The sequence below is a fragment of the Desarmillaria tabescens genome (assembly GCF_030435595.1).
Source record: "Desarmillaria tabescens strain CCBAS 213 chromosome Unknown EV420scaffold_49, whole genome shotgun sequence".
Lineage (NCBI taxonomy): Eukaryota > Fungi > Basidiomycota > Agaricomycetes > Agaricales > Physalacriaceae > Desarmillaria > Desarmillaria tabescens.
In genome coordinates, this window is record NW_026848348.1 from 309,522 (window position 1) to 362,833 (window position 53,312).

Sequence of the window (53,312 nt, forward strand, 5' to 3'; positions counted from 1 at the left end):
TCTCTTTCCCACCTTCTGTCACAATCTGCTTACCATTTGCTGCAGATATATCACTCAATGATAGAGGGAATCGTTGTTGGACTGTGGCACCAACACATTCTCCTCCCAAAGAACCCTCGCTTCCTCCACTGAAGAGGACTCATGATGGAGAAACACGTCCTGCCAACACAACGCTGCCATATTTTGGGAGAGCGGGATGACTGGGAACGCAAGATCCAATATTGGCGGATGTATTATGATAGCGGAGGAATCCTTGTCCTGGGAAGAATTCTGATGAGACAATCAGTGCTACTGTTTTTGTGCGACGATGATATCATGTGAGAGCACTTGATGCCCTTGAAGCTGACCTCATGACAATGCGGGTTTCCTGGTAGAGAATGGTTCATTGTTTCTTTGTTATTGCTCACTGTATCCTCTGATGATCAATAAAGGAAGTATTATACTCTCGAAGTTCTTGGCCTCAAAGGCTGCTCAATTGCTTTTGCACAAATTATTGATGATCAAACTGAGTCTTTCGATAATTCCTCCCAAGATGTTTTGTCATGACAGTCACTAGATCGTCATTTTTAGTGGCATCTATTTTCCTGCGCTCAAGGTATGCTTGCCTGCCGTCATTTGCCTTTAGTTTCTGATCAAGTATGCAGGAGGTCTCATTGACTTGCTTACCTAGGACGATGACATTGAGACAGGATTTTTGCTCACATCCCAAAGATATACCTCAAACCTGATGCCATGGTTCATTGTATATGACAGCACAGAACCAGTGTAGGGCACATATATTGTGAGTACTCAAGTGCTCTATCTATGATATGAGATCATTTTGACATTTATCATGGAGATTCAGCCATGCGTTTGATGTTTGTATGTTCTTTCTCGATAATATTATCGTTACCTTTGAGCGTCTATCTTTCGGCAACATGGCTGATGGTGACATGATTAGTCGTCTTCTAGGCCACATGGTTTTGGTGTTTTCTGGTTCCCATGAGGGCAGCATAGTAGCCTTGGTAGGGTCTGCGATCTAGCATCGCATTGAGCTTCTCCTGCAATCTGATGACACCGAGGTCTACATAGGGAATGTTGGCTAGATCAGATGATATGATAGGTTCTCTACCACTGTAGGCTCATTGATTTGGGACAGAAACAGTCGATTCCTCTGGGCAGCAGAGTGAATGGCTTTAGGGAGATCCACATGTATCCTTTCCATTTCCTGCTCATAGTCTAGTGAATCTTTATGGAGGTCCATCCCTGCTCATGGTTGAATGAGGCTACAGCACAATGAAAGCAGGACAAACACACATATTCAACATGTCATACAAACTAGACACTTCTCCCCCAATGAATGGCCCCACAAATTACCACATACGAAGCTGATGCCACTAGATAAGGTTCTTGAAATCTCCATCACACAAAATCATGACTTTGGCACTGCCTACGCTTATTTCTGCCACGGCTGGAGGAAATCCACCACCTCCAGATATAGTGAAGAAGTGGACCAGAAGAGTCAACAAAATATGATTGTTGATAGCTTGATCAGGGGGTCCATAGCTGCATCCCCTCAGTGCACCTGAGATCTGTATACAAATTGTCCTCTGATTTGCAGGTATGACCTCGCTTCCAAAAATTTCAAGAGCATTCTCTCTGGCTCTTGCAAAGTTAAAGAATCACTGAAGAGCTCAGAATGAAACAGCTTCTCTTCTTCTTGGGCAATCCTAACATGAGTGGTGTGATACTTGACATGACAAAGGCTGGACAGGTTCTGAAGGATCTTAAGATGTTATAAAAACTGATGGACACTGCGTTAGCAAGAATCGACATGCTGGAATATCATCCAGAGTGCCCACATGAATCACTGTGGCAATCAAATGTCATAAGGTCCAACCAACAGGCAATGGCTACTAGTGAGTTAGTCGCAGGCACGAAGCTGATCGGCTCAGATTCCGAAAGGCGATTACAATTACAGCTGCTTAGAAATGACATAGGATATGATGAAGGCAGACTAACTCTCAAATTAAAGGCACCATGGCATTGTTACATGGAACTACAAATGCTGAAAGTGGGTCACTGGGACTTGGATTTGATTTCGAAGGACAGTACATGTAAACGCTGTACAGGACATCTATGAAAACGTCCGAGCAACCCAAATACCGAGAGGTGTCGTAAGTTGTTCCATTACTGTTGAGTGTCACCAGTTTATCTAATTGTGTCGCTCACTTAGGACTCTGATGGTAGCCAAAGCAGCCCCCCGGAAACCTCTCCAGGGGGACCCAAAACATCGATTTATGATACTGAGTCTGGTAGGACAGCTTGAGAGAGTGAGTGAGCGAGCAATGTGGCTCTTCTCCACACTGCACAGTCTTACCAGGAACTGATCGAGAGACACTTGCAAGAACCTGGTCTTCAAGCAAGTGTCAGGCTAAGATCACTGCAAGGATCTCAGTCCTTTGAACGGCACTATGAAGAGGATCCTGGTCCCCTGGGTGACTTGATCTGGCATTCTGGTGCCAATCTCTGTTCTGTCCTTGCCATGATTAAATTTGTGTAAAACAAGTTTTAAACCCATTTTATTGATAAGATAGGTAATGAAAAGAAGCCAAGCCAATAGAAAATGGAGGAGAAACACAAACAGGGCTGGGGGATAAGCCCTAATATCTGGACTGTCGTGTTCTTGGCAACTCACCCATATGGATATTGACAGGGTCACAAATCCACTCAAGTTCCTCTCAGCATCTGCTCCTCCAGTCATAAGGCTCTGGTGCCATAGTCTACCCCAAAGTCTTGTTCTTTGTTCTGATGGCTGGCACCAGCCCACATGCACGGATGGGCCATGGGGTCCATTGACAAGCCCAGTGGCAATAAAATGAACCTCATATATTGTAGTTAAGGCTATCTTCTCTGAATCACATATTGTCCTCCCTTCCAACAATATCGATGGTGTGGCTACATTTTTTGCCAGCTCTGCACATGTTGTGCCTAGTATGCTGGTTAATCGTTGGCAGCGTCCAGGCGTTCACACAATGTATTTATCGCATCCTCATCTCCACATTCTATATTTTTCTCATAACTGAACATCCAGGGTCTTGGGCAGAAGCCTATTCACTTGCGAATGAGACTGTCCAACAGTTGACACTGGATGAAAAGCTAGGGTTGGTTATTGGAGTAGGGAAATTTGGCAGTATGTTTTAATTCAGTTTTCATCATTCTTTGGAGGTTCCTCTTTTGATATTGAATTTGTAGGTCAGTGTGTAGGAAATATTATACCCCCCCAGCTGTTCCATAATGCTATCATTGATGACCCTTACTATCCCACCTATATGTTTTAATGATGGTCCTGCTGGTCTGTGGCTCGTCAAGGAGGTCACCGGATTCCCAACAGGTATTAACACTGCAAGTATGTTTAGCCATCATCTGATGTGAGCAAGAGGCATGGCACTCACCGAAGAATTCAGAGGCAAGGGTGTTCAGTAAGAATAAGGTTCCCACATTTTTTCCAATGCTTATTTACGAGCAGCAGCATCTTTCTTGGTCCAGCTATGGATATTGTGAGAACAAACATCTTTTCGTCGTGTTCTAAGCACTTATGACTTGCGAGAATTTAGATGAGAAATCCCAAAGCTGGACAAGGATGGGAGAGGTGATATACCCTGCTGTTACATTGCAAATGCTGTGTGTCCTGATAAAATGTTGTCCCGATTTCTAGCGCCGGCCCTGACCCTTACCTGAGTGGGGAATTTGCATACGAAACGATAGTCGGCATCCAGAGCATGGGTGTTCAGGCCTGCACCAAGCATTTCATAGCCAATAATCAGGAGCATTCAAGGTATGAGTGATAGAATTTTCGCATCAGTTTTCCCATGACATTTTTTTTCTCAGGCATGTCATTCTTTTTTTTTGCTATGACTTCCTATGAACACAAAGTTTAGGTATGGTCTAAGTGCAGATGTAGATGACAGGAGACTCCATGAAATATATTGGTGGCCTTTCATGAGGAGTATCGACATACGTGCCTCGGTCTATTATTTCACATGTTCGTGAGCAGGAAACATTTTCCAGGCTGATGTCGCTTCCATCATGTGTGCATACAATCAGTTGAACCAAACATTGTCTTGTCATAATGAGGTGCTTATCGGCTCAAATGGGCTGTTAAGACAAGGTGGATTCTGAGGTAAGTGCCTAAACCATCCAGAGCGTTTCCTGTGGCCTCAAGCATAGCATCACAGGTTATGTTGTATCAGATTGGGGTGCTATGCATGACTACACCAGCAATAATGCAAATGCCGGGTTAGACATGGAACAACCAGGAGACTACCTCAAGATAGGTAATTATTAATATGCTTGCACTGTTAACCTGGGATACCTTCTCAACTCATAGTTTACTTGCACATTAGGTGGCGGCATGTACAGCAATGGAGGCCTGAAAAGTGCTGTGAACAACGGAAGTGTTTCCGTCACTGTGAGCTTTTGCCTCTCAAATCCAATAAGTCTGTATTAACTAAATTTTTTGCTGTTAGAGACTCAATGAAATGGTCATCCGAGTACTCACCCCCTTCCTTCACCTCAGCCAGGATTCCATGAGTTGTTGAAATCACTTGTTCCTGTCTTAGACTCAGATCTCCTGAGCCCAGGACTACCCAGACATCAATTTCAATGCTCAAGAACCTGACGGGTCTGGCAGCTTGAACCTGGGCATCTCAGTTTGGTCAGAAGCTCACACTGCTCTGACATGAGAAATCGGGGCTGCTTCTGCCATCTTGCTCAAAAACAACCAAACTACTACAACTGGTATGTTTAGGCTGTGCATCAGTAAGTTCACACTCATGTGGTTTGCATGGCATGCATGGCTGGTATACGAGATTTCGGGCCATGCACAGCCATGCATTGTTATACCCTATGAATTGTCATCATGTGAGCCATGCTATTATACAGAAATTACATGGCTACATAGTAACAATAAATCTCTCACCTTTCTTTTGCCTTGATAGATTCAAATCCATGTTCATGTCGCTGGAGCAATAGTCTGTTGCTCGGAAGATAATGGTAATGTATGACATCATTCTTTGTCCCAAAACGGTCTATGGTCTGTGCATGGCAATTGCTGGATCACATGCATGTTGAACTTGCGAAAATTTTCCTTTTGCATCTTGTCTTTTCTCTTCCTTGACATTTGTTCTCTCCTATGGTTCGGTTTCCCTCCATCCACAATTGGCCATGTTATGTGGCTTTACTCCTGTATATCATGGTTGCATAAGTTCTTTGAATGCTAGCATATAGGATTGGTGACTGACTTAAATGTGGTGCACGACACTCTCTCTCACTGGACTCCAACACATCCATTAATTTACACAAGGTGCCTCATCACGGTTCTTCATTTAACACTTTAACTGCTGGTCTGTATGTAACCTCTCAGGTGAATGTCGTGATTGGAAAGAGGGGCTGGCAATGGTGGTTTGCATTATTGGTGGTGGCTTGGGGTGAGTCTCCATCATATATCTGGTCTTCCTTTGCTCAATTCCTCATTCCCAGGATGCTTGTACATGATCAATAAGCCTTGATGTGATCCAGAAGGCTGTGGGGTCATTCTAACGGTTTTATGTGAGTGGTTCTAAAAGATTCACTATTTTTCTGTTAATCAAGTTCACTACAGTGTATTGGCTGTGCATGTTGGTGGATGAGGTAGCAAGGTATCACAATGGTTACTTCGTAAAGTCTGTTGTATCGTATATACTGTTTGAATGCAAATATTTCCATTCTAATTTGTCTGATATAAACTTTTTGTGGAACAGTATAACAGTGTGGATGGAGTGGGGCATAACTGCATGGCTGCGTACAGTTATTTACCGGTCATTGGAATGCCGAAAAATATTTTTTATCCCATCTACCACACATCGTCTTTTTCCTCAAATAAAGTAGCCACAAAATTTTTAATATTCCTCAGTGATGTCTATACAAAGTATGAAGTGGATCAAATCATCTATTATTGAGATATTCGTAATTTATGGTGTTTCATTGACTGGTAAATGACCATGTGACAAACCCCTGCCAAATTTGTGTCACTGTTCGATTTTTCATGGGGTCAGCAGTAGCACTAAAATCCCCCAAAAATCACTAAAAATCCATAGCATCTATGTCTCCAATTATACAACAGTTTCAGGCAGCGGAATTGGCGAGAAGGAGGCTAAATCAACTGTTTCAGTGACTGATAGTGTTGCAATGACCTGTCAATAACTGTATAATCCGCCATATGGTGTCGCAGTATACGTTGAAGCGGACATAGATGGTTACGCAAGGTCGTGAGTTGCTTGCGAATCGGCCAGGTGTGGACATGAATTGGCGTGTTTATTGATACGAGAAGTATCTAAATAGTAAATCAGTATGAGGAACAAGGAGACCACTTACTGGGCTCAATTCTGAAGGCTCAGGGGCTCGCTCGATGGCTCAGTGCTCATGGTGTAAGGCAAGAAAGGTAAAAATCAAATTTCCATGTCAATCAGATACAAATGTGGAAGAGGGGGTAGCCGCACATGTTCTCTCGTGTCGCCAGAGCCTGTAATTGATAGATTCGTGTATGTAGATATATTCTATAACAAAATGTGTCAGAAGAAAGCAAATACCTAGCTCAGTTACCTCGACCGCAAGCAAGACTAAACCACCCAGGATACATGCAACTACGGCATAGGAAGAGGTGCTGCCCCGCTCAGCATACAAACGGTGGCCCATGCCGTCGTTTCTCGATTCCCAGCATGCTCCAAGGTGATGTCATCCGCCATTGGTGTTGGTCTTCACGTTGGATGGGGTAGGGAGGGGATTGATGATGAAACTCAAAGAAAGGAAATCAGAAATGGAAAATGAAGACAAAACAAACCAATATATCTATACAACATCCATACAACCAGTACCAATCTTTCCGCCAGTGTTTGAAACAGCTCTTTTGTTGGTGAGGTGAGCTACCTCAACGTTGGTGTCTTGGTCTTGAGCATTGATGCCCAAAGGCAGAAGTATGAGGAATGCGTGCTCGTTGATCCCAGAGCTACACAGTGATGCGTTGAAGAAAATATGAATCTGTAAAGGAGAATGGCAGCAAAACGGAGTACATGATGGTGGAAGGAAGGAAAGACATGTATCGAACCAAAAAAGGAAGTATGAGTCAGCTGGCCTGAGATGTCCAGTCTACGAGTGCGGCAACTCATACTACCACAACGGGGGTGCATGGATTTACGTAGGTACCTTATAGAGCCATGCGCATGTATAACCGTATGGCTTGCATGATTTACATGGTGCCATGCGTGCCATACGGATGTTAACTTACTGATGTGTCATGTGCTACCATATGTTGATGTGTTGATTCTGTGTGGAGGGTCCATTTCGGGGGTGACCGTAAGAGGCCTTCCCGTGGCGCAAGAAAGGATCAAGACAATCGCTATAGTTGGCCAGGATGCCAAGATGCCAAATCTGAACTGTAATGACTCGGGGGAGTGTAACGATGGGATGATGAGCATTGGGTGTGTGCCTATACATAGAAATGGTTTCTCATCTAAAACGTGTTGAAAGCTGGGGCTCTGGTACCAACTCGTTGCAATACATTGTCCCGCCAATCGATGCCATTACCGATTTCGTTGGCAGTTCGGCAACGATAAATTCGTCTTTGTCCAATGATTTATCTGCTGGTCCTGCCGCTGCGAAAGGGAAGGATCTAGCCATTGTATTTGTAAATGCGTCAGTTCCATTTTCTCGTATGGTGGGATTGTCGTTCATCTCCGGTTGACTGACATAGAATGAGTGGTGAACTCCAGGGTTATGAGAATGTGGCGGGCAATATGGGTGATAGGAATGATTTGGACCTCTGGTACAAAGGTGGCAGTCTCGTAAGTTCAGAGGCGGTAATCTTGGGCTTGTTCTAATTACGCTCTTGATCCTAAGGTTAAAGCTGTTGCCGCTGTTTGTAACAACACCGTTGTGGTTGTGCATTCGGTTGGACCGGTCTATACGGACTGGAGTACGCATGTTAACATATCGGCAGTGATATATGCTGGTGCTCCCGGTGAACAGACCGGACCCAGTATTGTTGATATTATTTGGGGAGCCATCAATCCTAGCGGACGGCTCCCCTTCTCCATTGCATATGTGAACAATAACAGATTCTTCTTTTTGTAAGGCACTGATTCGTGTATTTTGATAGGACGAAGACGCATATGGCACCGAAATTGTATACGACATTCTCGGCTCTCCCACCGTATGTCCATGTCCCTTGTCCTTTTCATTTTTGTGCAACTCATGACTGTCTTCTTTAGATTACTTACACCGAGAAGCTGCTCCTCGATTACCGTTACATGGATCAACAGGGAATTACGCCTCAGTTCAAATTTGGCTTTGGTTTGTCGTTCACGACCTTTTCATACTCGTCTCTTTCCATTACTTCCTCTGGAAGTTCCAAAGTGATATCATTCAATATTGCCAACACCGGGGCTTTTGACGGGACCGAGATTCCCCAGATGTACCTCGGTTTTCCCGATGGTGCCGGAGAACCTCAGAAAGTGCTAAGGGGCTTCGATGAAGTTGTTCTAGCGGTTGGAGAAACAAGTACCGTTAGCATGACCATCTCCCAGAAGGAAATGAGGTGAGGTGTCATTATATCGAGATGTTTCATTGTTAACTGTATCATTTAGTATATGGGATGTTCTGAGTCAATCATGGGTGAAACCCTCGGGTACTTTTACAGTGTATGTTGGAGCCTCCATCAAAGACATTCGTTTAACAGGGTCATTTTGACATGAATGTTTCCGTGATTTGGATCTGGGATCTCTCTTCCGTATTCTATTCGTTCTAAATAGTGGAAACCGTTTTATATTCTTGCTGAAAAAAAGCCATTTGTATAGCTGTCATCTTTTCATACTCGCCTGTAATGCTTCCGGTGACTCTGAGAAGATTTTAGGCTATTACATATGCCTACGATTTAGATGACCCCACTCTCACACATCCTTGCATTACAAACGCATCTGTTTAATTCTGCTACTCTCCGTGACGTGGTTCGAGATTGTACTGTTGCGAATGATCTTCATACTTCTTTGGCAGCTGCAGTCGGAGGCGATATCCACTTCGTCCGCGGATGTAAAAATGCGCAATCTTGTTTCATTTGAATGTATTGGCGCGCAACTTGTATCTCCGTTGGGGGGGTGTTCACTCCCGCAGACCGTCCGTGCTGGGGACAACGGGGACACAAGACTGTAGAGGAGTCGTCAACCTCGAATGCGTAATTCTCACAGTCGAAAGAACTAGACTGAATCCCTCCCAATATCCTTTCTCAGGACAACAATCACCGGATCGTTGCGTTTTCCTGCGCTCAAAGTATGCTTTCCTGTGATCATTCACCTTGCGTTTTTGATCAAGTACTGTCGAGTTTATTAGTTGGGACTCAAAGGACAAGCCCGCGACGCTGGCGTAAAGCTATAGATCAGTTGCTTGTGTGAGATTTATATTCAAAGAAATGAACCTATATTCTTGTCCCGTCAACTGAAAGATCAAGCATACATTGAACGAAGATTCTTCTTGCATACACGAAACGTCATTTCGATCACAAAATATTTGCCGTGTATGCTTCATGGCGTACCTACTACCATCCCACGATCTGACATTTCAACACAAAAACCTAGGTCCTGAATAAGCGAAATCTATCCGCAAAGAAGTCGGAGAACAAAATAATCAACATTTTCGCCCAGAGTACCGGTGAGCTGACTCGCGGGATTGAACCACGGGTGGCCCTATTTCCGCAAAAGTTGCGCAAAACCGTAGTTTCCACATGTGTTGGGATGGAAATGACAGACAACGCATGATAATATCACAAGGTCACAAAGAATGATTTTGTTTCCTGCGGTGCGCACTGCGAGCTTGGGTGGGGATCTCACAAAAAGAACACAATCAAATCGACAATCATCCGACTGGGACTCGAACCCAGATAACGATAACGAGTATGATAAGACCACAATGTCACGAAGGATTAAGTGGATGGTGATTTGCAGTTTCATTTATGGCGATGCTCATTGCGGAAAGAAGCTGAAAGAAAAGTAGAGAGGGAGTGAGCCTAGTAGTCACCTCGGCGAAGCATGGGTTACATGGAATCGAGCTCAGACTCGTGCAAGGAAGAAAACATTCCCTCAAAGATATAACCCTTCCAGAGGGATTCAAACCCTACTTTCACACATAACAGACCCAGTACGTCATGAAGGACATATTATGACTACAACTGGACAACCGTAATCTTCCCCAACCCCGACCCGAGGGCTATTCTCCCGAGTTCTTCATCATAATCCAATGTGGTCCAGTTATTCAGCGGATTCGAGAATACCTCACGAACACGGGGTTGAGCAGTGGGGTTGAGCGGGCCGGGGAATACGGCAGCCATGAGCGTCTCGTGGTGTTCTTCATCCGGGAAGGTCATCTCACGATAGGGGCGTATCCATATAGCAGTCCCACATTTCCCGAGTATGACGCCTGTGCATCGAAGCACACCGCGTCGAGATGATATCTTGCTGGTGAGTATTGGGGGGAAGGAAGAGAGGGAATAGAGTTCGAACGAGTCAACATCTGGTATCCAGGGGTTGTCGCTCTCGGAGCGGATGAGGATCGAGGTGGGGGTTGCACTGGCGCTGTCAATCCAGCCGAATGAGTGGGAGGCAGTGGGAGAGTGTGTTTGTCCATGGAGAAAGGGCGGGGTAGTGTACAGGTTGATGGAGCATGCGCATATGATGAGAATGGTTTGTGCGGTGAAGATGATTTGGATGCAGTGATCGTACTGTTATTCGAGATGAATTAGCAAGAATTAGATCAGTTGGCAAATGATTACCTGCATGTCTCCTCCTTCATCGAGGTAGGCTCGCTCATCCGTCTTCCAATTGTAGATCAGTGTCGTAGAGATGTGGTCGCTGAGGGCTATGATATCACCAGTGAGGGTGACAGGGTGAAGGTCGCTGTCAAAAGAGTGGATTTCACGCAGCTTTCCACCGTCGTCCAGATGCAGGAGCACGATTCTCTGTGATCTACACAAGTTAGCGATGTGTCATCAGAACAACAAACACTCACCCATCCAACGCCACAGCCATACTCGCCTCAGACTCTGTATCCGTGTTCAGCTTCAACCCAGTAAACAGTGCACCTCTCAGTGACCACTCGGAACACTTGCACCCAAGCGCAATATCCCAGATCGTAAGCACCGACCAGATCCCTTTCGATACGGTCAGTAACCACTTGTGCTGTCGTCCTGGTATGAATTTGATTTCCCATATGGGCGACCCGGTGAAACTTGTCTCGCTCGATGGCATCAGAGGAGAGTCTGCGAGCCATCGAGATGCGAGATGGCAGGCGTGGCACGTGCGTTGCTCAAGATCTGTGTCATCGATTGGAGCGGGGTAGTCATTGGAGAGGATATCGTGTTTGAATGCGTTTGTCCAGACGATGTGCAATCTTGTGAGTGCGTTGAATCGTTTACACACCTGTGGTCTCAGTAAGTAAGTTGACCAGTATTGGATAGTCTCACCTGGCGGAAAACCAAGATATCTGGGACGGAGAGAAAAGCAAGGGTGTAGATCAGCACATCGTCAGGCAAGTTGAAGAGCATGTTGTTCATGGATGTTCACGTCGAAGGTAGCTGTGGGATCACGGGCCGAGTAAACCGGTGACTAAGCCATTCCCATGGCATCCCCGCAGTCCGGATACACCTGCTGAGAATTTTCGACGCTGCTCCCCTGCTTCACCACTTTCAAGAAGGAACAGCGACATCGTGGGCATCCTCTTTACTATTTAGACCACCACCCCACCATCATGTTAGTAACCCTTTCTCGCAACTTTCCAAAAAGTGGACTCATGCTTGACTCTGCCACATACCGTTTCCCATGAGATTGGCCCGAACCAATGAGCCTGAAGGGAAAGCAGGGATTGGAATTTGGCCGCGTTTCAGACATATCGACTTTCTCATTCTTGGTGGACTCTTGTTCTCCTTTCGAGGACCTTCACACGGAGAAGGAGAACTAACCAAGAACCGACAAGTATATGCATCTCCATACATAATAATTATTTCGCTGCGACCGAGTCCTTGCTACCCCGAGTCCGCCAGTCGCATCTGATGACTCTCACAAAATTGGACATATACATGAATTGTCGTCGAATTAATTGGTTGCTATCCAGTACACGTTGATATCATTCCACCACCTATGACGTGTGGCCCGTAGATGTTGCGCGAAGACGAATAAGTACTGCGCAACTTCTGTTCTTGTTACCCGCAATGAACTTGCTCAGGCCAGAAGAAACTGAGAGCAAAAAAATAAAATGTAGGGTCACCAAGATATCTAAGCGACGTCGGATTCGAGAGAAGATGCTCCTTTGTGTAAATCTGATTAGTCTCAGCCAAAAGCAGGGTCATGACTGCGGCAAGGACCATGGCATCATTCTCGCCAATGCTGCAACGGCAAGCCATTCCCTATTACTCTGTTCCTTTGACAGATGTGAAAGGTATCAGTGCTTTTTCAGACTTGATGCGTCCTGAAAGTGATCTTGAAGGGTTGACCCTACTGAAACAGCGTCCCACTTCGACGACCTCGAGGTGTTAGGAAATCGCCTGTTTGATGTGTCTTACGACCTCAACCACTATTTCCGACGAGTCGGAAGCAGCTAACATTACGAACGAGCTCGGCTGCCGGGACTCGCAGAAAGTCAGACTCCCACTGACGTACCGGGTACACTGTAACAAGTGCGCGCCTGATCCGACAAAAATTGATCCGCCAAAATTCATAGCAACCAGATTATTAGAATCAGCGGCAGTGTTGTAGATCTAGATCTAAGCATCGAAACACGGATATTGATATGAGAGAATTATGCAGTGTGGTCTTATTCTACAAGTAGCGCCAGGAGAATTGGGACTCGGGATAGCATAAAGCTACACGACAAGTGGAGTCCAAGTACAAAATACTTGAATGATGAAGAGACGAACCCAGCCGATGAAAAATAGATGTTGGGACTGGTCATTGGCATGAATAAAGAGTGGAAATCCTGAACGTATAAAGGTAATTCACACATAGGTACTATGCACTCGGCGTCCGTTTGGCCAAGTCTGCGACTTCGAGTCCAGATTCTCAGGAGCCAGACACATCATTGCTGCTGGAATCACCGCCCGATGGATGTGGTGACCCTACAACACTGGATCCAGGACATGTTGCCGCCATGGTTGATACTAAAGCAAGCATGGATCCATTGGAGATGGGGAGGCGGTCCTTCCGAGAAATGGATGTAAGCCAGCAGGCGATTTGTCTAGCTGTAAGTTGTTCAGATCTCCTGGGAAACAGTCGGTAATGAAAGATGAGACACTGATCCTACCTACATTTATGTGACAAAACGAGTCGAGTAAGCTGTTAGAACAAACTTTGACATGTGTCAACAGGGTATACTTATGTTGCCCCACGATGTGCCATTTTGGAGCGAATGCACGCAGAACATGCCCGTCTCGAACAAGGACATGTTCACTATCAGTGTCACCATCCCCTGCCAGAAGGGCTACACAACATCAGGCAAAGATAAACGCTGGAGCTGTACACTCACAAACGTGTGCTGTCGCATGGGGAGGAACTTTCATTGTGGGTCCACGTTCTCAGAGTCAGTGGGATGGCCAGGGGCATGACGTGACATGGCAGTCCACTGCCCGGTCCGCGGGTAGGCCTAACCTTCCCGCTATATCACCGGTACCACTTCGAAGATATTGTTACTGTCTCACATCCAGGAGAACAAATCTATCGATGTTCCTGAATATATACAGCATCCTGCTTGATGGACAACGCCGGGCTGAGATGAACCACCCCTTGAATGTCCATGTGGGTCCTTGTTTGAGCTTTACATCAACCGTTTATTACCTTTCCAGGTCATGGTGTATGTTGGGTGTATGTGTTCTTCCAGCTTCGTGATTTGCGGACTAGCATCGTGTTCTCAGACCTCATTCTTCCCTTCACCCCCACAATGGATCACTGTCTCCAATGCTGTCTAAATATTGCATTTTCTCCTTTTTTGTTGCTTTGGCGTTAAGCTAGGTAGAACGGGGCGCTTTATAACTGTGAGTCCAATGATCTCAGTACTTGTTAAAAAGTAGATTTTTATGTAGTAACGATGCTTTACCTCCGTACCATCGAATGGTATTCCTCTATGTGCACTACGCATGTTTATTAGTGTCCAAAGTGCACCTGTATGTGGAGCATATTGTATCGCTGTCCCGCATATTGTGTCGATAAGGGAGGACAACCGTCACTTTTTAAAGGTGCAAAATCTCTGTGTCAAAATTGCATCAGAAAATAATGATTCTGGCACTCGGTAAGACATCCCCTGCCGCCGATACCCATACCTTCTTACCGTTCCACTTCAGAGCAATCTCCTCTTTCTTCCTGTTTCATGATCTCTCGCGGCTTTTTACATCTCTGACACTCTATGTCTGTATTCGGTTCTCTGTCTCTCTTCAAGTCTGGATCTCTTTGCTGTCACTGCTTCCTTCGCGTATCTCTTTATGGTTAATGACTACCAGCCCTCCTGGAAATGCTCGATTCTGTAATGGCAAGTAAATTTTATCATCGCAGATCACCTCTCATTTATAAATAAAATGATAGACTCGTCACACTGAACGTCACTCTCTACATTTCTTAGGCATTTTCGCCAGCCAACTACCCTGAAGATATCTTCAATCTAAATTCCCGACACTATAGAATCGCACACCTCACTGCTACCCCTTAATGGTCTGTAAATGACGCATCATTTGCCTTGGCTCTTAGCTGCTGGTGTAAACCTGATCCTTGCTGCTTAATCTAACATCGTATGTCAACTAAGCTATTACGTAGAAGGTGTAGAATACCGTTTGCCACTAGATTCTAGACCCTTTTTAGTACACTAATCTTGTTGAAAGACACGTATAATTATAATAATTCTTTTCCGTGCACTGCTCAAAGATGATGTCGGTAGTCTCGGGCCCCAAAGCACTGTGAACGTTCATTTTGTAATGAGCTACAACTCGAGCGATCTACACAACCAGCACTATTTTTAGACCCGATCGCTCGAACGTTTCAGTTCCTCCCGTATTCAGTTCTTAATGACAACATTACATGTCTGCATTTTGACTAGAAATTAAACCTATCTCTTCGTCAAAGTTCACTAAGGTACTATAAGCGAGGTCCGAGTGTCGCTGGTCGCGCATGAGATCAAGTTGCCACATTGAAAACGGACTGGCGAGAGCGGTGATTTGGAGCTTCGACGGAGCGGGAGTGACAAAAAAGATAGGTCCCTTAGCCTATTGGCAGTCAGATTTTGCTCAGCTTTCGCTACTGGCTGTTCTACTGGCTCCGCCGCTCTTCATCAAAATTGAATCTTACCATCACAATGACATGCGATGTGCTTAGTCTTTTTACCAAATTAGGAACGAGAGCGCCCTGTTCACACATCAGCACTGATCCTCTCACGTCGAAGCGCTACACACCATTGACAGCTTCCTTCATCCACAGAAAAACCGCGCTGTTAAGGATTAAACACCCACTGTTTATTTCATCGCGATGAGAAAAACGAAGCTGGTCTGTAGGTCCGAAGAAAATTTCTGCCACCTACCATCATATAACCCAATGACCAATATGGACAAAGTACCACTGTATTTGTGGGGTAGATAGCACACCGCTCGTAACAAAATGACTCATCGACGCCGTGACATCGTGAAGCAACCTTCATAGCCGGGAACAGCATCAGGGCTCAAAGTGCCACGCCACCTTCCCGCCAAATTACCGTCAGCATTCCCGATAAGGTACCCCCGATAAAGCCACTTTCCTCGATTGCCATCAACCTAGATAAGGTATAGGTAAATGTTAGCGAATTTGACAAGACCTTGGCAACATACGTAGTCCTTAGAGAGACTGATGAAGCTGTCACATGGGCGAACCCTGCCGACAAGATTGAATTCTCCCCATGTTGAATGTCCCTGGGCAACGATATCAATATGGGGTAAATAATAGGGTTCATTGACTGTACCTCGCCTGTTATGATGACTCTGTCACAGACGAGTCTCTGTTCCTCTGGCTGAAGGCGATGTGCTCTCTGGTAATAAAGAGGCTCGTTTCTACAGGGTTCGCGAACTTCAAGTCCATCGTGATCCTCTTTGATATGAATTCCGGTTGGAAATGGGTCATGTAATGAAAGTACCACTAAAACCGAAGCAGGAACCCGACTGATACCCGAGCGAGAGGACGTGACCGACTGCTAGAAAGCCATAGCTTTGTCTGTGGTACCCTAAGCCCTTTCTGATCCTGTCCGAGTCTGAGATAAGGAGGTTCGATAAGAGATCGAGCGAGATGATACAAAAAGGTGTTGCTTTTGATCGCGAATCCTTCGACCGGGACTCAAACCCAGGTGAGCAACGCAGGATAATACCACATCATCACGACACAGTGGTTGGATTTAGGGTTGCGCAATGTATAAAAAGGAGGTTTTGGAAAAAAATTGCAATTGCAATTGCGACGGGTCGAGTCGTGTGGTTTTAGCACGGGATAAGTAAAATATCGTATCAAAACACTGCCCTCAGTGTCGCTACAAAACCGTAACTTACCTACCTGAAGGTTTCATGCAGAGTACTAGTTTTTTTGTATCAATGATACCAAAGATATTTTACTGGCCGACAATCCTCCGACCGGGACTCGAACCCAGAAAAGCAGCGCAGAACACACGATAACACCACAACGCCACGAAGATTTACGTGAAGACTGGTTTTGCAGTTTTATTTATAGCGGAAACAAGCCGCCTTTAAGTAACTGCTCAGCTGGCCAATCAGAACACACGATAGAGATCGTATTTTCACTAGGCTATTTGCCTTTCAAATTTTCGGTCACTTGCACGAAGAATGGGTACGCAGAATCAAGCTTAGGCTCATGCGCAAGGAAGAAAAAGATTACAATAAAATTTAACCCTTCCAAACGGATCCGAACCCTAGTTTTGTTAGCGTATCCAGCACGTCATGAAGGACACGTATTTTGACTACAACTGAACAATCGTAATCTTCCCAAACCCCGACCCGAGGGCGATTCTCCCGAGTTCTTTGTCGTAATCCAACGCCGTCCAGTTATTCAACGGGTTCGAGCACACCTCGCGAACACAGGGTTGAGCAGTGGGGTTAAGCGGGCTTGGGAATATGGCCGCCATGAGCGTCTCACAGCCATCGTGTTCTTCCCAGTGGGAGACCATCGCACGATCATGGGGGCGTATCCATACTGCGGTTCCACGTTTCCCGAGGATGACGTCTGTGCATCGAAGAGCACCGTGCCAGGAGGATATTTTGCTGGTGAGGGTTAGCGGGAAGGAAGAAAGGGAATAGAGTTCGAACGAGTTAAGCTCTGATGTCCAGGGGTTATCGCTCTCGGAACGGATGAGGATGGAGGTTGGTGTTGCACTGGCGCCATCGACCCAGCCGAAGGAGTGGGAGGCAATGGGAGAGTGTGTTTGCCCGTGTAGGAAGGGTATGGTAAAGTACAGGTTGATGGAGCGTGCGTGGATGACGAGAATGGTTGGAGAGGTGAAGACGATTTGGATACAGTGGTCGTACTGTGAGCACAGATGAATAAGCAAGAATTAGATCAGCTAGCAACGGTTACCTGCATGTCTCCTCCTTCATCCAGGTAGGCCCGTTCGTTATTCTTCCAGTTGTAGATCAATGTCTTGGAGAAGTTGTCACTGAGGGCTACGATATCACCAGTCAGGGTGACAGGCCTGAAGTCGATGTCGAAGGAGCGAATTTCGTGCAGCCTTCCATCGTCGTCCAGATGCAGGAGCACGATCCTCTGTGATCCACACAAGTTAGCGATGGGACATCAGAACAACAAGCACTCACCCATCCAACGCCACAGCCATACTAGTCTCGGACTCTGTATCCGTGTTCAGCTTCACCCCAGTGAACAGTGCGCCTCTTGGCGACCACTCTGAGGACTTGTGCCCCCGCGCGATATCCCATATTGTCAGTACCGACCAGATTCCTTTCGATACGGTCAGCAACCACTTGTGCTGTCGGCCTGGTATGAATTTGACTTCGGATACAGGCGACCCGGTGAAACTCGTCTCGCTCGTCGGCATCAGAGGAGTCAGCAAGCCATCGAGACGTGAGTCGGTACGCGTGAAGCGTGTGTTGCTCAAGATCTGTGTCATCGATGGGAGCGGGGTAGTCATTGGAGAGGATATCGAGTTTGAATGCGTTTGTCCAGATGATGTGTAATCTTGTGAGCGCGTTGAACCGTTTGCATGTCTGTCATTATTAGCAGCTAGGATCATTGGGTCGGGAAATACTCACTTGTCGGAGGAGGATGATGTCAGGAACGGGAAGAAACGCGATAACTGTAGATCAGGACATCATCAGGTAAGTTGTATGGTGCGTCGTTCATGGACGTTGCAGTCCAAGGTAACTGTGCGGTTACGGGCCGAATAAACCAGTGACTAAGCCATTCCCACCACTTGCCTACGGCATTTCCGGAAATTCCGATTTCTTCCTGCTACACCCACCGAGGAAAGAACCAATGGTCGGTACTGCAATAGTCGCACCGCGGAGACCGATGTTGTGCACGACTCGCCCTTGCTTCACTCTTTTGAAAAAAGAACAGCGACATCATAGGTGCCCAGCCCATGTTCGTACTAAACGATTACCAGCCCTTTCTCACAGCTTTCCAAACAACAGATTCATGCTTGACCGCGCACGCAGATAAGATCTTCCTATTTTATTTAGATGAGAAAATAAACAATGTGGCTTCCGTGGCTCGCAGCATAAAAAGCTTCTTATGCGAGCTCAAACCGTGGCAAGAGAACTTACCACTAAGTACCTCAATAGCTCCTATGGTACGAGAACTCAATTAAATGAATGTATACGCTCCATTCTTTCACGCTTCACTCGACTACCAACAGAATTGTATCTCAAGGCGATCTAGTAAATATGGTCGAACGTCAGCTCTGGTCCGGAGCCAAATAGTATATGTTCTTCTAACGTGCCTCCCTCGCTGAAACTTTATCACACCGGCTCACTATTGCCGTGCGGGCGCCATTCACCAGTGTCCAAAGCCAAAAATCAAGGAAATAGCGTAAAATGCACCAGGGGTGAATCGAGCCCTACTTAAAAGTTTACCATTGTGCCGTGTGAGGGATATCGATTCATTACTCATGAAAAAAAGCAGGTCTTACTCCAAGAGTTAAGATTTTGTCGGCTAACTAAAGGGCGATAAATCTACGGGACCAGATGTACGGATAAATATCTTATGGGCGAAGAAGCATATGTTCAATACAACGGGTGTATATTGTGAGATGGGAGGAAAGGGAACGTTAAGAGAGCCTGTAAATATCATCAGAAAGACGGAAGCTGAACATAGGTATCAGGTGAACCACAGGGTTTCTACGTTTTTGGAATAAAGTCGATTTTCGGGGTATGCCTTACCGCGATATTGTGGGGATATTCCAGCCTCACCATCGGTCCTTTGAATGTCAATGAAGTAGAACGTGGGATGGTATATATCGAGGAACCTGCAAACATAAGCTGGAAAAAGTGCTGACGATAGAATATGAATACATTACCATATGGCAAAAACCTGCAGGGAACGCAAGTATTAGTAATAATAAACAGAGTGACTGACGAGGAACTTGACTCTGCAGAAATAGAATGGGGTAGAATTTATGATAGAATCGCCTGGCCTCGGATGGTAACCGCGCCTGAATGGCTGGGAAACTGTGAACGCCAAATAGCTTAGAACTCGTGGATACGTGCAAAGAGGCGCAGAGAGCACCAATGGATATAGATTCGTACATTTTGGAAAATTCAGCAGTCATGGAATACGTAGCGAGCCCCTGCGATGAATATTAATAGATGGATTCAATCTTTAAGTATATCTCGGAGCTGGGTCTAAAATACCTTTCCATGAGAAATCGGAGGGTAAGATTGGAAGGGTTGATCTTCTCGAATGTGAGCGTGAAGGTTGGAAATACGAAGCGAAAATAAGAAGCTGAACAGATCGTGGACAGCACTAAGCTTCTGGCATGTCATCCTTGTTGTAAGCATCGTTCGCCTTCGAAGTTACTCATGCGCGTTCATCTCTTGGCGCGTCTCAGTTTTAAAGTACGTGATGGGGATATATCGAACAAAAGTCCCAGGCAAAGTAATCATATCAGGTTCTTTACGTCCATGTAATTTTAAGCACACGCACCCATTTTTCGCAAAGTACTTAGCCTAGTTGGACCAGCAGACGCACACAGAGTTCCGTCCTTCCCCTCAGATTCCTCTGGTTGTTACTCCCAATTTTCTAGGAAGGGTGACATTGAATTGGTGTCCTGAACGCGATCCTGTAAACTAGAACGTACCACGCCAGTAAATGCTCCACCAACTACTAATCAGAATACCTTCAGACAACCCCATACTTCTTGTCCCTTACGACTACATGAAGCTAAATCATCTTTTTGTTTCAAATTGAAATCCACAAGAAAGGGAATGTAAGAGGCGCCAGCGACGGATGTAGTTGGAATACTCATCGCAAGGATTTTGAGCCTGAACGCCTTTATCTATCTGTTGTGAGCGGATTGACCCGTTTACACGTCTGTAATCTTAGTTAACCAGGATCTTAGGATTAGAAATCGCCTCACCGTGCAGAGGAGAAGGATGGATGTCCTCCCAGGTTGTATCCTCATCGGTGTTTATTCGTATGCAAGGTCTGCTTGTTCCATCGATTGTCGAACGAGAAACGGGTCGAAGAAGATCATTGGGCACAGCCACCGGTAATCTAAGTCTGTTTCGGTCTTTCCCGCGTTTTGATTCGATTGTTTATCTTCTCCACTCTCCTGTCGCATAGGGTGCACAGATAATAGTGCCTTTCCCTTTTTTACATTTGTGCTGAATTATTCCATGACGAGCACTGCCATTCTTGGGAGTACGAGTCCGACTCCAGGTCTGTGATTTTGATTCCGCTCAGCACACAATGACGGACACATGGTCTCGGGTCACTGCGTTATAAAGCCTGTTACCATCGCATCCACTGGGAAGTATAAAGTGAATAACCCCACTTCGTGTATCTCACCAATTTTTGCTTAACAAATGACCTTTGCGACCTTTTCATACCATTGAAACGCTCAAGAAATTATTTAATTCAACAAAAATGATGTTAATGATACCAAAATTCTTCAGGAGTGGCGGTTGTACTAATCTGGAGTATTCGCTAGGCTAACGTGTCGAGGCCATGTTCTATGGACATTTGATTGTACGTATGATGTGTCAACCACGCCGACGACCACACGACCATGTTCCACACGACCATGTAGCCATGCAGCCAACCACACAAAAATCCTCTTTCCCGGTCTTAGAGCTGCTGGCGACGGAGCTACTGCTGCTAGCACCTGGAGTGCTCAAGCCAGCATGACCCGGAAAGGGGGAGGATGGAGCCTGTGGATTGGCATCTGGAGTCGAAGGCCGTGTGATATCAACCGGCGGAAGAGTGGTATTGGAAGGTGCAGCATCCGGGGCGTGAGGTACATCTGGCTCTGAAGACGTAGTACGATGTTGAATATACACCCCGCTTCCTGGCTGCCCAATTATTCCATCTTGCATAGCTGTCGAGCAGGGGGACAGGTGGCGGATGGGAGTGGGGTCCAGGGCAGCAGTCCTTCTGCCATGTCTCGATGCATGCATTCCAATCCTTGCGTCGGTAGAATTCAGGCCGGAAGCGATACGTGTCGATTTGCTCCTGGCAAGACTCCCTGAAAGAGAACCTTTTGAGATACGGGCACCCAGCATCGAAGAACGAAGTATCTCACCAGGAAGTGTAAACGCCGGGCTTGATGCCTTTTTTGACGATGTATAGTCGAAGCTCTTCCATGGTACAAGATGCATGGATTCTATCAGGATAGAACGGCGGATTGCAGGGCCCATGGCACTGCAGGACATTTTCCGGGTTGGCAAATAGTTGAGAATTATTCTGGTCGCTCGCCATTGATGAGGAGGGTCTGTCAAAGACGAGGAAGAGGGAAGTAACGCACTGAAAGAAAGACGTTCATGATGAGAATGGCTATTTAAAGCGACCGATTGGAGATTTTGACATCGTCTAGCATGTATCATCAGTCAATCAAAGGATGCGACACTGAGGACTGCGCTAAACGATGAAACATCAAGTGAAGTCTTCCTTGACAGATCGACCGTGTTGCCATCAATTTATAGTGATGATGGATCTAGCGGTTCACATAATTCTTCCACCGCTTGTGCATACATATCTGCAGAGCTGAATTGATGAAGAAATACCCGCGTCGAGTGGATAACTGCGATAGCAGTGCCAGCAGCCATGGCGATGATAGATACAGTCAGTGGTCGATGAGTTTATGGCTTGGCATAGATCTTTCTGGCCCACGAATGTATAGCTTGAAGATAACATGTCTCCGAGTCCCTGACACGTCGCTCAGTATACGTGATGGGATTCCGAAGGCAATGACATGTTCCTGGGTCTAGATGTTGTTCAGCATGGGTGCAGAATGTAACCACATAAATGGCCATTATATGCGGCACATTGTGGGTACTATTGAGACAAAAGGTACATGCACACAATTTTGAAACTAAGAATCCGGACACTTTCTATTTTTATGCGAAGAGAGATTCGACAGCGATCAGTATTAGGCACACCCATCATAATTGTGGTTTTCAGAACTATTTTAGGATCAGGGATGATTTCGAGAGCTGATGGTGCTATTAATAGAAACGGCTGAAGGCGTGCGGTTATTACAATACATGCCGTCTATTAGTATAATATTATTAGTGTCTGATTTTTGGATCCCGATGGTGGGTATGTCTACTTGCTACATTACGTTCAACTCGAAGGATAAGAATTTTGATGTTATGCGTGTTTTTTCTTCCCTGCTGTCCGCAATTAATACCTGTCCGACTTTTGGTACGCAAGTCGAAGTCTGGTAAGATTTAGCTGCAGGACGCCTTCGTGGCGTAGTGGATACAAGTACACCTTGGGTTCGAATCCCAGCAGAGATATATAGTAACATTGGCTTTCATTTTATTACTCGCATCAAGAGGGACCTGCACCGTCGACTGAACCTTTTTGTCGACATGACATCAAAATCAAACTTTTCTGTGAGTGATAATTAACGTTGCTTGGCTTGGGTGGTGCTGAGAGCAGAATGAAGCTTGAGCGATGTAGTTACTTCTCTCGGCTCCAATTTCCACGCCGATCCACTATTGGTGCTGGCATGGGAATGCTTGCTCGTCTTTCGCCGGAGAATCACACTTTTCACCCTTCTTATTTCGAACAAAAAAAAAACGAAAAAGTTACGAGTTTTTGTACCTTGAAATAGCACCTTGGCGGAATCGAACCACGGAAAGACGGGGTACGTATCGAGCTGCATGCAGAAAACTGTACTTGAGACCTTGAATAACGTAAAGAAGCCAAAGGCCCAGCAACTGGATGAGTATAACGGAAGCGAGATCACGTCCAACATGGTAATGCTCGACTTTTCTTTCCGTGCAGGAAGAAAAAGAAATCCGGGAGATAAAAGACACCTTCAGAAGGGATTCGAACCCCTGATATATGGTAGTGGAAACGACGTAGCCAATACACCACGAAGGGTATATAAAACCCAGACCCTTCCAAGTTCTTCACGCCGCCATGAGTTGACCCGGGAATAGGACTGCGATTGGTGCTTTGCCGCTGTCATGCTCCTCCCATGGCACGAATGTGTGAATGGATGCATACTGTCGTTCTCTACCTGCCGAGAACAATATCAGTGTATTAGAGCGCAGGACGACGGGATGCTGTCTCGCTGGAGGAAGGTGTATAGGCAGGCATGTTCATTCATAATGCACGACGGGATAATTTAGAGCTCGCACGAGAGGCTCAAGTGTTGTCATTCTCGGACTAGATGAGGATGGAGAGAGCGCCGTTGGGTGCGGATGAAGGAGCACTGACGCCATCGAAGTGGTGGGGTATCGTAGAGGTGGAGGTCGGGGCAAAGACGACTGGTCGGGGAGAGCGCAGCGTAGAGGTTGATGGAGGCGCATTCAGAGGGCTAGGATGGTGTGTGCGGTGAAGATGGCTTGGATGTAGCGGTCGTACTGTGGGCACCAGATATGAATAAGCGTGATTAGAAGAGCTAGAGTATGCTTACCTGCACGTCGCTTAAGCCTCGCGCGTGCCGGTCTCCCAAGGATGTCGACGGCGAGGCCAGATACTGTAGTTGTTATAGTGGATTTTGTGCATAGTTCACAAGTTGTCGAAATACAATCCCCGAGTTACCTGAAACCTAAATAAGTTATCCGTTGTTCATCAGAGCAAAGAGTGCTTACCCATGCAATGATACCGCCACAATCGACTAGTCCGCGCAATATCCCAGACCATCAGGGTCGACCTGGTACGCGTAGCATTTAGTTGTGGACGCCGTCCCAGTCCTCGACAGCAGGCGAGTCGGAGAATCTAGAGTAGTTGGAAACCGTATACTGGGTAGTCAGCAGAAAGAACACCAAAGCGTGGATGTGGTCGTGTAGCTTTGTGAGCTGTTCGCATTCAGGAACCAGGATCGTATACCAATGACATACTTGGCATAGAAGGAGGGGAGTAAAATGTGATGGTGTTCGTCATAGAGGACTAGTATGATTACGTGCCTGTGCGTGGGACCGACATTGTGCACGATTCGTCCTTACTTCGCACGATGACAAGAATGTAGTGGATATAGGCAATGTTAAGCGAAACGAGCAGTGGTCGGCGCAGGACTGTTTTGTTGATCAATAGGTTCCCATGGAAATGCATCGAGCTGAGACTTCTTCCTTTCTTTCTTTCTGGCAGCTGATACTAAGAACATCCGGCATGCCTATGAGAAGGAAGATGATGGACCCATCATGAAGCATACGTGATCCCAGAACAACAACCAGTTGCTGCGAACGGAGCTGGTGAGGTTTTCCCGATTCCGAAGGTGCGGAAGTTGAACATCCCTGAACAGAAAAAGAGCATGCATTCCTCTACAACAGAAAAATGGCGATCTCCCCAAGCCCAGTCTTCATCATAATCCAACGCCGTCCAATTGTTCGACAAGAACGAGGACTTGGGTGGTGGGCTAGGGAAGATAGTGGTGTGTTCGACCACGGTCGGGGTCTGGGGTGAGGATGACTTGCATGCAATGGTCATACTGTGGGTACAGTTGAATAAGCGAGTTTAGAATAGGTAGAGGATAGGTACCTGCGTATCGTCTCCTTCATCGAGGTAGCCGTTTTCACAGGCCTTCCAGATGTAGGACAACATTTTGGAGGGGTTGTCGCTGGGAGCTAAGTCGTCGGCTGTGAGGTTGACTGGGCGCAGGTCAAAGTCGATGGAGTGGATTTCATCCAGGGTTCCCGTTGTCGTCCAGATGCAGGAGTATAGCCTACATAAGTTAGCCGTCGTTGACATCCATCCAAGATATTTAGGTTCCGTGTTGAGTGAACAACGTGCTTCTCCGGAACCACTCTGAGGATTGGTATCCGCGTCCGATAACGCAGACCATGAGGACAGACCAGATTTCTCTTAGAAACAGCTAGAAGACGGTAGCATTGGAATATGGAGGTTATGGTGAAGGTAGTCTCAGGGAGAGGAGAGCCAGCGGGGGGCGGATCGGTAGGCGTGGCACGTGTGGTGCTCGAGATCGGCTTCATCGCAGGAATACGGTTAGTCGTTGGAGAGGATGGTGAGTTTGGAAGCATTCATCCATACGATGTAGAGTCCTGTGAGCATGTGGAAACATTTGTGCATCTGGGTTCTCACTGTCAATGACGCATGCCGGGAAGCAGGGGGAGTCTTACCTGGCGTAGTCATTTTTCTTCGCCATCATCGCGTCATCCATCAAGCCCACCCAATCAAACAGCGCATTAACCTCATCACTATTGACCCTGACCCTTCGACCCTTCCTATACCACCTACAACGTGATGATTCTTCGTCACGAGGATATACACCTGCGAGGACCAAGGAACGCAAAAGGAACGTCGATATATAGCTCTGTGACAAGATCCGGTTGATGTTTATCGTCTTGGGAAAGGATGTTCCGTGTTTTATGCTGGTCTTGAATAAATGCTGGGGAGCGCTAAGTAATCTAGAAATAAAATCAGTTATCATGTCGCCAGAAGCGTACCAATATAGCTCACATCACTGGATTGCTTTTATCTCGATCAGATGTCCTTCTTGCCAACTTGGAGTTACAATCTGAGGAAGAAGGGGATCGCGCGTCTCCGCACAGTGAGGGAAGCAAGCAAAGACCGGAATTACGAAATAACACCAATCAAATGCCCACGTGAGGTACAGATGTCAATTTCCAATTCTTCCACCCTCTCTTGTCGTGCAATCTTTCAAGGAATTGCTCCTGCAAAAGTCTTCAATGGATGACTGATCTACCTGACATTCCGATTCTCACCATAAATGCAGGATCCCATGCATTCTTCCGATCTGGATTTTTTATGGCCAGGGGGTTTTAAGGCTGTTCATCAACATTGTTCAGGCCATCGTTACTCGTTAGATTCATCTACCTTACGCATGGCTGATTGTACCACCCAAATCCAGCCCCTTGACCAAGCTAAAAATACCATACACGAAGACTCTTACCCTCTGCCGGCCGCCGCGTTGGAGGTGCCGTCCATCTCCTCGGTCTCCCTTTCGTTCATCGCCACTCTCTCCTCATTGGAAACCGTATGTTTTTATCTCCAGTTTGTGTAGGTCCATGGGTATTCATCATCAAAATTGACTTCCGAGAACATCTGAGGATTGTTTTGAGCGACCAGAAGAGATACTATCGCCCTTCAGGGAATGGACATGTACCCTTACCGCCAACCACACTCCTTCCCATGAGATTGGTCCGAACCGACGAGTCTGAAGGCAAAGCAGGGATTGGAATTTGGCCGCGTTTCAGAAATATTGACTTTCTCATTCTTGATGGACTCTTGTTCTCCTTTCGAGGACTTTCGCACGGAGAAGAAGAACTACCCAAGAACCGGCGAGTATATGCATCTCCATACATATTAATTATTTCGCTGCGACCGAGTCCTTCCTACTCCGAGTCTGCGAGTCGCATCTCATGACTCTTGCAAAATTGGACATATACATGAATTGTCGTCGGATTAATTTGCTATCACATCAGGTTGCTATCCAATACACGTTGATATCATTCCACCGCCTACGACGTGTGGCCCGTAGATGTTGCGCGAAGAGGAATAAGTACTGCGCCACTTCTGTTCTTGTGGTGTCAGCCTTACCCGAAATGAACTTGCTCAGGCCAGGAAGGAGAAACCGAGAGCAAAAAAATAAAATGTAGGGTCGCCAAGATATCTAAGCGACGTCGGATTTGAGAGAAGGTACTCCTTTGTGTAAATTGGATTAGTCTCAGCCAAGCTCGGATCTTGAAGGGTTGACCCCACTGAAACAGCGTCCCGCTTCGACGACCTCGAGGTGTTAGGAAATCACCTGTTTGATGTGTCTTACAACCTCAACTACTATTTCCGACGAGTTGGAAGCAGCTAACATTGTGACCGAGCTCGGCCGCTGGGACTCGCAGAAATTCAGACTCCCACTCGCGTACCAGGTACACTGTAACAAGCGCGTGCCCAGTCCGACAAAAATTGATCCGCCAAAATTCATAGCAACCGGATCATTAGATTCAGCGGCCGTGTGGATCTAGGTCTCAGCATCGAAACACGGATATTGATATGAGAGAATTATACAGTGTGGTCATATTCTACAAGTAGCGCCAGGAGAATTGGGACTCGGGATATACCTGTCAAACCCGAGAAGGTCAGTACTGACTTCAATGTTCATGGATATTCGGACTAATAACCACCGATGCCTAATGATGCCAGATGTGGTCCACGCTCAGAGAAGCATCAATACTTAAGGTTCAAGGGGGAAAAAAAGGCGCATAAGCCAAAAAGAATGCCCTGCACGAAGCTACGCGACAAGTGGAGTCCAAGCACAAAATACTTGAATGATGAAGAGACGAACCCAGCCGACGAAAAATAGATGTTGGGACTGGTCATTGGCATGAATAAAGAGTGGCAATCCTGAATGTATAAAGGCAATTCACAAGTAGGTACTATGCACTCGGCATCCGTTTGGCCAAGTCTGCGACTTCAAGTCCAGATCCTCAGGAGCCAGAGACATCATCGCTGCTGGAATCACCACCCGTTGGGTGTGGTGACCCTACAACACTGGATCCAGGACGTGTTGCTGCCACGGTGGATACTAAAGCAAGCATGGAGACGGGGAGGCGGTCCTTCCGAGAAACGGATGTAAGCCAGCAGGTGATTTGTCTAGCTGTAAGCTGTTCAGATCCCCTGGGAAACAGTCAGTAATGAAAGATGAGACACGGATCCTACCTACATTTATGTGACAAAACGAGTCGAGTAAGCTGTTAGAACAAGCTCCGACATGTGTCGACAGGGTATAGAGTAATCATAGCAAGTCGGATGGAAATCCAAATAAGCTTGTTTTGGTCTGGAAAGACGCTCTTAAGACACATCATATTCGCCTCCCAGCGCAATTATCATTTGGACTCTTCTATTAATTTACAGCTGTCAGTAGCCAGGTGGCGTCCAGAGTTGTTGAGCAATGAACGCACCTATCTCGGTAAGGACTATGCTGTATATTTACACCCCTAACGATCGTGAATATCACCACACACAATATAAATCGACAAAGTACAAGTGCTGTTCATGCCCTCACTGATAATCTCTACTGTTACATGACGAGGCGGTCGATTCAAGGTCCAATATCAGAGGGGCGGATGACCGAACATGAGAACAAGGCCCCACAGTTGTCTGAATTCGGCAAAAATACGCACCCGTGGGTGTGTCGCCCACGGTCCATTTTCGCGTTTTCTTTCGTGCGTACAGCACCTTTAATAATGAACAGAAACTCCGATTTAAGATGGGGTTCCACCCACAGATACTATCGTTCCTCGCCTCCACGTGGTTGTCACAGGTCATGATCATTTTAGCAACCGAGCGGAGAAAGAGACCAGACTGCTTCGAGATGCGGTATTCCGGTGACCAAAGAAGTTTCAACGGGCGGTGTGCCCATCCCCCGAGATATCTGATGTCACAGAACCTAATAGTATTTTGAGCATAGTCGAAGACTACTAGACCTGCAGAATAGAGCAACGTGTGTGCGTAGCAATGTCAAGTTTGAAATCATAAGCACAGGACAACGAGGATGATCGACGATATACAATATAGGCTACAAAAGAGGAAGTAGTATGATACAAACTCATCTATGCCAAGAAAGAACATACGAAGAAGTAGGTGTAAGATCTTGAAGTCATGAAGTGGGCAAGGACGTTGGATCCTCCATGTGGGGGTCATCCTCAGATATTGTTGTAGCATCGCTGGAATCAGACCACCCCAACAAACAACGTGTATTCGAAAGCCGATAAGGCTTGTACTGGTGTTCTTGTTGGTGCCGGGAAGTACGGGCAAGTGTCACCGCGTTGATAGATACACTGGCCATGTCTTTATCTCTGCCACGCTCAGTATCCCAATGCTCCTCGTATTTACTCGGGAGCGGTAACCGCGTCTTTCGGGTGGTTTCTCGACAATGCCGGTTCTAAATGATGCCTGAGTGATGATTAATGCTGAAATGAATATCAAGGAGGAGTGGTCGCTCGGGAAAGGGGATGTACGCCAATAAACGATGGTCAACCCTTTCTTGGATGACGTTCATAATTGTCTAAGGATTTTGATTGCATACTCGCATTAAAGACTCGAGTATATCCATCATCGAGTCTAGAGAATCCCAGTGATTTTTTCTGGTGTGCGCCGATCGCTCTGGATCGCGTTCGTAAGAGAGGTCTCTCAGGAGCTGAAGAGTCCTGGTCTCAAAGTGCTCTTTGCCGTCAGAAATTTTCATATTGGAGAAGCTGAACTGAGGGAAGCCTATGAGTAAATTGTCCTTCTGTAGCTCTTGAAATGCGTTGTACGCCTTGAATAAACTTTTTATCAATATGCATTGCAATGCTGACAAGCGCATGCATACCAATACACGGTCACGAAACTCAACATAACGGCCACCCTTTGGTTCCATGACAATTCCAACAACTTCATCATCATGAACCATATGGCCTAGTACCTTGAAATGTAGGTCCAAGTTACGCTGCCGCAAAGCGTCAAGGGAGACCATGGTCTTCTGCATGAACCTCAGATAGTGATCTTCGTGCCCATACCAGATTTCTACAAAGAGTCTTCAGCAGTTGTAGTCACAAAATAATGTCCAACTGACCGACGTCCGTGTTGTTCCACCTTCCTCTCCGATTCATGTCATAGGTCCACTCGTTAATTTCAATTTCGCGCTCATCGATGAGGCGCTCCCAGGTCAGATGAGTAACTGTAAAGGTTGTGGGTCGTAACAGTGTCGGTACCAGACAATGTCCATTCCTTCGAAGGACCAAGAAAACCGTTGAGCTTTGCTCGAAATCAATGGTGCTGATAAGAGTTTCCTGTGATATCGTCAGAATACAAAGCATCATCTTTGATCATTGACTTACGATTAAGCCAACGAAGTGGTGGACTTCAAGCTCATGCTCTGACTTATGTTGCCCCACAATGTGCCGTTTTGGAGCGAATACGCGCAGAACATGCCCATCTCGAACAATGACATGTTCACTATCATTGTCGCCATCCCCTGCCAAAAACGCTACACAACATCAGGCAAAGATAAACGCTGGATCTGTACACTTACAAACGTGTGCTATCGCATGGGGAGGAACTTTGATCGTGGTTCCACGTTCTCAGAGTCAGTGGGATGGCCAGGGACAACACTTCGAAGATGTTGTTACTGTCTCACATCCAGGAGAACAAATCTATCGATGTTCCTGAATATATACAGCATCCTGCTTGATGGACAACGCCGGGCTGAGATGGACCACCCCTTGAATGTCCATGTGGGTCCTTGTTTGAGCTTTACATCAACGGTTTATTGCCTTTCCAGGTCGTAGTGTATGTTGGGTGTATGCGTTCTTCCAGCTTCGTGATTTGCGGACTAGCATCGTGTTCTCAAACCTCATTTTTACCTTCACCCCCACAATGGCTCACCATTTCCAATGCTGTCTAGCTATTGCATTTTCTCCTTTTCTGGTTTTTTTGGCGTCAAGCAAGGTAGAACAGGGCGCTTTATATCTGTGAGTCCAATGATCTTAGTCCTCGTTAAAAGTAGATTTTTAGGTAGTAGCGATGCTTCACCTCCGTACCATCGAACGGTATTCCTCTATGTGCACTACCTATGTTTATCAGTGTCCGAAGTGCACCTGCACATGGAGTATGCTGTCTCGCTGTGCCGCAAATTGTGTCGATAATGGAGGACAAGCATCCATCGTTAAGGGTGCAAAATCTCTGTGTAACAGTTGCGCTGGAAGATAATGATTCTGGAACTCGGTAAGGCATCCATTCTGCCGATCCTCACAGCTCCTTACTGTTCTACTTCAGAGCAATCTTCTCTTTCTTCCTGTTTCATGATCTCACCTGGCTTTTTACATCTCTGACACTCTATGTCTTTGGTTCTCCTGTCTCTCTTCAAGTTCTTCTGGATCTCTTTGCTGTCACTGCTTCTTTCACATATCTCTTCATGGTTAATGACTGCCCGCCCTCCTGGAAATGCCGACAACTATTCTGTAATGGCAAGTGAATTTTATCATTGCAGATCGCCTCTCATTTATTAATAAAATGACAGACTCGCCACACTGAACGTCACTCTCTACATCCCTTAGGCATTTTCGCCAGTCAACTACCCTGAAGATATCTTGAATCTAAATTCCCGATACTATAGAATCGCACACCTCACTGCTACCCCTTAATGGTGTGTAAATGACGCATCACTTGCCTTGGCTCTTAGCTGCTAGTGTAAACCTAATCCTTGCTGCTTAATCTAACATCGTATGTCAACTAAGCTATTATGTAGAAGATGTAGAATACCGTTTGCCAGTAGATTCTAGACCCTTTTTAGTATACTAATTTTGTTGAAAGAGACTTATAATAATAATAATTCTTTCCACGCGCTGCTCAAAGATGATGTCGGTAGTCTCGGGCCCCAAAGCGCTGTGAACGTTCATTTTGTAATGAGCTACAACTCGAGCGATCTACACAACCAGCACTATTTTTAGACCCGATCGCTCGATCGTTTCAGTTCCTCCTGTATTCAGTTCTTAATGACAACATTACATGTCTGCAATTTGACTAGAAATCAAAACCTATCTCTTCGTCAAAGTTCACTAAGGTACTATAACCGAGGTCCGAGTGTCGCTGGTCGTGCATGAGATCAAGTTGCCACATTGAAAACAGACTGGCGAGAGCGGTGATTTTAGGCTTCGAAGGAGTGGGAGTGACAAAAAGATAGGTCCTTTAGCCTATTGGCAGTCAGAGTTTGCTCAGCTTTCGCTACTGGCTGTTCTACTGACTCCGCCGCTCTTCATCAAAATTGAATGTTACCATTACATGCAATGGTAACTAGGGATGTCCACCGTACCCGTATACGGGTACGGCCGTAAAGTGTACGGGCACTTGACAGGTACGGATGACCTGTAACCATACCGTAATGGTGTTGCCTGGGATGCTTGACGGTACGGTACGGCCGTATTACGGTCATACGGTTGTTACGGGTATTTCAGCAAGGAATGACTGCTAGAATCAATATATATAAGCTATGACTTTTGACTTTTATCAAGAATAAGAACATACTTTCATGATTCTTCCGATAACTGATACAGCCTAATTAGCGTTGCCGAAGAGTTTTCAAGGAGAACGGATGTCATCCCGCAAACAGAACCAGGCTCTGTTAGCCAAAAAGTCTTCAATAGCACGCACTAAGAGAAAATAATGTCCAGGCTACTTCTTTATGAGCACACAAACAAATTCTTGGTCAAAAATTGAGCCGCATTGTGGGTTCCTGAGCTTTTGTGCACATACCCGTATTTACGGCCGTAAAACCGTATTACGCTATGGGTTGTACGTGCTGATGCCGTACCGCAAACTGTACCGTAAAAAGGTTCCTCGAAGGCCTGACGGTACGGGTACGGCACCGTATATACGGTACCCGTATCCGCCGTATGTACGGGGATAACATGGCTTTTTACCAAATTAGGAACGAGAGCGCCCTGTTCGCACATCAGCGCTGATCCTCTCACGTCGAAGTGCTACACACCGTTGACAGCTTCCTTCATCCACAGAAAAATCGCGCTGTTAAGGATTAAACACCCACTGTTTTTCATTGCGATGAGAAAAACGAGGCTGGTCTGTAGGTCCGAAGAAAATTCTGCCACCTGCCACCGTATAACCCGATGACCAATATGGACAAAATACCACTGTATTTGTGGGGTAATAGCATACCGCCCATAACAAAATGACTCATCGACGCCGTGACGCAACCCTCGTAGCCGGGCACAGCGACAGGGCTCAAAGTGTCAAGCCACCTTCCCGCCAAATTACCGTCAGCATTGTTGAGATTCGAGCACGGGAGGGAACGAAAATGAGCAACTCGTTTATACCTAGTATGCCGACATGGTGGCAAACGGTAAAGAAAAGAAGACTACGGGTACGGTAAGTAACGGGTTCGGAGCCGGTTGATTCCGACGGCTCGTACAGCCACAGTAACTCTAATAAGCATTTCCGATAAGGTACCCCTGATAGAGCTTTCCTCGATCACCATCAACCTAGATAAGGTATAGATAGATGTTAGCGAATTTGACAAGACCTTGACAACATATATAGTCCTTAGAGAGACTGATGAAGCCGTCACATGGGCGAACGCTGCCGACAAGATTGAATTCTCCCCGTGCTGAATATCCATGGGGAGCGATATCAATATATAGCAAATAATAGAGTTCATTGACTGTACCTCGCCTGTTATGATGATGTCACAGAAGAGTCTCTGTTCGTCTGGCTGAAGGCGATGTGCTCTCTGGTAATAAAGAGGCTCCTTTCCACCAGGTTCGCGAACTTCAAGTCCGTCGTGATCGTCTTTGATATGAATTCCGGTTGGAAAATACGACCTCAAGGGGTCCCCGGGAGATAAGGGGTCAAATTCATTGATACTTACTAGTCGGCACTAAAGAGCCTGCGTAGCCAGGAGGTGGAGTTCGTGAAGCTTCCATGTTTGACGAAGTTTGACCACAAGACTTTTCTGCGAAATAGGAGGTGGTGCTCCAGACAAAATCGCCGCATATGCAGTAAATTCGGTATACTGTTCCTCTCATCATTTCGTAGATTATTACAAGAAACGGGAAAGACATACAGTGAAAGTTACTTCCAAGCACCTTCAATACTAAGACCTTATGATGATATAAATGACCGTCGAGACAACCTAATAGATATTGTGTTAGGAGGCATCAAGAAACCGAAACGAGAACCTGGCAAGAGGACGTGACCGATGGCTAAAAGCCATGATTTCGTTTGCCGTACCATTTTGGGTGCCAACTACAGAGGCATGATTCGGATAAGACCTCGAACAAGATGCAAAAAAAAAAAAAAAAAAAGGAATTGCTGAAAGATTGCTAATTCTTCGACCGGGACTCGAACCCCGGTAAGCAGTACAGGATATGACCCACAACGTCACGAAGGATTATTTGGTTGTCTTTTATAGTGATGCCCATGGTGCCTTCAACGAGAGACAGATGGTTCTTGTAATGAAAGTACGACTAAAACTGAAGCAGGAACCTGACTGATACCCCGAGCAAGAGGACATGACCGATTGCTAGGAGCCATGACTGTGTCTGTGGTACCTAACCGAGCCTGGAGAGTCGAGAATGTGGATAAGAGGGTTCGATAAGAGCTCGAGCGAGATGATACCAAAAAGGGTCCTGGATAGGCAACTTCATCCTCCGACTGGGACTCAAACCTAGGGAAGCAACGCAGGGTAAATCGTGCACAGTACCACAACGTCACGACGAAGTATCCCATTTCTTGCTCAGAGCTTCTCTTATACGTTAAGTAGGTCGAACAAGATGGTGTTGAAGTTCAAGCACGGGAGGGAACGAAAGGGGAAACTCGTTTATACCTAGTATGTCGACATGGTGGTAAACGGTAAAGAAAGGAAAACTGCGGGTACGGTAAGTAACGGGTTCGGAGGCGGTTGATTCCGATGGCTCGTACAGCCATCAGTAACTCCAATAGATGGTGTGAAAAAGAGATTTCTACGGACCATCCTTCGACCGGGACTCGAACTCAGATAACTAGCATGATAAGACCACAACATCACGAAGGATTGTCTGAACAAGCCACCTTTAAATAACACGCACGTGACGCAAAGTTGAAAGGCAGATAGCCTAGTAATGAAAATATGGTCACTTGCACGAGGCATGATGCGTACGCGGAATCAAGCTCAGGCTCATGCGCAAAGAAGAAAAAGATTACAACAAAATTTAACCCTTCCAAAGGGATTCGAACCCTAGTTTTGGACGTCACACACCCAGTACGTCACGAAAGACATGGATTATGCCTACAACTGGACAACCGTAATCTTCCCAAACCCCGACCCAAGGGCGATCCTCCCGAGTTCTTCATCATAATCCAACGCGGTCCAATTATTCAACGGGTTCGGGCACACCTCGCGGACACGAGGTTTAGCAGTGGGATTAAGCGGGCCGGGGAATACGGCAGCCATGAGCGTCTCGCGGTGTTCTTGATCCGGGAAGGTCATCACACGATAGGGGCGTATCCATACAGCAGTCTCACATTTCCCGAGTATGACGTCTGTGCATTGAAGAGAGCCGCATTGGGAGGCTATTTCGCTGGTGAAGGTTGGTGGGAAGGAAGAGATGGAATAGAGTTTGAACAAGTCAAGCCCTGATATCCAGGAGTTATCAATCTCGGAGCGGATGAGGACCGATGTGGGTGTTGCACTGGCACCGTCGACGCATCTGAAGGAGTGGGACGCAACGGGAGAGTGTGTTTGTCCGTGGAGGAAGGGCAGGGTAGTGTACAGGTTGATGGAGCGTGCACGGATGACAAGAATGGTTAGCGCGGTGAAGATGACTTGGATGCAGTGGCCATGCTGTAAGTGGATGAGATGAATAAGCGATAGGTAGAACAGTTAGCGAATAGTTACCTGCATGTCTCCTTCATCGAGGTAGGCTCGCTCATCCGTCCTCCAATTATAAATCAATGTCTTGGACAAGTCATCGCTGAGGGCCATGATATCACCAGTGAGGGTGACAAGGTGAAGGTCGATATCGAAAGAGTGAATTTCACGCAGCGTTCCATCGTCATCCAGGTGCAAGAGCGCAATCCTCTGTGACCTACACAAGTTAGTGATGCGTCGTCAGAATAACAAGGACTCACCCATCCAACGCCACAGCGATACTCGCCTCAGACTCTGTATCTGTGTTCAGCCTCACCCCAGTAAACGGCACGCCTCTCGGCGACCACTCCGAGCACTTGTGCCTGCGCACGATATCCCAGATCGCTAGCACCGACCGGGTCCCTTTCGATACAGTCAGCAGCCACTTGTGTTGTCGGCCTGGTATGAATTTGATTTCGGATACGGGGGACCCGGTGAAACTCGTCTCGCTCGCTGGCATCAGAGGAGAGTTTGCAAGCCATCGAGACGTGAGTCGGTACGAGTGAAGCGTGCGTTGCTCAAGGTCTGTATCATCGATGGGAGCGGGGTAGCCATTGGAGAGGATATCGAGTTTGAATGCGTTTGTCCAGACGATGTGTAATCTTGTGAGCGTATTGAACCGTTTACATGTCTGTCACTATTAGCACCTAGAATCTCTGGGCTAGGAAAGACTCACTTGGCGGAGGAGAAGGATGTCAGGAACGGAGAGAAATGCGATAATGTAAATCAGCACATCGTTCGGTAAGTTGTAGAGTGCGTCGTTCATGGACGTTGCAGTCCAAGGTAACTATATAGTTACGGGCCGAATAAACCGGTGACTAAGCTGTTCCCATGGCATTCCCGAGTAGTCGGCGCTGAGATAGCCTTCGGAAGGTCGCAACATCGACTGTGAACGACTTGCCCTTCCTTCATGGTATGAGAGGTGCTCTGCAGCAGATTGATGATAGAACGTGCTCCCTGTTTTCGACTTATCCCAGAGCTGCAAATCGTCTCGCAAAAATAGAACTTTGATTGTCCACTGTCGTGTTCCCGCTATACCTCAGTCTGTAGGCCCGTAGACTGAGATGCTATATATATTTCTCTAACGCGATGATGCGCCATTATCCTGACCCAAAAATCGAGGAAAAAGCATGGAGTAAGCTGTGATATGTGCATGCACCAGAGGGGAATTGAACCCTACATGAAAGTTAACCATTGCAGCAGTAGTGCCGTGTGATGGATAACAAGAACACCTCATTTAGTCTTCGTAAAACCGCGACTGCAAAGGACTCTCAATGGGCAGGGCGGTTGTCCTGAGGCTTGAGCTTCCACGACCAGGTGAGATTGAGATTCGTGCTCGTTAACTAATACTCATTAAAGAGCTTGGACAGCACAAAATTTGAACAATTCCTTTTCCTTCCTGCTGTAAGTATCGTTCGCCTTCGAAGCTTGGCACGTCTTATTGCCGTTTCAGACTCAAGCATTTGGCGGGAATACTTATCTCGAACAAAGATCCTAGGCAACGGAATCATATCAGGAACGACAAGTCTAAGAAATTCGAGTATACGCGTATTATTTTTCCATTGCAGAGTAGTATAATTGAATCAGCATACGCACCTAAAATACCTTCTTTCTTCTTGTAGTCCTCACGTCGTTGCTCTCAATTTTCAGAGAATGTCTTGAGATCTATCGCCATTGCGTCAACTTCTTGAACTCAGCCTTATAAACAAGAACGGACCACTCCACCAAATACGAATCAAAATCCCCTTTTCTGTTCCTTAAGACTACAGCGAGCTGAATCACTTTCTTTGCCTCGAATTCAAATCTACGACTCGGAAGGAACTGTAGAAGGTGCTCCATACTGTGACGGATGTTGTTGGATGAACTCGGCAGCCTTTCTAAACGTTGTTCGGCCGTAAGGCCCATACCTGCACCCCTACGAGGAGAGATGAATATTCTCCGGCATCTTTTCCTAGAGTTCGCTCACCGAAGTCAGACGTTTGTAAACCTAGGGATTGCATTAGAATTTAGACGCTTTCAGCCGGTCCTAGTGAGGATAGAGTCATCAAGCCCCCTGGGAGGCCTTCATGATGCACCGTATTGAAGTTAACGTCTACCAAGGGTTCAAATCCCATTTGAAGAATATGACCAAAGATCGGTAGCTTTTTATTTCCTGTATTACTTGCATCAAAAGGACACCTGCTTCGACACTTTCGTTTGAGTGAAGGGTCTGTTCTATGACAATTTTAAATGTTCAGCGATCCCAATTTTTGAGGGGCGGGCCCCCTCTCTTCAAACTTTGTTATACACCGGTTTCGATGAAAGCTGAGATCGATATAGCTAGATAGTGCACATAGTACTAGGGAGCTACGGTGAGACGTGTCGATGGATACCTTCCGGCTATAGCTCCTACAGATGGTGGCAGATATGATTAGGTATTAGTGCAATGAAAAAAAGGATCAGTTCAGCTTCATAATCATTTGAAAGGGATTCGAACCCTGATAATGGACATAAGTAGTGTACCCAGTATGCCACAAAAGACTACAACTGGATAATTGCAGTCTCAAAAATCAAAATATATTTTCCTTGATATCCAAACCCTTACAAGGAGACCCCTCTAGCTGGTTGGCAGATCGCGAACTTTTTATTACGGTTAATGGATACCGAAACAAGGACAGGTGACATTTAGCTGTTCAGTCATGTACAAGTATTCCTTCATGACATAGTAGTTAGGTCTACCAAGTACGACTTGGGTTCGAATCCCAAGGGAGGAATAATCGAGCGCAATGATTTTGTTTTATTCCTCATAATTAGGTACCTGTACCATCGACTGAATTTTGAAAGCCTGAAAGGTTTTGTCTGACATCCGAAAACCAAACTGTCCCTTGACAGAGACATGCGAAGGAGCATAGACGCTGGCTTAGCATTTACGGTATTGATGGCTCTTGTGGCTCCGATTCCTTCCTGACCACAGAAAGAACGAACTATTTGCGCTACGATAAATGTGGTCGATAAGACCGATATTTTAAGTGTTTCCCTTTACTACACCATTCGAGGAAAAGAGATTATTGTTCCTCAAGAAGTTTACGGTCAGTTTGTTGGTCGCCTCTCGCCTCTACCTCTAATAGCTTTCCCGTACTATTTACTGAATTAAACAGCTAGTACGAATCGTCCTGGAACAGGATGTTACATACCCAGTGCTACGTAGGAGAATACCCCATGGAATACGCAGAGATCAATTCGTTCATCTGTGTACGGTGCCGACATCTGGTGCTTATCTCTTTCTGTAGGAAAAAGAAAAGTCAGCCCGGAAAAAATTCGACTCCTTGCATTCTTCCCTTAGCACAAGGCCCTGAGGAGGGTGGTTGAGTTCCATGACTTGCGAGAAAGGGAAGCAAAAGCTCGACTCAAATAGGGTCATGACCACGACACGGAATCGAACCATGCATGGCGTCTTCTCGCCTCCGTTGATTCATTGAGGCTTCATCAGCAAAACCCAGAATACGTCTTTCCCGTCTTTTGGGTCTTGCACAAGACAAAAGACAAGAAAGACCGAAGACCAATTGTCTTTACCAAGTAAGGTACATTTTCTTAGCAAGACCCTTCGCAGCTTTCTAGAGACTGGTTTTGTCGTGAATAAGATAATAATGATTAACTCAAGACCAGAAATTTCGTGCGAAGACCAGGATAAATTGACAGCATAGTATGTTACAGTACAAAGAAAATGCCACGATTACACTGAAACGATGCTACCCAGATACACGAACGTCAGTGCCAGCCACGCGCTAATCAACAGCCATTACAGACTCGGAGTCTGACAGTCCATCAGCATCACTCGGCGTTGCAGTGACAGTCACGCTCCCAGCCACATTATCCTCCTCTGCCGACTCATCTACAGTGCCCACACTCCCTCCACAGTCTCCCGAGTCCTCGTCTGAGTCCGGGTCAGGAGGATCAGACCTGAACACGATGTCTGCCTCTTGTTCAATGATGTCTGGTGAGGCAGACCATGCAGATGTCGACATTTTGCGCCTTTTCTTTGATGTACTGGTCTCAACAGCCTGCTTAACTTCGGTTAGCAGCTCGATCCACTTAGCATCGTTCCATGAATCCAACGTTGCTTGGTAGATTGATACACGCTTCGTCTTGACGCTCTTTTTCCGGGCATCCTTGCCATACTTGGCGCGTTCTGCTGGGTTGAGAGCGAATTCCTCTGTGACGTTGTCGAAATTTTGCCTCGAAAATGTGGGAGCAGTGGTATTAACGAACACGCCAGTAGTCCACATAGAAATCGCACGCTCGACCTGCAGTGACATTGATTCAGTCTTATTAGTAATAGATCACAAGCGAAGAAAGTCCTCGTACCGCCTGCCCTGTAAGTAACAGTGCACCTTTCGGGTATGGAATTATTGAGAGATTGTTCATGGGCCCCAGTGCCATGAAATGGGCCTCAGCCATGACCCGAATAATCAACTCGTGACAAAAGATTCCCTAGTTGCACGCTGAGACAGCATGAATCATATGAAGAAGGGGACCTACCCTTCTCTTCGCTCCATCGTTCTTCCAAACTTTCCACATAAACGGTGGGCTAGGACCACTGACGTTTCCCTCTGGAGATGTTGACGTGATCAGGTATGCCATATATTGGCCAATGAGCTCGGGTGTTGAGAGCTGATCACTGTGTTCTTTGATGAAGGCCTCAACGGCCTTTTCTGCCTCGACACAAATGTCATGACGAAAATTAGTGATCCGATAATTGGCCTGGCAGTAAACGAAGTGTTAATAGATGGCCAGAAGATAAGAGCAACATACCAGGCTCATCCATGCACCCTTCTCTGCCACGCAGTATTCAGTCCTTCCAAACTCGATGTCAACTGCCTCCTGAACATCCTCGACAGATAGTGAGGCCCAAGGGGTCACTGATTGCCCCACCTTCTCGCGAAGATAGGGAACGATCCACTTGCTGAAAGCATCTTGAGTGCCATCTGGCAAATGGTTCGTCGTCCATTTGTTCTTGCCACCTCGTGCCTGTCTTGCGGTCATCATCAGTGGACCCTCTTTCTTGACTATTTTGACAGTGACATCCTGGAATATAATAGTTAGCCTGTAGTTAATAGTACAAGCTCTGAAGATATACCACCACACCCGTCGGTTTGCGGTCTGTTAAGTTTCCCTTGGTCTTGACGATGTCGACAAATTCAGGCTTAATGTCTTCATCATCTTCGACCATGCCGCCAGCTCAAACAAGTGAGTCATTTTCTTCGTTCATGGTATCTGTAGTATAGAATGTAGCATCAGCATAGCAGCAATTGATTGAAGACCTCATGAATACATACCTTTCTTTCCAGCATTGTGAGGTCCATCCCTGCTCTTCTTCTTCTCCCAGTTCTTTGCTAACTCGTTGGTGGGTTTTGCAGTCTTAGTGGAATTTGTAGTTTTGGTATCGAGTTTTTTCTTCTTTGTAGGCGGTACTTGCACCTCCGGAGAAATTGATTCGTCTTCAGAACACAAGCTAGAAAATCTCATTATCAGCATGCATTGACAGAGACAAGATATAAGAGATACACGACAGGTTTGTCCAGCACTGCGTCATCAATGACTCGACTCTTGCGTTTCAGGACGTGCTTGGGTGCCATAGTAGTTTCCACTTTGGGGCCAGATCCTGATATCAGCAAAGAAAGCTTCGGTGTGGCCACACCCTCATTGGTGGACCGACTGTTGGCGATAGCAGTGCGTGCAGAGACTTTGACTGGCCTGCTGGTGGGCTTTGGTCTCAATTTGGTTGGATCTTTCAACTCGGCATTAACGTGATCTCCAGATTTATCATGAGGTATGTGCTCATCTGACTCTTCATGTGATCCATCACTGCCAACAAGCACTTGGCATGCGCCCGTGCTTGGGTCTTCCTCACAAGAAATGTCTGCTTCGCTATTGTGAGTAGTGGAATCTCATGGCATTAAAGGTACTGACTTTGCTGGTTTAGCTCTTGGGTTTCTTCATTTGCTGAAGTCACTGAGATCTCTGGGCGTAATACCTGGCTCGACGGTGGTGGAGAAACAGTGAGAGCAAGCTGAGGATTTTGAACATCTTTGACTGTAATACAAGAGGAGTAAGCACGATGTCTCCCGCTAAAAAAACATTGAACTGACCCGCTCTCTTCCTAGCTGAAGGAGCATGTTTTTTGGGGCCAACAGGGTGGTTCACTGTCAACTCTCGAGCAACATCCTCCCGACGAAGCGTATCCTCAAGGATAGCAACATCTACCTTAGCCTTGTCCCTCTGTACCTGTAGCTTAGTGCTATCTGCCTTTTTTTGTGCCTGTTTCTTCAGCTTCTCTCCGACAGTCTCAACATCATCCTCATTCTCCCAGTCGTCAACAGTTCCGGGATGACTGTCTTTGTTACCATTACGCAGCTGCATCCAATGAGCCACGGGTTTCCCTTTCATCCCAGTAGGAAGATCAAGAGCTTTTTTCGAACGGGGAGGCATAGAGTATTATGAGGAAGGTGGGCAATGAAAAGGTGAGTAGGCAACGGCACCCTGCTGTGTCACGTCAAGTTGATGTTTTTTTTTTTTGCAAAGTCCGAATGACAGTGCAATTTATTCTCCGCCTTTGGCTGCATTCAACCTCATCAATCTACTTGACTATGCCAAGAACGCTGAAACAAAGGTCGATTCCTTGCAAGAACAAGGAGCTTGGCTGCACTCGTTACTTCTCATCTGCAAATGGTGTCTCTATTCATCTTGCATCTTGTAAATTCTGCACTCCATCATTTCGTCCCACCGTACGAACACGTCACTCTTACACATCTGCACACACAATTCCATTACAGCTAGAGCATGAAAATTTTGATGACGATGTTCATTCCAATGCACCAAGTCCTGCCAGAGACCCTCCCTCTCCCATAGATGGCCATGCTGAAGACCATGAAGCACCAGAACATGTGGAGTATCATCTGGCTGTTAATGGTATGCGGAGTAAATTTCCGCCATCTGTATTGACCTTATATAGAATTTAGGGAAGCCCTGTGGTAGCGAGGGCACCATTCTTCCTGATGGAACACCACCACCGCCATTTATTTATGGATCCCCAGATGACTTTACACCTTTCGAGGATCGTACTTCCTTTGAACTTGCTGACTTGCTGTATAGGTGGAACCAAATGCCTGCTGCTCAGCTCAACAATCTTCTTCAAATATGGTCTGCATGTCATGTGGACAGCCCACCTTTTGTTAATGCCGACGACTTGTACAGCAGCATTGATGCGACAACAATTGGTAGCGTGCCATGGCAATCATTCTCGGTGTTATATCAAGGCGAGATTGAAAGTGAGTCACCACCATCTTGGAAGACCACGGAATATGAAGTTTTTTTTCATGACCCTCGTGAAGTGATCAAAAACCAACTTGCCAATCCTGACTTTGCCAACGAGATGGACTTCTCACCGAAACGTGTCACTGACCGACAAGGAAGACGTTGATACCAAGATTTCATGTCTGGCAATTGGGCTTGGCGGCAGGCGGTATGTCTTAATTCTATATCTGTTTTATTCTACATCAGTTTATTGACTCAAACCATTATTTTCAGGATCAGATTTCTGATGAACTTGGCCTAAGTGATATCACCTACTGCCCTGTTATCGCTGGTAGTGACAAAACCACGGTCTCAGTGGCGACAGGACAGAATGAATTTTATCCGTTGTATGCATCAAATGGTCTGATTCATAATAAAGTACGCCGTGCACATCGGAATGGAGTTTCTCTCATCGGCTTTCTGTCTGTACCTAAGAGTAAGTCTTACCACCATCTAATTCCTTGATCTTCATGTATTGATTACTTTTTGCTCTTATCAGCAGATCGCCAGCATCATGACAGCTCAGAATTTCGGGCCTTCCGTCGTCAGATCTTCCACAGCTCACTCCGGGCTATCTTTGAATCATTGCGTCCTGGTATGGAGACCCCTGAAATTTTACGCTACGGTGATGGACATTACCGCCGGACTATATATGGACTTGGACCATATATCACTGACTACCCTGAGCAGGCCTTACTTGCCTGCATTGTGCAGGGATGGTGTCCTCGGTAGGTCTTTCATGTATCTCTCATTTATCTCCACAACTCAACGTTGAAGGTGTACTGCCTCACATCGCAATTTAGATGGTCCTGGTGGCCGAAGAACACATGAACATACCACTGCGTGTTTCCATGCTATGTCCTCTAAGGAGATGTGGGATGATTATGGGATTATCGACGGAATAATGGTATTTGTGCTTTTCTACATTTTCTCATCTCCTCATGTTTCTCATCCAGCCGTATACATCGGGATTCCCCAGAGCCAATCTCCATGAACTTCTTTCATCTGACCTTCTTCATCAAATCATCAAGGGAACATTCAAGGACCATTTGGTGACATGGGTTGAAGAATACATCAAGACTTCGAATACCCCACAGGAAGCGGCGAGAATCTTAGCAGATATTGACCGCCGGTAAGTTTCTGGCCATGGAATTAACTCTGTGTCTCATATGTTCATAGCATTGCTGCTGTACCCCCATTTCCTGGCTTACGGCGATTCCCTGAAGGTCGTGGCTTCAAGCAATGGACAGGAGATGACTCCAAGGCACTCATGAAGGTTTGTACCTCATCATATTGGTGGTTCATGCAGTAGAAAGCTTATCATTGTGTAACAGGTTTATCTCCCTGCTATTGCTGGTCATGTACCCCCACAAATGGTCTATGCGCTATCAGCATTCATGGAGTTTTGTTACTGTGTACGTCGCTCAGTGATTGATGAAGACGATCTGGTCAAAATCAATGCATCTGTGGCTGACTTCCATCGTGAGAGAGAAGTCTTTCGCACCCTTGGGATACGGACAGATGACATCCGCAATGATGGCACTCGCACAGATGCATTTTCACTGCCACGCCAGCATGCACTTTCCCACTTCCGTCACCTTATCCAGGAGTTTGGAGCACCCAACGGACTTTGCTCATCTATCACAGAATCGAAGCACATCAAAGCAGTCAAAGAACCATGGCGACGTTCGAATCGTTTCGAAGCTCTTGGACAAATGTTGCTGATCAACGAGCAGCTTGATAAACTGGCAGCTGCTCAGGTGGATTTCCAAGCACGAGGGATGTTGGATGGTTCACTATTTGGCGAGTCACATGCAGAAGTATCAGCATCAGATAGTACCAATGAGAATGACGATGGTGGGCCCATGGAATCACCAGATGTTCTTGCTGAGGTCAAGCTGGCTCGAACACCAGGTCTGTCTTCATTCTTGTTAAATATAAATACCCTTCTGATCTTCTTTATAGTTCTAGCATCCAAGGCACCACGCAATATCATTTTCTTAGCACAGCGTCTCAATCTACCACACCTGCCAGAATTCGTATGAAGATTCCTCTATGAGCAGCTTTCAATCAATCCGGAAGTGGTGCCAGAGGATGTTGACCTCAACCAGTGCCCACAGTACCATGGAAAAATCACTGTATATCCCTCAGCTGTATCAATGTACTACACCCCCAGTGATTTGTCGGGGATTGGTGGCTTACACCGTGAGCATATACGTGCTATGACATCATGGAGAAAAGGTTCCGCACGCTACAATTGTGTGTTTTGTGAGGCAGGTGAGGAAGGCAAAGGGTTCCGTGCGCTCCATGTTGCCCGTGTTCAGCTATTCTTCAGTCTGCGACACTGTGGGATTTATTATCCCTGCGCATTAGTGACGTGGTTCTCCCCTGTAGGAGATGTGCCTTGTCCTGATACCGGCATGTGGGTTGTACGCCCAGACATTGATGCTGTGGGAGAACGAATTATGTCCATAATTCATCTAGATTGTATCGTGCGTGCAGCACACTTGATTGGGGTTGCTGGTGAGGAATTTATACCTAAGGGGTTAAAGCATAGCGATAGTTTAGACGTTTTCCCTTCCTTCTTTGTAAATAAGTACGCAGACCATCATGCACATGAAATAGCATTCTGACTTTGCCGAGCATTTAGTCTTACTCTGCTATCAATCTTGTTACTGCTATCTGCAAAGAAATGTTTCATTCCCAAAGACTTAAAAGATTAGTGAACGAAAGATCTGGAACCCGAAACCAAGATTAAGATGCGCTAAGATCAGACAATTAAGACTAAGCACCAGAAGACCTTTTCTGGGTTTTGCTGATGTTGGAGGGAGATATTAGCGAGATTCTCGAATTTCAACTGTAACGTAAGACGAGAGAAACTGTCTTACAGAAGTGTTCATGCCTTTTTTTACCTTCTTGGAACATGTATCGTGTCGTGTTTTGAAGAAAAAAAAACTTATCACACTTATCACAGTTACACAGATAACTGATCCACGGAATCGAACTATGGACAGCCGGTGCTATTATATCTTGAGCTGTGTGTCGTTAGTTAGGTAGGTACAACTTACGAGATTAAAAAGGACAGATGAAAATTAATATGACGCCTTGATATGTGGTAAACTCGGAGCCCAACACAGGAACGAAGGGTTATTGTTATTGTGAATATACGCTTCGTAATGATTTCTGCATCAGGGTTGAAGACGCAGAAGGGAACTGGATTGGTAGTGGAAAAGCACAGTCATCTCACCAATCATCATCCGAGCGCCAAGGCAAGTGTCGTTTCGTGCAAGGAACACCCAACTTATGGGCCTCGGTTTGGCTGCGAGAAAGAGAAGATGGACAGAAAGAAAAGAAAAGAATCCTTCGAATGGGATTTAAACCCTGTGAAGGAGTGTCAAGAACGGGGTATAACAATACACGTTCCGAACCGAACATGCAAACCAATGTTTCATCCTGGATTGGACAGAAAATAGGAAGATATTAGCTTAAGCCAGACCAAAATAACGGCGCATCAAATTAACTTGGTGAACAAGAAAAAAATTGAAGCATACTACAGGGATTTCTTAACCCCTGGTGGTCGGCGAAGGGTACCAGTAAGCCCACAGCGACACAAAGATTCATTGTAGCCCCTACATGCCGTCGATTTATAGGGATTTCCTGTCACTGGAAATGCTGATGAATACCGATAAACAGAAAGAACCCGCCTGACATTGAGGACAGGAAATGGAAGGCCGTATCCTCCGTGATGGATAGATACACTGAAACTAGAAAGTATCTCTAGTTTAATGGACACGGGTTAGCAGCGAGAATGAAAAAGCCGAAGACTAGCCATTTGAGTCCTTCGAAAGGGATTTGGACCTTAGAATTGGATACAGTACGCCAGTACGCCAAGAAGGATATACTTGGGACTAGAACTGAACAATCCAAACTGAGGGCGATACTACTTAGTTCTTCGTCACAATTCAGGGCAGTCCAGTTCTTGGATGTGTGTGCTGAGCGGAGCAAGGAATATGACAGCAACTGGTGGTTCACAACCATGTTCACAGTGGGAAAGCATGCCATCTTCACAAACGCTACCACATCGTCATACTGCAGCACAGCGCTTGCTGAGAGTGCATCGGGGTGCGTCCTGGTGGGATAATATCCTGGAGAGGAGGACTGCGGGCTAGGAGTGTGAATAGAGATCGAGTAAATAGAACGATGACGACCAGGGGCTGTAGTTCATGGAGCAAGGAAAGGCACATGGCACAGATGACGAGTACGGCAAAGATGGCTTGGATGTAGTCGTCGTACTGTGAGTGGAAGATGTGAATACACGTGATTAGAAGAGCTGGGGCACGTTTCCCTAACTCTACACATTGCGTACGTGGATGCACCCACTAATTTTTCGGTTGTATGAGCGTCGAGGAGACATCGCCACAGAGAATGATTATGTAACCAGTGATGTTGACATATACGCGCTGGGAGGAGGTTGGATTTCGTGCAGGTTTCCATTGCCGTTGGTATCCAAGAGCACGAGTCCTCTGTAAGTCACATAAGTCGGCCATCATTCACGTTGATCAGAGTAACGAGTGCCTACCTATCCAATGATGCCACCACATTCGACTCGTCCATCCGTGCAATATCCAAGACCGTCAGGATCAACCTGGTATGCTTCATATCCACTTGCAGGTACCATCCCAGTCCTCGGAAGCGGGTGAGGCGGCGAAACTCGTCTTGCTTCTCCGGATTAGAGCATTTGGAGACCGGTATATGGGATGGTAGAGGCCATATAGCCAATATTGTGTACAATTGCCCTGTAAGCACAGGAATTAAATTGTATACAATCCCATGAGGTCTGAGTTGTATACTTACATGACTCCTGATATGTAATGGCCTAAATCCGCATTTTCTCAAATATTAGGCACATTTCCCATTGGGATGGGCTAGAATTTTCTGTGGGACCTTTCATAAAAATCTATAATTAGCCTGTGAAGTCAGCCCATCAATATCTGGCCGAAAACGGCTGGATGCGACCAAATGAAAATGGATGTAGTGGCAGTGCTGAATTTTTGATGGCATCATAGGGGCTATTTTCCGGTCAGAATAGGATTTAGGCTGGTTTCTGGGTGCTCGGTGGGTCAGGGAATGGTACTGGAATATTCATAAACCTGAATAACATAAGATCTGACCTACTGATGAGGTATGGGGGCTCTGGAGAGCATGTAATATAGGATTTTCGCAAAAATAGCTGCAATATTTGCTTTTTTGGGGGTTTTTAGGGTGATACATGCATTGGATCGACCGGGGGACTTCACCAATGAATTTCCTGACCTTTAAAACCCCCAAAAGATCCCTCTATAGCACTTGTGGCACATTTTATTACCAGGATTAGACGAGCATATTGGATTTTTAGGATGCAGCATGCTTTGGATTGCTTTGAAAACTATACCAGTCAATTTGTACACTATGAAAACCTTAGAATACATTGTCTTCTATAATATTTGACCTGTATAATACTGTAAAAAAGTGGGGATTGGGGTGCACATATGGTTTATTTTGTTTTCTGTGCTTCGGATGAGTCTGGGACTATCACCAATAGATTCCTTGACATTTAAAACCCTAAAACGACTATAGGAACCTTTTATTGGGCTCCATAAACGATGGTAATAACAATATTACAGTTTAGGAGGAGCACATATGGAAAATCACTTTTCTGTACCTCGGAATACTTCGGAACTTCTACCAGTGTATTTATTGACCTCGAAAACCCTCGGATAACACCAGGATTTAAAGAAAACCTACAAAAATACGTGTTAAAAAAGAGTAATAGGGGATGGAGGAGATATACCTTGTATTACGCATTTCTGGTGGTTGGAGAAGGTATTCCTGTTATATGAGAGACGATATGTATTGTATAATCATTTGTACAAATTCCCACATTCATCCGAAATGTATTGGAAGAGATATAAGTAAATCATTCTGCAAATGATGAGGAGCACATCCCCAATTTCGATATTCTGATCATTCTATAGCTTGGAGAATGTCAGAATCGGATTCCTTGACCAAAAAAAGGGTAGGATCACCAATCATCCATGGGATGCTCGTCTAATCCTGGTAATAAAATGTGCCACAAGTGCTATAGAGGGATCTTTTGGGGGTTTTAAAGGTCAGGAAATTCATTGGTGAAGTCCCCCGGTCGATCCAATGCATGTATCACCCTAAAAACCCCCAAAAAAGCAAATATTGCAGCTATTTTTGCGAAAATCCTATATTACATGCTCTCCAGAGCCCCCATACCTCATCAGTAGGTCAGATCTTATGTTATTCAGGTTTATGAATATTCCAGTACCATTCCCTGACCCACCGAGCACCCAGAAACCAGCCTAAATCCTATTCTGACCGGAAAATAGCCCCTATGATGCCATCAAAAATTCAGCACTGCCACTACATCCATTTTCATTTGGTCGCATCCAGCCGTTTTCGGCCAGATATTGATGGGCTGACTTCACAGGCTAATTATAGATTTTTATGAAAGGTCCCACAGAAAATTCTAGCCCATCCCAATGGGAAATGTGCCTAATATTTGAGAAAATGCGGATTTTGATTGGATCCAGGCTTTCATACATGTGTATACTTATCATGCCTACAGGCCTCACAGAATTGTATACAATCTAATTCCTGAGCCTACAGGAAATTGTATACACAACTGGCCTTATGAGGTGGATGGTAATTGGAAAGAACACAAAACTCAGATGCATTCATGTACTCTTGTGAGCGCTTGCATTCAACAACCAGAGATCATGTACAAGTGAAATACTCACTCGGCAGAGAAGAAGGGGAGAGAAATGGGATGGTATTCGTCATAGAAAGGCCTGGAATGATTACATGTCTATGCGCAGTATGTCGGGACTGAGGCATGTTTGCTTAAATATAACATTTGTTGAGAGAAGCAAGTAGTAGTCGGTGTAGCATGCCAGGATACTTTTGTTGATGACATAGAAATGCGTCGAGGGTCCATGCATCAGTGGAATAGTATCTGGGACTCCTTCCTGCCATTCTTTCTGCGGTCCGATACTAAGAACACCTGGCAAGTCTATGAGCGGGAAGACGACGAACCCCTCCCAAAGCATACTCGAATCCATAGCAACAACTAGCAACAACCAGTCGCTGCGAATGGTGTCGGTGAGGCTTCTCCTGATTCCGAAGGTGCATCAGTTCAGCATTCTCTCGAACGCATAAACAGCATACAATCCTGTACACCTGAACAATCGTAATATCCCCGAAAAACAGTCTTCATCATAATCCAACGATGTCTAATTGTTGGACGAGAACGAGGACTTGGGCAGTGGACTATGGAAGATAGCTGCGTGTTCGACCATTGTGTGACCATGGCAGGGGACCTGGCATCGGAGGGCTCCGCATCAGGAGATGAGGAAAGAGAGGGAGAGGGAAGTTAGTTCAGATGCTCGGGGTTGTTGTTTCGCTAAGCAGATGAGGACAGAGGGCGGGTGTAGTGCTGGTGGGCCGACTTGCCTGACAGAGTGGGTGTGCCCACTACCGGGGTGTTGTAGAGAGTGATCCAGATCGGGCACAGATGATGAGGGTGGCGGGTGGGTTGTGGATAACTGGGGATGCAGTCATCATACTATGAGTGGATGGGATGAATAAGTGTGATTATAGTAGTTGTAGGAACCATACCTGCAACTCCCCTATGCCACCGAGTTCTAGTTCCAGATGAGCGCTTCGCGGAAGTTGTCTCTGAGAGCTAGGACTTTGCCCGTGATGTGGACTGGACGCAGGCAGAAGTCGTCCCGTTGTCGTCCAGATGCAGGAGTTCGATTCTCTGTAGCCTACATAAATTAGTGTAGTTCACCAGATGGACGAGCGCTTACCTATCCAAGATACTTGATTGGGAGTTATGTTCCGCATTAAGCTTCGCTCTAGTCGACAACGTGCTTCTTGGGGACCAATCTGCAAACTGGTATCCACGTCCGATAACCCAGACCATGAGGACTGACCATATTTCCCTTAGATACAACCAGGAGCCAGTAGCCTTGGAGGGCTTTGGATACGCAGGATCTAGTGAAGGTGGTTCAGGGAGAGGAGAGGCGGATCAGTAGGCATGGCACATCTTCGTTGCAGGAATATGGTTAGTTGTTGGAGAGGATGTCAAGTTTGAGATTGTTCATCTATATGATGCGGGGCTATATGATCGCGTGGAACCATTTCTGCGTCTGGGTTCGCACTGTCAGTGATGCGTGCCAGGAAGCAGGGAAAGTCTTACCAGGCATAGTCATTTTTCTGCACCGTCATCCATGAAGCCCGTCCAATCAAACAGCGCATTAACCTCATCACGATGAGCCTTAACACTTCTTCCCTTCTTCCTATACCACCAACAAACCACACGACTCTTCATCACAGGAATATGCACCTGCGAGGGTCAGAGCATGCTGTTATGGATATTGGGTATCCACTGATTCGGTGCATGAGTCAACACATGCCCGAACTCGGCCTTCTCGGTCCTAGTAGTGACTCACTCGTACTTTCTCTTACTTTCTCTATTCTTCATATTGATACTAGAATATTATGGAACATTATAGAATAATAATGACTCTAATCTTTCCTTAGTGTATAAACTCGTAGGTAACATTGTATTAGAAAGTTTTGATCAATCTACCAATCTGTTAGGATCATGCCAATAGGTTTGCGGCAGTAAGTGCACGTAGCGGAATGCTGCGGGATGCGTCGGGCATAGGCGAAGCTATTAGCAACGTCACCCCTGAGCCGAAGCCCTAAGATGGATACGGACGGAAGTCCGCGGAGTGGCAGAGACGAGGTAAAAGATAAGTCCAACGGACCGGAGTTCCGTGGACTGGAGAACGAGAGTTTAGACTTAGAGTCAGAGAGAGAGAGATTGGGCTGAACCAAGTTGATATTCGAACTGAGTATCTACAGTGTAATTCTAAGGCTTATATACTAGTTAGGAGTCCGATCTAGTTCCTACTCGGAGTGGTCTACATTCTAGGGTTGTCGGAGGATGTATTCTACCGGTCGGTAGCCGATGGGGTCCGATGACATGTTCGCTACCGATGTCGGGCTATTGATAAATTGTAATGGAGAAGTGAAATATAAAATGGAATATGAAATGGAATATGAAATAGAAACTGGGAATCGGAATCCGTAGGATTCCAGGCTGTGGTTTGTTGGATTGAGTGGAAGTGGGGTTTCCGTCGGCATGCTCGTTACAGTATCCCCCCCTTAGCGTTCTTGCCCTCAAGGATGCAGATCCCGATGGCCGGGTGTGACCGCATGGAATTTTTTCAGGTTGGTCACGTGGCTTTTCACCTCTTAGCTTTCTACCACCACCATCTCCTCTATTTTCTGAATTTCGTCCTCGTCGTTTGTCATGTCGTCAACCATCGAGTACCGTGTTTCCGTGACGCCCGAACCGTACGAGCCTGCCCCGACGCCCGAAGATATTCGGCCTGAAGACCTGGAAGCCTTTTATGACGAGCGGGACGCCGCGGAGAAGGCCAGGGAGGATGCCGCGGAGGCTCATGAGGCCTGGAAAGCACAGAAACAAAAGGAGGAAAAGAGGCGGGCTCTGGAGTTGGAACAGTGAGAGAAAAAATTGGGGCAGGAGAGGAAGGTTGCGGAGGCCAAAGCAAGGAAGGAGAGGGAGGAGCGGGAGGCCGCAGAGAAGAAACGGCGAGAGGAGGCAGAGGCTAAGGCAAGGGCAGAGGCGGCCGCCGCGGAGCAGCGGAGGTTGGAAGAGGAGGCCAGGGCCTTGGAGGAAGCTAGCAAGGCCGCGGAGGCGGAGAAGGAGAAGGAAGATGGGAATGAGGGGAGCAAGGTGGGTAGCGGGTCCGATGGAGATGACGAGCGGAGAAGGC

The 53,312-nt window shown here is 46.2% G+C and overlaps 14 protein-coding genes across 14 annotated transcripts; 5 read left to right on the plus strand and 9 right to left on the minus strand.

The window, feature by feature from the left end:
* Positions 1 to 2,928: 2,928 nt before the first annotated feature.
* Positions 2,929 to 4,942, plus strand: EV420DRAFT_1484309 (glycoside hydrolase superfamily; the record flags this gene model as incomplete). The annotated part of the gene is made up of 12 exons (XM_060470058.1): positions 2,929 to 3,016; positions 3,074 to 3,172; positions 3,235 to 3,238; positions 3,267 to 3,388; positions 3,597 to 3,663; positions 3,698 to 3,817; positions 3,921 to 4,024; positions 4,117 to 4,162; positions 4,261 to 4,316; positions 4,386 to 4,450; positions 4,790 to 4,800; positions 4,924 to 4,942. The coding sequence occupies 12 exons, from the start codon at positions 2,929 to 2,931 to the stop codon at positions 4,940 to 4,942; spliced, it is 801 nt and encodes a 266-aa protein (XP_060325582.1).
* Positions 4,943 to 7,305: 2,363 nt separating this feature from the next.
* EV420DRAFT_1717437 (glycosyl hydrolase family 3 C-terminal domain-containing protein) lies at positions 7,306 to 8,763 on the plus strand (the record flags this gene model as incomplete). Its single annotated transcript, XM_060479716.1, has 7 exons — positions 7,306 to 7,496; positions 7,546 to 7,710; positions 7,769 to 7,859; positions 7,915 to 8,118; positions 8,174 to 8,227; positions 8,286 to 8,611; positions 8,661 to 8,763. The coding sequence occupies 7 exons, from the start codon at positions 7,306 to 7,308 to the stop codon at positions 8,761 to 8,763; spliced, it is 1,134 nt and encodes a 377-aa protein (XP_060325583.1).
* Positions 8,764 to 10,228: 1,465 nt separating this feature from the next.
* On the minus strand, positions 10,229 to 11,605 carry EV420DRAFT_1276985 (uncharacterized protein; the record flags this gene model as incomplete). Its single annotated transcript, XM_060467993.1, has 4 exons — positions 10,229 to 10,783; positions 10,835 to 11,027; positions 11,071 to 11,480; positions 11,525 to 11,605. The coding sequence occupies 4 exons, from the start codon at positions 11,603 to 11,605 to the stop codon at positions 10,229 to 10,231; spliced, it is 1,239 nt and encodes a 412-aa protein (XP_060325584.1).
* A 5,420-nt stretch (positions 11,606 to 17,025) lies between these two features.
* EV420DRAFT_1648396 (uncharacterized protein) lies at positions 17,026 to 18,207 on the minus strand (the record flags this gene model as incomplete). Its single annotated transcript, XM_060478154.1, has 3 exons — positions 17,026 to 17,589; positions 17,640 to 17,823; positions 17,876 to 18,207. The coding sequence occupies 3 exons, from the start codon at positions 18,205 to 18,207 to the stop codon at positions 17,026 to 17,028; spliced, it is 1,080 nt and encodes a 359-aa protein (XP_060325585.1).
* A 3,026-nt stretch (positions 18,208 to 21,233) lies between these two features.
* On the minus strand, positions 21,234 to 22,048 carry EV420DRAFT_1572168 (uncharacterized protein). The gene is made up of 3 exons (XM_060474348.1): positions 21,817 to 22,048; positions 21,575 to 21,759; positions 21,234 to 21,543 (listed from the first exon to the last, which is right to left on the minus strand). Exons 1-3 carry the CDS (start codon positions 21,990 to 21,992, stop codon positions 21,278 to 21,280), a joined length of 627 nt encoding a protein of 208 aa, XP_060325586.1. The 5' UTR covers positions 21,993 to 22,048; the 3' UTR covers positions 21,234 to 21,277.
* Positions 22,049 to 23,051: 1,003 nt separating this feature from the next.
* EV420DRAFT_923107 (uncharacterized protein) lies at positions 23,052 to 23,670 on the minus strand. Its single transcript, XM_060484002.1, has one exon. The coding sequence runs from the start codon at positions 23,494 to 23,496 to the stop codon at positions 23,143 to 23,145; it is 354 nt and encodes a 117-aa protein (XP_060325587.1). The 5' UTR covers positions 23,497 to 23,670; the 3' UTR covers positions 23,052 to 23,142.
* Positions 23,671 to 24,732: 1,062 nt separating this feature from the next.
* Positions 24,733 to 25,436, minus strand: EV420DRAFT_1648398 (uncharacterized protein; the record flags this gene model as incomplete). Its single annotated transcript, XM_060478155.1, has 3 exons — positions 24,733 to 24,829; positions 24,901 to 25,157; positions 25,227 to 25,436. The coding sequence occupies 3 exons, from the start codon at positions 25,434 to 25,436 to the stop codon at positions 24,733 to 24,735; spliced, it is 564 nt and encodes a 187-aa protein (XP_060325588.1).
* A 2,045-nt stretch (positions 25,437 to 27,481) lies between these two features.
* On the plus strand, positions 27,482 to 28,026 carry EV420DRAFT_1484315 (uncharacterized protein; the record flags this gene model as incomplete). Its single annotated transcript, XM_060470059.1, has 3 exons — positions 27,482 to 27,592; positions 27,734 to 27,801; positions 27,867 to 28,026. 3 exons carry the CDS (start codon positions 27,482 to 27,484, stop codon positions 28,024 to 28,026), a joined length of 339 nt encoding a protein of 112 aa, XP_060325589.1.
* A 1,704-nt stretch (positions 28,027 to 29,730) lies between these two features.
* Positions 29,731 to 30,940, minus strand: EV420DRAFT_1717448 (uncharacterized protein; the record flags this gene model as incomplete). The annotated part of the gene is made up of 7 exons (XM_060479717.1): positions 29,731 to 29,982; positions 30,037 to 30,230; positions 30,280 to 30,496; positions 30,545 to 30,693; positions 30,739 to 30,765; positions 30,844 to 30,859; positions 30,884 to 30,940. The coding sequence occupies 7 exons, from the start codon at positions 30,938 to 30,940 to the stop codon at positions 29,731 to 29,733; spliced, it is 912 nt and encodes a 303-aa protein (XP_060325590.1).
* A 603-nt stretch (positions 30,941 to 31,543) lies between these two features.
* On the plus strand, positions 31,544 to 33,166 carry EV420DRAFT_1484317 (uncharacterized protein; the record flags this gene model as incomplete). The annotated part of the gene is made up of 8 exons (XM_060470060.1): positions 31,544 to 31,676; positions 31,822 to 31,851; positions 32,019 to 32,098; positions 32,233 to 32,268; positions 32,334 to 32,475; positions 32,503 to 32,559; positions 32,876 to 32,996; positions 33,037 to 33,166. 8 exons carry the CDS (start codon positions 31,544 to 31,546, stop codon positions 33,164 to 33,166), a joined length of 729 nt encoding a protein of 242 aa, XP_060325591.1.
* Positions 33,167 to 35,484: 2,318 nt separating this feature from the next.
* EV420DRAFT_1277012 (uncharacterized protein) lies at positions 35,485 to 36,871 on the minus strand (the record flags this gene model as incomplete). The annotated part of the gene is made up of 4 exons (XM_060467995.1): positions 35,485 to 36,039; positions 36,094 to 36,283; positions 36,327 to 36,736; positions 36,782 to 36,871. 4 exons carry the CDS (start codon positions 36,869 to 36,871, stop codon positions 35,485 to 35,487), a joined length of 1,245 nt encoding a protein of 414 aa, XP_060325592.1.
* Positions 36,872 to 39,869: 2,998 nt separating this feature from the next.
* Positions 39,870 to 42,573, minus strand: EV420DRAFT_1717449 (uncharacterized protein; the record flags this gene model as incomplete). Its single annotated transcript, XM_060479718.1, has 9 exons — positions 39,870 to 40,388; positions 40,450 to 40,575; positions 40,624 to 40,845; positions 40,897 to 41,169; positions 41,222 to 41,322; positions 41,421 to 41,596; positions 41,650 to 42,004; positions 42,055 to 42,177; positions 42,234 to 42,573. The coding sequence occupies 9 exons, from the start codon at positions 42,571 to 42,573 to the stop codon at positions 39,870 to 39,872; spliced, it is 2,235 nt and encodes a 744-aa protein (XP_060325593.1).
* Positions 42,574 to 42,731: 158 nt separating this feature from the next.
* EV420DRAFT_1622638 (uncharacterized protein) lies at positions 42,732 to 46,070 on the plus strand (the record flags this gene model as incomplete). The annotated part of the gene is made up of 10 exons (XM_060475833.1): positions 42,732 to 43,053; positions 43,179 to 43,537; positions 43,672 to 43,873; positions 43,937 to 44,165; positions 44,215 to 44,344; positions 44,394 to 44,569; positions 44,617 to 44,713; positions 44,772 to 45,351; positions 45,403 to 45,476; positions 45,501 to 46,070. 10 exons carry the CDS (start codon positions 42,732 to 42,734, stop codon positions 46,068 to 46,070), a joined length of 2,739 nt encoding a protein of 912 aa, XP_060325594.1.
* A 4,832-nt stretch (positions 46,071 to 50,902) lies between these two features.
* On the minus strand, positions 50,903 to 52,076 carry EV420DRAFT_1751577 (uncharacterized protein; the record flags this gene model as incomplete). The annotated part of the gene is made up of 5 exons (XM_060480374.1): positions 51,957 to 52,076; positions 51,727 to 51,803; positions 51,312 to 51,498; positions 51,118 to 51,262; positions 50,903 to 51,064 (listed from the first exon to the last, which is right to left on the minus strand). Exons 1-5 carry the CDS (start codon positions 51,986 to 51,988, stop codon positions 50,903 to 50,905), a joined length of 603 nt encoding a protein of 200 aa, XP_060325595.1. The 5' UTR covers positions 51,989 to 52,076.
* Positions 52,077 to 53,312: the final 1,236 nt, after the last annotated feature.

Excerpts from the sequence above, each read along its gene's own strand:
- EV420DRAFT_1572168 (XM_060474348.1), bottom strand. The coding sequence starts at position 21,992 with ATGGCGAGCGACCAGAATAATTCTCAACTATTTGCCAACCCGGAAAAT. Across the intron at positions 21,760-21,816 it reads CCCGGCGTTTACACTTCCTG|GGAGTCTTGCCAGGAGCAAA; the intron begins GTGAGATACTTC and ends GTTCTCTTTCAG. Across the intron at positions 21,544-21,574 it reads TTGGGCAGCCAGGAAGCGGG|AGCCAGATGTACCTCACGCC; the intron begins GTGTATATTCAA and ends CTACGTCTTCAG.
- EV420DRAFT_923107 (XM_060484002.1), bottom strand. The coding sequence starts at position 23,496 with ATGTTGGACGTGATCTCGCTTCCGTTATACTCATCCAGTTGCTGGGCC.